Below are 69,110 nucleotides of genomic sequence, written 5' to 3' on the forward strand. Positions count from 1 at the left end.
CCGTTGTGGTGCAATGGGTTAGTGGCCTGGCTTATCTGTGGAGGTGCTGGTTCGATCCCTGGCCCAGCACAGTGGATTAAGGATCTGACATTGCTGGATCTGTGGTGTGGGTTATAACTCTGGCTGGGATCGATCCCCAGCCTGGGAACTTTCATGCTGTGGTGGTGGTCCACCCCCAAAAATAGGTTCTTAAATGAAATCCTTTACCTTTTTAAAAAGATTGTGGTAGAGAGTTCCTGTTTTGGCTTAGCAGGTTAAGAACCTGACTGGTATCCATGAGGATGCAGATTTGATCCCTGGCCTGCCTCAGTGGATTTAGGATCCAGAGTTGCCACAAGCTGTGGAGAAGGCTGAAGATGTGGCTGGGATCTGGTGTTGCTGTGGCTGTGGCATAGGTTGGCAGTTGCAGCTCCAATTTGACCCCCCAGCCTGGGACCTTCCATATACCACATGTGCAGCCATAAGAAAAAAAAAAATGTGGTTAAATACACAGCATAAAGCTCACCGTGGAATTGGCCGAGATCATGCCACTGTGGGAGTTCCCTGATGGCTCAGTGGGTTAAGGATATGGCTTTGTCACTGCTCTGACCCCTGGGAACTTCTTCATGCTGCAAGGACAAAAAAAAGAAAAAAGAAAAAGAATACGCCACTGTGGCAGAAAAAGTATTTTGTGCTGATGGCATTGAGTAGGCTTTTTTCCTCCTCAGCCTAAATGCAGAGACTGCCCCAGAACTCAAAGGAACTTGTCACAAATCCCCTCTCCGGGAGCAGTCGGGAAACATTGGCTCTGATCCTTGGAGACTGGAAGGCCCAACTACCCCTAAACAGACATTGTCCCAAAACAATCACTTTCTCCTAAGAACCCACTTATCTTTCCTTAAAGTAATTTGCTTTCCCAGAAGTGTCCGTTCCCCTTCTTCTTCCTGCACTAAAATGGCATGTAAGGGAGTTCCCGTTGTAGCTCAGCAGTAATGGACCCGACTAGGATCTCTAAGGACGCAGGTTTGATCCCTGGCCCCGCTCAGTGGGTTAAGGATCCGGCATTGCCCTGAGCTGTGGTGTAGGTTGCAGACATGGCTCAGATCCTGTGTGGCTGTGGCTGTGGCATAGGCTGACAGCTGCAGCTCTGATTTGACCTCTGGCCTGGGAAATTCCATATGCAGAGGTTGTGGCTCTAAAAAAAAAAAAAAAAGAAAAGAAAAGAAAAGAAAGAAAAAGAAAAAAAGAAAAAAGGAATGTAAGTCCCCAGTTCCCTCCCTGAGTCACTTTTCTTTGAACTCCCATACTTACATGTGTGATTGCAATCTGTCTTCTCTTGTGCTAATCTGTCTTTGCCAGAAACGCGAACCTAAGAAAAGAGAGGACGGGTTTTTCCTTTGTACTATTTTAACTAATTTTTTTTTCTTTTCATGGCTGCAAGTGTAGTATATGGACGGTCCTGGGTCAGGAGTCAAGTAGGAGCAGCAGCTGCCGGCCTACGCCACAGCCATAGCTTCGACCTATGCCACAGCTTGCAGCAGCGCTGGATTCTTAACCCACTGAGCGAGGCCCAGGGATCGAACCCACAATCTCATGGACATTAGTTGGGTTCTTAACCCGCTGAGCCACAATGGGCACTTCCACCTTGCTTTTTTGCACTGAACGCTGGAGCCTAGAAATCAGGCCATATCATTTCAGAGAGATATTCCTCATTCTCCTTGCAGCTGCACAGCTCTTCATTGTGTGAAGTTACCCGAGTTTATTCACCCATATTCTCCCATACACTTAAATTTAGCTTGTTTCTGGTATCTCACAATGACAAATAATACTGTAACAAGTAACTCAGTTGTGCATAAGTGTTTCCATATTGTTGGAAGTGTGTCTTCAAGGAAAATTCCTAGAAGTGGGATTGCTGTGTCACAGGTAAGGCCTATGCAGTTTCACTCAACATCTGTGTGACTTTTCTCTCTTTTTTTTGTCTTTTTAGGGCTGCACCTGTGGCATATGGAGGTTCCCAGGCTAGGGGTTAAATTGCAGCTGCAGCTGCCGGTCTACACCACAGCCACAGCCAAGTGGGATCTGAACTGCATCTGCTATCCATACCACAGCTCTCGGCAATGCTGGATCCTTAACCACTGAGTGAGGCCAGGGATTGAGCCCGAGTTCTCATGGATGCGAGTCAGGTTCATTCACCACTGAGCCCCAACAGGAACTCCCTATGTGATTTCTCAAGCCTTTCATTGTTCAGAAAAGGGGAAAGGCCATAAGAGGCAGGAGTGAGAGGAAGCGGAGGCAGAGGAAGATGGTGAGAAGAAAGAGTGGGTAGAAACCTGCAATCAGCCTCCCCTGGGTAATAACTTCCCACTGCACCAGCTTCCAGAAGCCTCTCTGGTACCCAGCTCACCTGGGAACTTCTGGAGCCCCCCTCTCACCTGGTTCTGGACCACACAATTCTACAGTCTGTCACATGCTTTCACTTAATTGTGTCAGCGGCCAATGACTGCCTCCTTCGTCGATATTTTCTCTGCTGATGGCTTCTATGTTCTTTAAAGGGAGGAAGCACATCTTTTTTCTTTTTTTTTTTTTCCTTGTCTTTTTAGGGCTGCACCCTAAAAAGCATATGGAGGTTCCCAGGCTAGGGGTCCAATCGGAGCTGCAGCTGCCAGTCTATGCCACAGCCACAGCAACGCCAGATCTGAGCCACATCTTCCACCTGCACCACAGCTCGCAGCAACACCGGATCCTTAGCTCACTGAGTGAGGTCAGGGATCAAACCCACATCCTCATGGATACTAGTCGGGTCCTTAACTGGGTGAGCCACAACGGGAACTCTGCTGGGAATTCATCTTTTATACAAGAATCCCGGAGCATGCACACACAGCCCAGTAAGTCACTTGGTCTCTGGTTCCCTTATTGCTCACCTGTGAGCAAAGGGACGCGCATCTGTAGAGGGCTTATCACACCCCCACCTCCGGACAGAGCCCTCCCTTCCTCTTCTGTGACCTCCTGCCACATCCTGTCTCACAGTGATGAATGCTATATAGACATTACACCCGGGATTCCAGTTCCAGCCCTACCTTTCTTGGGACCTCAGGCAAGGCACCTGACCTCTCTAAGCCTTACAGGTGTTTCCTTACCTGTAAAATGAGGGAATACTAACACCTATTTCTCAGGGTGGTTGGATTAAGGGGCTACAAATTACTTAGCTTCCTCCTTGGACACGGACAGTCCTCAGTCAAGAGATGGTGAGTGTCTATCTTAGCCCCGCCTGGTATTTATGCATACATCGAATATTCATGAAGCCATTACCATGTCAGTCACTGTGCGGGGCCAGGAAGAGAACCATGAATAGGATCCTTCCAGGCTGTCACTGGGAGGCAGGAGCAAGCTGGGGAGGATCGCATCTTGGTAATTAATAATGCATGTCTGCAGGGCTTCCTGGGCAGGCTCCGTTCTCAGCGCTGCTTGTACAGATCTGATCCTGTGAGGAGGGCTCTGGATTATCCCATCAGAGATGAGGAAATCGAGGCACCCTCACAGCCAGGGAGATGGAGGTCCCGAGGCCTCCAGAGGCTGCGCTTTAAACCCCATCATCCTGTTGCTTCCGGACTGAGAGGACACAGTCCAGGGAACTCAAAAAGGGGCTACTAGTCCCGGGCAGAGCTGCTTCTCAGACCCAAAGCCACCCCTGCTCCACCCTCTCCTGTTCTATCTCTCAGATACTCCTTGCCACATCCGTCATGGGCTGTCTGTCCACCCCTCCCCACTGGCCAATGCCCCCTCCTGGAATCTGTGTCTCTTCCATGCCCCAGATCCTGGGACAAGGCCTGCCCCTGAAGGTATGTGCTGGAATTAACAGATAGGACAGGTTGCATCTGTATGTCTGTGGCGCAGGGCAGTCCTGGACCAAGGCAGTGGGAATAATGGTGCCTGCTGATTGGCTGCGGGGAAAGGGAGGCGGAGTCCAGAGAACTAGCTGCTGGGTCTGGGCACAGGCTACCTCTGAGCCGTGGCCATGCACTGAGACAGAGAACATGGAGAGAGGAGCAGGTGGGGGGCCAGCAGACAGTGGACACCGGGATCTGAGTCCAGCAGGCCCCTGGAGGCCCTGGTTCAATGCAGGGCCCCAGCTCAATGCAGTAAGTGGTTTTAGCCCTGGAATGAGTGGCATTGTCCAGAGGGAGCAGGCCCACCTGAAAGCAGGTGGAGACTCTGCAGAACACAGAGAATGACCTGGAATGACAGCTGCTGAGGAGGATTCAGAGTTGCAAGGACTTGAAGATGGGGAAGTCACAGCACAGGGGACCATTTAGTTTGGGGACAAACGCCCCCACAATAAAGTGGTGAAACAAAGCCATAGAAAGTTCAGGTACCCTCGGGACATCGTGTCCCACCCCCTGATAAGTTAATGTGTTAGAATTTGGGGTGCTTAAGATGATAAAGCTTCAGTTAACCTGAAAATTTCATCTCCTCCGGAATGACTCATTCTCTGAGCAAAACGGATAATAAAGCATCATTCTGCTCCTATAGCTGGGGTTATTCCAGGAGGAATGACCTATAATATAAAGCGCCTTAGATTGTTTAGAGCTTTACCTCATCTGACCTCACACCCACACTGTGTGTGGCAGGGCAGTTTGCTCCCATTTTCCAGATGAGGCAACTGAGGCCCCAAACTGGGTCCAGAAGGCAGATCTTCTGGGGCCTCCTGCAGTACCAGGGACTAAGTCAGTGCATGTATTCATTATTAAACCCACTTTGCGGGGTGGGGGCTTCTTTGGGCCATGATCCCCGGAGGCAGTGAGCCAGGGAGTGGACACAATCCAGTGCAGCTGACTAGACAAGGTCAGCGGAACTTCCAACTGTCCCTCATACGGAGGGGGAGCTCAGCAAATATTTGCCAAGCGAACAAAAATTTCATCACCCCTGCTCCCTGCCCTGCCTGCTCCCCCCGCCCCCGCCCGAGGCCCTGGCCTGTTGTCCGGTGTTGCAAGTTCCTGCCTGGAACACACGGGGTGGGTGGCCTGGGCACTGGCAGTGGCCAAGACCCTGCAAGCAGTGGTTAATTATTCTGGGAGTTCAGGCTTGCTGGAGGCAGGGCGGGGATCAGGGCAGCCCCAGGTCTCTCCTGGACAAATCTTGCCAATCTTGCTTGGAGAATCCGAAAGGCATGCACGCCTCCATCTCCATACTCCTGCCTCTGGGAAGTTCTCCTCTGAACATGTCCAGACCCATCAAGAATCTTCCCAGGAGGAAGCAGGAAGCCTCAGCTCAGATCAGCTGGGGTTCCTTTTTTGGCGGAGGGGGGCAGTTAGGGATGGCAAGTCTAAGGTGGGGGAAGGGAGCTTAATCAAGCCCCCTTGTTCGAATCCCACGGCTCAGCCCAAGGTATCTCCTCGGGGAGCCCCGGACATACTTGGCCGCCTTCCACAAGCTTGCCACTTGTGTTCCCAAACCCTGAGTTTTTCCCTTCTCCCCTTGGTTTCTGAAATTGGGAAGACCACCTCAGACTTGCCTTTGACCCACTGGAGAGGCTCCTACCCTGCCAGTTCTAATTCCAGGTAGGTGCCTCAAAATAGCTGTGTGCCTTTAGGCAAATCACTCAACCTCTCTGAGCCTCTTTTCCCCCTTGCAAAAGGAGTCTGTTGTAAAAGAGATCATTTCTCTATTTCTCTCCAAAAATACATCATGGGCCCGTCTCTCCTTCCTGGCTGGGAGGCTTTTTCAGGGCGGGAATGAAATTCTCAAACTCATATTCCCTCCCCTCGTCGCTGGAAGTACAGAAGGCACTCAGCACGTTGAGTAAGTACAAATCCTTTACAAAATAATAATGGGAGGAGTTCCCATCGTGGCTCACTGGTTAACGAATCTGACTAGCAGCCATGAGGACGCAGGTTTTATCCCTGACCTTGTTCAGTGGGTTAAGGATCTGGTGTTGCCATGAGCTATGGCGTAGGTTGCAGACTCAGCTCGGATCCTGCGTTGCTGCTGTGGCTTTGGTGGGGGGTGGGGGTGGCGGCTACAGCTCCAATTCAACCCCTAGTCTGGGAACCTCCATAGGCCATGGGTGCAGCCCTAATAATAATAATAATAATAATGGGAGTTCCCCTTGTGGCTTAGCAGAAATGAATCTGCCTAGTATGCATGAGGATGTGTGTTTAATCCCTGGCCTTGCTCAGTGGATTAAGGATCCAGCATTGCTCTGAGCCATGAACTTCCATGTACTGCACATGCAGCCCTAAAAAGAAAAAACAAAAACAAAACTTGGAAGTTCCTGCTTTGGAACTGTGGGTTAAGAATCTGAATGCATCTGGCATTGTTACGCTGTGGCGTAGGTCAAAGCTGCAGCTCAGATTTAATCTCTGGCCCGGGAACTTCCATATGCCACGGGAGCGGCTATATATATAAATGATAAGCAATGAGATCCTGCTGCATAACAACTATAACTAATCACTTGTGATGGAACGTAACAAAGGATAATGTGAGAAAAAGAATGTATATATATGTATAACTGGGTCACTCTGCTGTACAGCAGAAGTTGACAGAACATTGTAAATCAACTATAATAAAAAATAAAAATTAAAAAATATATATGTATATCAGCAGTACTTGATAGTGATTCCGTGCCTGCCACCAAGCTAAACAGTTTCTACAGATTCTCTCACCAAATCTCCGTATTGCTCAAGGAAGGTACAATTACTATTTTATTTTATTGTCATTTTAGGGCCAAACCTGTGGCATATGAAAGTTCCCAAGCTAGGGGTCGAATTGGAGCTGTAGCTGCCAACCTACACCACAGCCACAACAACTCGGGATCCAGGGGCCAGGGATTGAATTAGGATCCTCCTGGATCCTAGTCGGGTTCACTACCACTGACCACGACGGGAACTCCTACTCGCATTTTAAAGATGAAGAAACTCGGGCTCAAAGGGGCTCAGCAGGAACAAGCCCAACAAGGTTCCATGAGAAGGCAGGGTTCCATCCCCAGCCCCACTCAGTGGGTTAAGGATCTGGGGTTTCCGTGAGCTGTGGCATAGGCCGCAGACGTGGCTTGGATCCAGTGTTGCTGTGGCTGTGGCTATGGCCAGCAACTGTAGCTGATTCGACCCCTAGCCTGGAAACTTCCATATGCCGCAGGTGCAGCCCTAAAAAGCAAAAAAAAAAAAAAGTTGTCTCAGCACTATGTCCAAGGTCAGGCAGCCTTGCATGGAACAGCTAGATCAGAACCTCCTGTGAGTTTGCAGACAGACCTGGATCCTTGAAGAGGCAGACATTTCTGGGACAGAGAATGAGGTTGGTCTGAAATCAGCCAGAAAGGGAGGTTCCTTTCTAAACCGCTATATTGGCCCTTGGGGGAAGGGGCTGATGATGGGGAGACAAGGATTCCCTCCACCTGGGGATTCCTGTCTACACTCGTCCTGCCTGCTATGGTCAGCCGTGTCCACTGCTCCTACAGCCGTGGTGCTCAACTGGGGGTGACCTTTGCCTCCCGGGGGATATTTGGGCAGATCTGGAGACATTTTTGGTTCTCACAACGGTTTGGTGCTGCTGGCATCTAGTGGGCAGAGGCCAGAAATGCTGCTAAACCTCCTTCAAGGCAACCAAGAATTATCTGGCCCAAATGAGAACCCCTGAGTTAGAAACAGGAGACTCAGCCCTGCGTTCTTGGCCAAGTTCTTGTCTGGGAAATCCCTTCTTCTGAAGTACTTAGCATTTCATTTTATTTTATTTTTTTTTAATTTTTTTTTTTTGTCTTTTTGTCTTTTGTTGTTGTTGTTGTTGCTATTTCTTGGGCCGCTCCCGCGGCATATGGAGGTTCCCAGGCTAGGGGTTGAATCGGAGCTGTAGCCACCGGCCTACGCCAGAGCCACAGCAACGCGGGATCCAAGCCACGTCTGCAACCTACACCACAGCTCACGGCAACGCCGGATCGTTAACCCACTGGGCAAGGGCAGGGACTGAACCCGCAACCTCATGGTTCCTAGTCGGATTCGTTAACCACTGCACCACGACGGGAACTCCAGCGTTTCATTTTATAGATAAGGAAGGCGCGGCTCAGAAAGGCGGAACTTACTCAGACCTCTTATTCAGAAAAGCAGCATTCTGGTGATTCCCTCTAACCCCGTGGGCTTGGGAAAGACATGACTCCGCTTCCTAATGTAACTCCTAATGGGGATTGTAGGAGTTACATCAGGGAGTTCCTGCGTGGCACAGTGGGTTAAGATTCCGACAGCAGCTGCTCAGGTCGTTGCAGAAGTGAAGGTTTGATCCCTGGCCCAGCACAGTGGGTTAAAGGATCCAGCCTGGCTGCAGCTGCAGCTTGGGTTGCAGCTGTGGCTCCAGTTCAGTTCCTGGCCCGGGAACTTCCCTATGCCTTGGGTGCAGTCATCAAGAAAAAGTAAATTGAGGAGTTCCCATTGTGGCTCAGTGGAAATGAACCCAACGAGTATCTATGAGGATGCAGGTTCGACCCCTGGTCTCACTCAGTGGGTTAAGGATCCGGTGTTGCCGTGAGCCGTGGCATAGGGTGGCAGCTGCAGCTCTGATTCGACCCCTAGCGGGAACTTCCATATGCCGTGGGTGTGGCCCTAAAAAGAAAACGAAGTAAATTCAGAGTCAGGACATCTGAGTCTGGTCCCAGCTCCATCGTGAGCCCCTCATGTGATCTTGGGTAAGTCCCTGTCTGCTTTGTTTCCTTCTAGGGTTCCCCCCACTGACAATGGGGAAAGACGGAAAGGTCCTGGCAGGGGGTGTCTGGGGCCTTCTCAGACACCCTTGTACAAAGGTTAAACCCAGAAGGAAGAGAAGAGAGCCCTTCCCCTCAGGAAGCCTGGCAGATCAGCTTCTCCTGGAGCAGAAAGGATCAACCCTCCCTCCCACCGGACCACCCACCCCCAAGGAGCTCCAGAGGCTCGCCTGCAGGCATGGCTCTCAGAGTCTAGAACTAGATTCTCCTCCACGTTCTGTAAAAGATCTTGGCTGGGCTGGGACAGACCTTCTCAGCCTGGAACAGCCTCTCATTCAGCTCTGGACCCATTTCTGTCTAGACAGGAGATGCCCTGCTTAACTGGAGGGGCGGGGGGCGCGCACTGTGGGCGGGACTCCTGACACAGCACAGAGGGAGTCGCCTTCCATAGCCCAGAAGCCAGAAGGGAGACCCCCACATTATGAGATAGAAGACAGTCTGGTGGGAGACCTTTGGTCACAGGAATGGAAGGACTCTGAGGTCCCAGCATGGCTCAGAAGGCAGGGACGGGGTCCTCACGGCCCCCGTGGAGCTCCCTTGCTGGGCATGAAACCACTGGCCCAGGGCGGAGGAAAGCCCAGGCAACCCCAGTGTTAGAAGGATTCAGCACTTGGCTTTTTATTTCCTCAATGGTATAGAAACAGAAGCGAGGAGAGACTTTGGCTTGGCCCCGTATGGGCGGCTCCCCTCCCCTGCGTCCGCTGCCGCCTTCTCTTCTGTTTCCACTGGGAGCCCGCGAGTCAATGGAATTCTTGCCCTCTGGGATGTGGCCCCAGGTGCCACCTGAGTGGGAGGAAGAAATACTGTCCTGGCGAAAGCAGAGTCAGAACCACCCGGCGGGGCGCAGCTGGTGGCTGGGTGTCGCCCGAGCTTCCTGATGTGCCAGGCCTCAGTGGGTCTTCCCCCGGCCCTCAGAGATGATTTCTTCTGGCTGGGCACGCATGTACCACTCCACCCAGGAGCCGTTGTAGATGGGCACGTCGGGCTTGCCACAGAGGTAGGCCCCCAGTGCCACGTGGCACGCTGTGACGCCGGAGCCGCAGGTGGCCACCAGGGGCAGAGACAGGTCCACCTTCTTCTCCTGGAAGAGGCGGCGGATCTCCTCGGGGCTCTTCTCCAGGCCCTCGGGGGTCAGGAATTCCGTGAAGGGAATGTTGATCGTGCCAGGGATGTGGCCGGGTTCAATGCCTGCAGCCGCAGGGCAGGAAGGAGGGAAAAGACACAAAGGCAGTATGAATGGCCCTGCGGTACTGAGCAAGCCGCACAGGCACGGCGCTACCCCCGTCTGCATCATCTCGTGGAGGCCCTGCAACCAGGGAACCCAGGCCTCTTTCCAGGAGTTCCTTTTTCACAGGCAGAGAGGCTGAGGTTTGCAACTGCCCAACATCAGGCATCTCACCAAGTGCAGCCTAGAATTTGAACCCAGGACTCAGAAGCTCCGAGAGCCACACCTGGCCCCAGGTTTCCTGATGACAGTGTGTCCTGGGGCAACAAAGGAAAACAGGACCCCTGCTTGGCTAGGACCTGTTTATGGCAAGAAGTTTTGGTCTGGCAGAGCAGACAGGTAACAACTCATTACAAGCATGGTAGGTATTTCTAAAAGGCCCTACTAGGGAGTTCCTGTCGTGGCGCAGTGGTTAACGAATCCAACTAGGAACCATGAGGTAGCAGGTTCCATCCCTGGCCTCGCTCAGGGGGTTAAGGATCCGGCGTTGCAGTGAGCTGTGGTGTTGGTTGCAGATGCAGCTCGGATCCTGCATTGCTGTGACTGTGGTATAGGCTGGTGTCTACAGCTCCTATCAGACCCCTAGCCTGGGAACCTCCATGTGCCGTGAGTGCAGCCATAGAAAAGACAAAAAATAAAATAAAAAAACAAAAGGCCCTACTAGGTGGCATGCGGACAGAGCTCAACAAAAGGAATATGTAGTATGGGAATAATCGTAGCTGATATATTTTTTTCTTTTTACGGCTATACCTGCAGCACATGGAAGTTCCTAGGCTGGAATTGAATTGGAGGTGGAGCTGAAGCCTATACCACAACCACGGCAATGCGGGACCCTTAACCCACTGAGTGAGACCAGGGATCGACCCCGCATCCTCACAGAGACAACATCAGGTCCTTAACCCGCTGAGCCACAATGGGAACTCTGTGGCTGACATTATGAGGGTTTACCTTGTGCCAGGCAGTGCTCTGAGCCCCTCAGCTGTATTTCCCCCTTTAATCTTCCCTAAAACTCTATGGGAAAGACATTACTATTCTCCCTTTTGTACGGATGAGAAGACTGAGGCACAAAGCCTCGCCTGCCCGAGCGAGGAGAGGCAGAGGTCCCAGGGCTTGTGCTGCCAGCCAGCAAGCCCCACTGCCTGGGAGCTGCAGGGTTGGGGAAGCTTCTCTGAGCAAGCCCCAAGGGTGAGCAGGATTCCACCAACAAAGGGACTGGACAGTGGAGGCTGGGAGCGCCCCAGGCAAGGAACATCAAGGAGGCAGGGAATCCAGGGCTCAGAGGGGTTAAAAGTCATTGTGGCAAAAGTCAGAGAGAGGAGTTTCCTTTGTGGCTCAGCAGGTTAAGTAAGAAGCCGACTGGTATCCATGAGGATGTGAGTTCGATCCCTGGTCCTGCTCACTGGGTTAAGGATCTGGGTTGCTGCAAGCTGCAGCATAGGTCACAGAGGCGACTTGGATCTGGCGCTGCTGTGGCTGTGGCATAGACTGGGGCTGGCCCTAAAAATGCAAAAAAAAAAAGGCAGAGAGGCTGAGACCCCAGGGGAAACCAGGGTGGGTGGGGACAGATTAGCAAGCCTGGATTAAAGTTTAGGGCCTTGACAACTTTCCAAGGGGAAACCAGCTCTCTATCTTCAAAAAGACTGGTGTTTTTTTTATTTTTTTCCTGTGCCTGAAGCATGTGTTGGTTCCTGGACCAGGGATCAAACCCACGCCACAGCCGTGACCTGAGCCACAGCAGTGACAACGCTGGATCCTTAACCACCAGGCCACCAGGGAATGCTAAAAGATTGTTTTCTGATTGTAGCATGAAGAGGACCTGGACAAGGACAGAGGGTCCCTCAGAGGATCATCTCCCCCTCTCATCTCTGCAAATCAGGGAGCTGCCAACCGTTTTGGGTATCTACTCTCAGGACGTAGTGTATAGACAGCACTCTGTGTGCTTGGCGAGGCTGGGATGCATCAGGCATCCCAGCTTAACAGATGTAGAATCTGGGCTCAGAGGCACGCTGTGGAGACCAGCCAGAGCAAGGAAGAGCAAACGCTCAGCCCGGGTTGGCCACCATCAGAGCAGGGCTGTCCCTACTCCCGGAACCCCACCAAGCCCAGCCTGCGTCCCCTCCCTGCAATGTGGCAAACTAGAGATGCACTTGGCTAAGTCTCAGACACTGGTGTGGAGTGATGGTGACAGTGATATTGCCCATGGAATTTAGATGGAGCCTTTATACCCATTGGCTCATCCACCCTGACAACAGCCCTATTAGGTGTTTACGGTAATTTCTCATTTTCCAGAAGAAGCACCACCGGGGTATGCATTCACCACCTCTGTAAAGAACAACAGCCAGGAGCTCTCCTGTGGGGCAACGGGTTAAGGGGCCAGCGTTGCTGCACCTGCAGTATAGGTCGTAGCTGCAGCTCAGATTTGATTCCATACGCCACAGGTGTGCCCCCCAAAAAAGGGATTCAGTGTTGTCATTTGCAGCAGCTTGGATTGTTGCCATGGCACAGGTTCAATCCCCAGCCCAGAAACTTCTGCATGCTCTGGGCACAGCCACAACCCAACCCAACCAAACCAACTGTCAGGGAAGCACACGTAAATTCACTTCCCGTTCCTTGAGTGCATCCTGTCGTGTGCAAACGTGGAGCTGAGTGCTTTAAATCCGTGCTCTCGGAGTTCCCTTCGTGGCTCAGTGGCTAACGAATCTGACTAGGAACCATGAGGTTTCGGGTTTGGTCCCTGTCCTTGCTCAGTGGGTTAAGGATCCGGCGTTGCCGTGAGCTGTGGTGTAGGTTGCAGATGCGGCTCGGATTCCGCATTGCTGTGGCTCTGGTGTAGGCCAGCTGCTACAGCTCCAATTAGACTCCTAGCCTGGGAACCTCCATATGCTGTGGGAAGAGGCCCTAAAAAAGGCAAAAAGACCAAAAAATAAAAAATAAAATAAAAAAATAAAAAATGAATCTGTGCTCTCACTTGACCTTCAGCGCATCCTTTAAGCTCCAAACTTTACACATGCAGAAGCTGTGGTTCAGAGATTAGGTGACCTGCCAGGTGTCACACAGCCAACACAAGCTGGGGTGGGGCTCTGATGTCAGATCTGGCTCTGGCTGTCTGCCCTATGTTGCTCCACTACCCCCATTTCCACCCCCACCCAGAAAGTTGAGCTGAAGGACCTCACAGGTTCAAGGTGTCATTCCTATCAGGCTGCCGCTAATGTAGGTTTAAAAACAACTAGCCATCAGCAGTGTCCTCTGCAGTTTGCCCTAAGGTCAGTGCAGCTCTGCAGGGGTCCATGTGGCAGGCACCTTCTGAATTCACCAAACCTCTGGGGCCTCGTCTCTGTCCTGTGACTGGGTGAGTCTTCAGGAAGCCCTGAGAGCATGGATGGTCCTGGCCCTCAGGTCACCCCAAAAAGAGCTAGGACCAGGTAAATCCAAGCTGCTTTAGAAACACAAAACAGAAGCACTGAGCCCAATGTGGGGGCATGGCATGGGGAGGGGGGTTGTGCCATTCAGGGAGAGCTTCCCAGAGGAAGTGGCAAGCTCCTTGCACCCTCCTGAATGCAGGTGTGGAGAGAAATGGCTGGGGGGATTACTGGCAGTTCCCTGCAGTTAAAGGTGTTGCAGTTCAATGCCTGGCTGGGCTGCTTCCTGAGACCTGGGGCAAGGTAGCCATTCTAAGGCTCCATTTCCCCCTCTGTATGATGACAGCACCTGCTTCTGGGGATCATTAAAAAGCTAGGAGTTCCCACTGTAGCTCAGTGGTAATGAACCCAGCTAATATCCATGAGGATGCAGGTTTGATCCCTGGCCTCACTCAGTGGGTTAAGGATCCAGTGCTGCTGTGAGCTGCAGCGTAGGTCACCGATGTGGCTGGGATCTGGTGTTGCTGTGGCTATGGCTCTGATCTGAGACCTAATCTGGGAACTTCCATATGCCATGGATGCCACTCTAAAAAGAACAAAAAAAAAAAAAAATCACACTAAAGACACTAAAGTGCCCATTGACCCACGTGCTTTGTGGGGACTCCCTCCACCCTATACCCTCTACAGGGCTTCCTCGTAGGCTCCCTGCTCTAGGCCAGGCCAGTGACTGCCCTCTATTCAGTTTCTGCTCCAGCCCTGGGGCAGCAACTTCTCTCTCTACTTAGCGCCCCTCCTTCCTGCCTCCTGCAAGCCTTGGCCCCTCTGAGGGGCTTCCCCTTCTCTCTCCATCCCAGTCTCCTGCTCTTTCCCGAGTCCGCCTGCCACCCCTCCACTCCGCAGGGACTTTTACATCCACAGTATGGGGTAAGCAACATCCACAGTACTGGGGTGAAGCTGTTTGGGTTCTCATACTTATACAGGGTACCCTGAGTTCCTAATGGGTGGAGTTGGGGCAAGTATTATCACCCCCATAGGGCCGCACCTGCAGCATGTGCAGGTTCTCCAGTTAAGGATCCAATCAGAGCTGCAGTTTCCAGCCACAGCCACAGCCAACGCCAGATCCCAGCCGCACCTGCGACCTACACTGCAGCTTGTGGCATCACTGCATCTTCAACCCACTGAGGAAGGTCGGGGCGCGAACCCACATCCTCAGTTACTAGTCATATTCTTAACCCACTGAGCCAAATCGGGAACGCCAGCCCTCCCTTTGAGATAATGCCAGTCCAGGCGACCAGAAACCAAATCTTGGTCCCTCTCCCGTGCAGTGGCCTGACCCCGCACCCCAGAAATCCGTTACCGTCTCGGGGCTCAGGCTCCGTGCCCCGGAAGCGGCCGGTGGCTCGGGCATCCACCACCTGGAATCGCCGGGATTCGAGGTTCTCCTTGATGTCCTCGTAGGTCTTGACATAGGTGGGGTCCAGCACAGCGTGGAACTCGGCGGGCACAGGGCGGCTCTTGCCGGCGCTCAGCGGAAGGCCCTGGCGCAGCCAGTTGCGAAGGCCACCATCAAGTAGGGACACCGTGCGGTGGCCGAAGGCGCGGAACATCCACCAGACGCGCGGTGCCGCGTAGAGGCCCTGGTCGCTGGCATCGTAGACCACCACGTGGGTGGCAGCGCTCACGCCCAGGCGGCCGGTGTACTCAGCAAACTGCGCCGCGCTGGGCAGCATGTGGTCGTAGGGCGACGTGCGGTCGCTGCACTGGTCAAGGTCAAAGAAGGCGGCGCCCGGGATGTGGCGCGCCTCGAACTCGAGGCGTGCGTCTCGGCCCTGCTTGGGCAGGTACAAGGAGGCATCGAGCAGCTGTAAGGGCTGCCCGGCACGCGGGGCCCGCAGCGCCTCTGCCACCCATTGCGCCGACACAAGTGCGCGGAAGAGCTGCTGCGGGGCCATGGCTGCGTGCAGAGACACTGGGGCTAGAGGCCTGGGCGATAAGGAGGTTGTCCGGAGGTATTTAAGGAGGCTGGCCCGGCCCGGGAGCGGGAAACGCCTGTGCCTCTGGGGCTGGGGCTAGGGCCAGGGCTGGAGGGGGCGGTGGAGCCCAGCAAGGGCAGAGTACTGGATGGCGAACACCAGCCCTGATGAATCCAGATGCAGAGCTCAGTTCCCTCCCCTCCCCTCCCCTTCCCTGCCCAGCTCTGCCCTGCCAAGTCTTGGATAGACACACAGAGCAGTGACGGAATGACCACGACCACTTGAGGGCTAGGGGGCCCTCACGCAGTGCTTGCAGGGGGCTGGTAGGGGAATGGGGGCTCCCACCCCACCTCCAGCAGGAGCAGGTCCCCCTGGCACTTTAAGGCAAGTAGGGACAAAGTCTCAGCCCCTCCCCTAAGATGCACCGCAGCTTCACTTGCAGTCCACCAAGGTCCCGGGTGGAATTCATTCACCAAACATTTACACAGTCAGCCTCAGAGGAACAGTAGCTGGAACTTACTGAGTCCTCCCTAGTTGCCATTTAATTCTCTCAACACCTGACAACACTGCAGGACACAGAGAAGGCTCTCTGTCATTTGTTGCACGAGAAGCCTCAAGAAAGTTGCTATTGGGAGTTCCCGTTGCGGCTCAGCAGGTTAAGAACCTGGCTAGTATCCATAAGGACGCAGGTTCCATCCGTAGCCTCACTCAGTGGGTTAAGGATCTGGCATGGCCGTGAGCTGTGGCACAGGCCGCAGCTGCAGCTCCAGTTGGACCCCTAGCCTGGGGACTTCCGTATGCCGTAAGTGTGGCCCTGGGGAAAAAAAAAAAAAAAATGGTATTATTCTCACTGCTCCACAGAGGGAACACTGAATTTCACAGATGTGCACTAACTTGACCAAGATCAGCTTAAGAAGGGGTGGCACTAGGCTTCAGACCATGCCGTCCAGCATTTTGTCCTTGGAGTTTCCTCTCTGGAAAAAGTGACTTAGGACCTTAGTCCCTCTCCCCTCCTCTCTCCCCTGCAGGCCAGCAGCTCAGAGTACAGCGGTTCTCCAGTCCATTGTGACAAGACAGCCCACAGCCTTCCAGGGCAGAGGGGTCCAAATGCATGGAGCCCCTGGCCAAGCCCTCTCCCCCAGGGCTGTCCATAAGATGCCTTCGTCCAGGTTAGAGAAATTCTGCCAGTTAGAGGCAGGTTCCCCACTAGGGCACATGGCTGGGTAGAGAACAGAGCGTTTTGTACTGAGCACCATGGCCTTCGGTAGTGAGTATGTGGGGATGCCTGTTTCTGAATGAGAAAACCATCGGTTAGGAGTGCCTGCTGTGGCACAATGGGATCAGGGGCGTCTTTGCAGCGCCAGGACACAGGTTCGATCCCCGGCCCTGGCGCAGTAGGTTAAAGGATCCAGCATTGCCGCAACTGTGGCGCAGGTCGCACCCGTGGCTTGGATCTGATCCCTGGCCCGGGAACCCCATAGGCCGAGGGGTGGCCAAAAAAGAAAGAAAGCGGTCAGTCTGACACCTCTCACAAGCGCCTTGCCCTGGCTCTCAGAGCTGCTCAGGGGCAGTCTCAGGACCGGTAGCCAAGTCGCCACTTCTGAGACTAGAGTTCCTTCCCAGCCCCGGGTCAATGAGGACCAGGGCCTAATGAGTCCACGGTGTGGTACCTGGTGCTCAGCCGCCTCCCAAGGTCTTGCTGCAGCCTGGACTTTAGGGACCACGTTGCCATGCGCCAGGTCCTATGCTGGATACTGGGAGACTCTTGGCTTTGCCAGGCTCTGAGAGTTCAGGCAGCCCAAGGGCCTGCTCCAGAGAACATGTAATTGCACAAAGTCTGGAGTTCGGTGGGAGCCCAGGGCGGCCGCTAGTGCGGCCTGGGGTGGGAAGGCCGGGGAAGGTGGGAGGAGGGGAAGTCCCACCTCATCTGACATGGTCAAGGGCTCCGATGACCCCGGTTTGACCTTCGGGGTGAGGCTGCCAAAGAGGCTTTGGCTGCGGGGAGACCCCCGTGTTTGTGGGTTGCACCATAGTTCGATAATGTTGGAGGACACTGCCGGCCCCTTTGCGAAGAACACCTTTCGGTAGTTCCCACTGTGGCGCATTGGGACCAGCAGTGTCTCTCGAGCTCTGGGGCACAGGTTCGATCCCTAGCTCGGGGCACAGTGGACTAAGGATCCAGCATTGCCGCAGATGCCATGGAGGTTGCCACTGGCTGCTCGGATCCCTGGCCCGGGAATTCCATATGCCTCCGGGCAGGGGGACAAAAAAAAAAAAGCCACGCTGTGAACCACAGCAGCCTTTGCCCCTCGCCATTTTGGGGGCTCCTTGACTTTTGCTCCCAAGGATGAATTTAGAGTGGAAAGAAGCCTGATTTGGAAGTCAGAACCCCTCCAAAGTCAGTACAAACCCCACTCCCCTGCTTAAAAGTTGTGCAAGGGCAGGCCTGTCTAGAAGCTTAGCATTTCAGGCTTGGCGGGGACTGCAGAGGCCTGAGGTCACCCTGCCTCACCTGCCCCGCTGGACTGGCAGTTCTCATAAAGGACTGTGGGAGGCAGAGGCGGGTCTGGGAGAGCAGGCTGTGTGTGTCACTGAAGGGCGGGGACCAGGTCCCAGTGTGCTTGGCAGGCCTGGACGGCTGTAGGTGGGACTGCTCGCGGGGGTTAAGGACGCCAAGACAAACGGGACAGCCCCAGACCCATCTTCGGAGTGTATACAAACTATACTAGAGGAAGTGTGAGCCCCGGCCTGCTGTCTGGGGTGGGCCCAGGAAGAACAGGGCTCCAGTCAGACCGGCCCTTCTCCAAGGGCCTCCCCAGCACACTCTCTCCCCCAACTGCAAAGCACAAAGCTCAGAGGATGACCTGGCGAAGGACCAATTTTTGCCACTTTTGGTGAGAATATAATTGCCTCAGAATGAAAAGAATGTTTCAAAGGGGGATGAGAGGAGTTCCCACTGTGGCACAATGGAATCGGTGGTGTCTTGGGAGTGCTAGGAGGCAGGTTCCATCCCCAGGCCAGCACAGTGGGTTAGGGATCCGCTGGGGCCACAGCTGCAGCTTAGGTTGCAACTGTGGCTTGGATCTGATCCCTGGCCAGGGGAACTTCATATGCCACCAGAAGGCTGAAAAAAAAAAAGAAAGAAAATAAAAGGGAGATGAGAAAAGTATTCCAGGCACATGTAACAGCATATGCAAAAGTCAGGGGCAGGAATTCCCTTTGTGGCTCAGCCTTAAGGAACCTGACAAGTATCCTTGAGGCTGCAGGTTCCACCCCTGGCCTTGATCAGCGGGTTAAGGATCTGGCATTGCCATGCGCTGTGGTGTAGGTCGCAGCTTCTGCTCGGATCTTGAGTTGCTGTGGCTGTGGCATAGGTCAAATCACAGCTCCAATTAGACCCCTAGCCTGGGAACTTCCATATGCTGCTTTTTGGCTAAGAAACCAAAAAAAAAAAAAAGAAAAAGAAAGAAAGAAAAAAAGTCAGGGGCAGTGGTGTTCCAGCAGTTAACACACCCATGCTAAAAACATTAATTTACGTAAAGATTGAATACAAATGCAGGTTTTTTGTTTTTTTGTGTTCTGTTTGTTTGTTTGTTTGTTTGTTTTAAGCATAAGGCTTCCGGGATGAGCAAGATACACAAAAGCAGCCCTAGGAGTTCCGTCGTGGCTCTGTGGTTAACGAATCCGACTAGAAACCATGAGGTTGCGGGTTCGATCCCTGGCCTCGCTCAGTGGGTTAAAGATCTGGCGTTGCTGTGGCTCTGGCGTAGACCGGTGGCTATAGCTTCGATTGGACCCCTAGCCTGAGAACCTCCATATGCCACGGGAGCGCCCCAAGAAATGGCAAAAAGACAAAAAAAAAAAAAAAAAAAAAAAAAAAAAAGCAGCCCTAGCCTCCTGAGCTTAAGATCCAAGATTAACGATAGCCTGGTCTCCGCCTCACCTCGTGTGCCCCTGGGCAACCCGCTGGTTCTCTCTCTTTGGTGTTTAAATTAAGTTTCTGACCTACTCCGCAGGGCTGTTGTGGGAAGTGACACCCGCAGGGTTGTTGTGGGAAGTGACACCCGGGGGAGGAGCACCCTGCGGAGTTCCTCACCAAGCAGGCCTTGACAAATGTTAGTTTCCTTTCGCTCCAGCAAGTTCTTTGCCAGTTTGTCCTCCCCGGAGCCTCTGGGTCAGCTGGCCTCCTCTCCCAGGCTTCTCCGGCTTTATGAGCCCTACTCCCTCCCTCCTACCCTCTCTGGTGGCACCAGGTGACACCATCCTCCACAGGTCCCCCTCCCGCGGCCACTCAGCCCGACCCCATTCTGCCGGCCTCCCCCAGCTGCTGCGGACAGCCATCCTGAGGGTGAAGCCAGGGCCGCGCCTTCCCTGCTAGGCTGCAGCCCCCAGCTCTGCTCTGGCCCCGGGGCGGCGGGGGGACGTCCCAGGCTGAGCATCCGGACGATCGAGCTCCCTCTAAAGAAAGGCAAGCGCCACGCCGCCCCCGCAGTCACCCGAATCTCGGGATCCTGGCTTCCGGGCTCGGCCATTGCCCGGCGCAGAGCGCCCCCTCCCCGCGCCCGCAGCTGTCCCCTCCTCCCGTCACCAACCTGCTGCCGGCCAAAGGGAGGAGACAACGGCACAGCCCACTGCTGCGGCCACTCGGAGCCCGGGCTGCCGGCGCCTTCCACTGGCCAGGCGGGAGCGGGGGAGGCCCGAGCCGCCGAGCCCTGCCCCACGCCCCTTCCGCGCCGCCCACCGCCCGCGGCGGATCCTGGAGCATCTAAGAGGCGCTGCGAGCCGGGCGGGTGGCCGGGGGACGGACGCGGCGCCGCGGCGGGAGCGCGGAGCTGGGCGAGGGGCGCACGATCCCCCCTGCGTGGAGGCGCAATGGAGTGGGCCGGCCGGGGAGTTGAGGGCTCCGGGTTTGAACCTGCCAACTTCTCCAGCGGGCAGGGGCGAGCGCCAGGGCGGCGGCGAGGGCGAGTGAGTGCGGCGGGGTGGGGCGGCAGCAGACGCCCGGGCCGCCCGGAGTTGGGCCGCCGGCCGGACCACCTGCCACCCAGGGGAGGGTCCCGGTGGGGAGAGTGGGGCGGTCTGCCCCAAGCACCCTGGCCCCAACCGGGGCAGAGGGCACCGGGCCGGGCTGGACTGGGGCGTTCGGGAGGCGGGCGAGCCCATGTTGCTGAGAGGCCGCAGGAAGGTTTGCTAGACGCGAGGCGCGGGTGCGTGCAGGGCTCCAGCGAACCGTCCCCATGCAGCCACTCTCCTGCAGTCCCAGGAAGGGGGCTTTAAGCCCAGGATGCCTTCTCCCGTCAACCTGGGCACCTTCAAACAAGATCTTGAGGGCGAGGATTGCAGCTTGTAGGGCCAGACACCCTCCCTTAGAAGCTCTCGCCCCACCTCTTTCTGCGCGGGAGGGGGCGCAAGGAGACGCGGAAACAGGCTTTCCTTAGGGAACCTACAACCCTAACCCCACCGCACGCCAGCAGCCCTGCCGGCTTGCTGTAAACACGACACCCCGGGGGAGTGCAGCGGGGCAAAGCTCATCCTCCCAGGCCCTACCCCACTGCTCCCACGGTCCTCATACCGGTCTCTTTCCTGATTCCCACCCGCGCCAGGTGACACGCAGAGCTGAAACCATGGTTCAGCAGGTGCTCTACCGGGCGCTGGTCTCCACCAAGTGGCTGGCGGAGTCTGTCCGGACTGGCAAGCTGGGGCCAAGCCTGCGAGTGCTGGACGCCTCCTGGTACTCGCCGGGCACCCGCGATGCTCGCAAGGAATACCTAGAGCGCCATGTGCCCGGCGCGTCCTTCTTTGACATAGAGGAGTGCCGGAACAGAGAGTCACCCTACGAGATGATGCTGCCCACCGAGGCGGGCTTCGCTGACTACGTGGGCCGCCTGGGCATCAGCAACAACACGCACGTGGTGGTGTATGATGGTGATAACCTGGGCAGCTTCTATGCGCCGCGGGTGTGGTGGATGTTCCGGGTGTTTGGCCACCGCACCGTGTCAGTGCTCAATGGTGGCTTCCGAAACTGGCTGAAGGAGGGCCACCCAGTGACATCTGAGCCCTCACACCCAGAGCCAGCCATCTTCAAAGCCACACTGGACCGGTCCCTGCTCAAGACCTACGAGCAGGTGCTGGAGAACCTCGAATCAAAGAGGTTCCAGCTGGTGGATTCTCGGGCTCAAGGGCGGTACCTGGGCACGGAGCCGGAGCCAGATGCAGTAGGTAGGTGTCCCCGTGGGAGAATGGTCCCTGGGGAGCAATGCCTGGAGGAGAGACAGGGAGTAGGAGGTCTGGGACCCTCTCCAGGTTTTCCCCTGTCTCGCCATGTGGACCTCAGTCTTCCCATCTGTAAAATGAAAGGGTAGAGGCATTCCTATTGTGGCTCAGTAGGTTAAGCACCCGACATAGTGTCTGTGAAGATGTGGGTTCGGACCCTGGCCTTGCTCAGTGGGTTAAGTATTCGGCATTGCCACAGGCTGCAGCATAGTTCACAGATGCGGTGCGGATCCTGCGCTGCTGTGGCTGTGGTGTAGGCTGGTAGCTGCAGCTCTGAGTCAACCCCTAGCCCAGGAACTTCCGTATACCACAGGTGTGGGTATGAAAAGAAAAGGAAAAAAACCCATCAAAGCAAAACACACAATGAAAGGGTGGAGTCAAACCTAAAAGCTTTTTAGCTTTTATGTGTGAGAATATATGCATGTGTTTCCATAGCCACATACTAAGGTGTGACCTGGCATCTGTATGGAGTGGCATCAGCAGGGATGACTGGTGACCTCTCCACCCACATCCACACCCAGGCGCTAGCTCCCCCATATGCCCCGAAAGTGTAGTCATGGGTCACACATGCATCTCTATACAGAAGCTTCCCAAGGACGCAGAGCCCCTGGGGACCCTTTCTAGTTCTTTCTTAGAGACAAGAACAATGCTCTCCCCTGGCACCTCCTCCTCCCTCCAGCTCTCCCAGACCCTCTGACCTTCCCTCAGTGACTCGCTCAGGCAAGTGGCAGAGTTGGGATTTGAACCCAGGCAAGCCTGGTTCCAAACCAACGCTCTAAACCAGAACGCACTGCCATTCTGCCACCCCCACCCCTTCCCAGGGCCAGCAGGGAGCCTCTCTGCTTTTTTCCTGGAGCCAGCTCAAGGGTCCTCTTCTGTGGACAAAGTGGTGGTGGGGGAAGCTGGAGGGTGCCACTCTGCTGGGGGTAGGGGCGTCTTCAGGAGAGGACTTGCCAAGTTCTAGAACCTCCTAACAGAGAGAGGACCACAGCGGTCTTGCCATCACCCCTTCTGGGCGCCCTCCGGCCCCCTCGCGGACACCTCTGGGGGCCGGCACCTCACTGTTCTCAGGACCTCTCCTGCCCCAGGCTGGCGGGGTCCTCTGGTGGGGACCTTCTGGTGGGGGCAGAGCTCGGTCTTCAGCCAGGGCGCCTCTGGAATCCTGCTCCTATGCAACATTTTGACTCACTTGTTGAAAAAATCTCTTCCTTTCTGCACCTTGAGCTGGGGAAGCTGTTTCCAGTATTTAGAGGTGAAGGGGCTGAAAAGTCACCTCATCAGACTGAGGGGACGCGGTGGTGCACAGAGGAAGCGGGTGGATCAAGGGTACTTGGCTAGTTGGTGGTAGAGCCAGGAAAGTACCCTCTCCATGTGGCTTTCTCCACCCCCCCACCCCGTTTTTCCTGTCCGGCTTGCTCTCTGAAGGTCTGGAGTTGAAGATTCAAGTGTGTTTGGCATCTTCCAGAGACTCCTGGCACAGACCTCCTGCACCCCCTTCCTGGCCTTTGTCAAGGAGCCTGCTCTCCTGGGGATTTAAGCTACCCTTGAGGGGAGGGGAGGTGGAATTGTTTCCCTAGATGCTCCCCAGCTTGCCCTGGAGCAAACAAAAGAAGAGAGAGTTTAGAGAGGCCAGATCCAGTCGCCTTACTCCCATTTTAGAGATGAGGAAACTGAGGCTCCGAGAGGGGAATAGCCTACTGCTCCAGGAAAGCTCTTGGAAGCCCCGAATTCTAAGTCCCTCCCCCTCCTCCAGGTCCCGCCTTGAGACCTAGGAGCATGGATCCTAGTCTGAGCCCAGCTCCTCCTTGGTGCTGGTACCTCAGTCAGTTAATAATCCATCTTCTCTGGGTTCCTTTATTATAAACTGAAAAGAGTCACACCAGCTCTACCCACTTAGCTGTGATTTATTCAATGCAACGGTGGAAGTTCCCCTTTGTGGCGCAGTGGAAATGAATCCGACTTGTATCCATGAGGATGTGGGTTGGACCCCTGGCCTTGCTCAGTGGGTCAGGGATCCAGCGTTGCCGTGGGCTGTGGTGCAGGTCCCAGATGCGGCTTGGATCCCATGTGACTGTGGCTGTGGTGTAGGCTGGCAGCTGTAGCTCTGATTCATCCCCTAGCCTGGGAACCTCCATATGCCGCGGGTGCGGCCTTAAAAGTCAAATGATAATAATAAATGCAACGGTGGCTGGAAAGGTGTTTGGAGGAGGGTGTGCAAAGGCTGGAGCCACCTAGAAAGGCATGGAGGACATGGCACTTCTTCCTTCATTCCCTTAGCAGCTCCGCTGGCCTCCCCCAAGACATTTGGGGGGACATCAGGGCACACGAGGCTCTGCCGAGTTCATGGTCCCCAGCTTGGGGCGGGATCAAGGAGGCACCCCCAAGGGCTCAGCTGTCCAGATGTAACACCCAAGAGAGGGTGGGTGGCAGGCCCTGGGTGTCCCTGGAGGGAGTGACCGCCAGGAGGAGCTGGGAGCAGGGCCTTAGAAACCCAACAGTCACGTCCTGCCCGCCTCAGGCAAGCAACTTGCCCTCTGGCCTCATTTTTGTGCCCCCGCCTTGGGTCCTATTTGTAAGGGGTGCAAGGTGAGAGTCAGACGGACCTGAGTTCCATCCTAGTGTGACACTTTTGTGTGGCCTGGAGCAGTTCTCTTCACCTTTGAACCCTCTTTTTTTGGGGGGCCTTACCTTTGGCATCTGGAAGTTCCCAGGCTAGGGGTCAGATTGGAGCTGCAGCTGCCGGCCCACACCACAGCCATAGCAAAATGGGATCTGAGCCTCATCTGCGGCCTGTGCCACAACTTGTAGCTGTGCCTGGATCCTTAACCCGCTGAGCAAGGCCAGGGATTGAACCTGCATCCTCATGGATACTAGTTGGGTTCATTTAAACTAAGCCACAATGGGAACTCCCCCTACTCCTTAAGGAAAGGAACACTGCTTACCTTGTAGGAGCCTTGGGGAAAGGGAGGGTACGGAGGTGGAAATTGATCCCGCTCTGAGTCTCTATAAACCCTGTTCTCACCCCGCCCCCCGGGGGGGGGCAGTGAGGGTGAAGAGGAAGGAATTGACCCCCTACCTTGTACTCTTATTTGCAAGACCTTTCATATGCATGCTCTCCTGCACACCCGCCACAGCCCTGCAGGGGTGGCAGGCAGGGGGGTCCCAGTGGTCCCACCTTGCAGCTGGGAACAGGAACACAGACTTCTCTAGCTGGACACAGAGGCCAAGACTTGACCCCAGTTGCAGACATCAAAGTGAGGTTATTTCCAAGGCCGCTGCTGTGTAAGCAAACAGTGGATGGGGAAAAGGTCACAGCTCCCAGATGTTGCTTCATACGATCTTGTGGCCCCTGTGTCTCCTCCCATGCCCCCCATGCCTCCCACAGCCAGAGCTGCCGGCTGCCCACTGGGTTCCTTAGTGTCTTTATGATGAAAGCAAGAAAGGGCCTCACAGGGGTTCCCATCGCGTGGTGCAGTGGAAATGAATCCGAGGAACCATGAGGTTGCAGGTTCGATCCCTGGTCCTGCTCAACAGGTTAAGGATCCAGCGTTGCTGTGAGCTGAGGTGTAGGCCGGCAGCTGTACCTTTGATCGGACCCCTAGCCTGGGAACCTCCATAGGCTGCAGGTGCGGCCCTAAAACCAGAAAAAATAAAAAGGGCCACACGGGTTTCCCTGACCTTGAAAACCCACACCCATCAGTGACCCGAGGAATGTTAACGTGCCGAATTGACTCACATGCTGAAATGACACTCATCATCTCGAAATGCCGAGTCCCAGGCCTCTTAAGTGTTTTCGGAACAGGAGAGGTCACTTCATCCATTCCCCTGCCTCTGCCACTTTATAGGAAGGCTCCGGGTACTCAAAGTACATAGGCTTTGGGGTCTGATATACCTGACTTCACATCACACCTGTGCTGTGTGTCATGGGCAAGTTACACCACCTCTCTGAGCCTGCGTCCCTCAGTGCCAGGAGGCTAGTCTCCCCAGTTTGTGCGGATTGGGGAAGATAAAATTCTTTTTTTTTTTTTTTTTTTTGGTCTTTTAGGGCCGCACCCACAGCATATGGAAGTTCCAGGCCAGGGGTTGAATCTGAGCTGTAGCTGCCGGCCTACACCACAGCCACAGGAACACCAGATCTGAGCTGCAACTGTAAGGTACACCACAGCTCACGGCAATGTCAGATCCTTAACCCACTGAGCGGGGCCAGGGATCGAACCCATGTCCTCATGGATGCTAGCTGGATGCATTACTGCTGAGCCACAATGGGAACTCTGATAAAATTCTTGAGATAACCCATTGCCTGGGCGCCTGGTGTCAGAGGTTTTGAGCATGGTGGCCTGCCTGCTGGGAACAGGGAAAGCCAGGACCCTGCTGCTGAAGCTGGACTTGGAGCCTCAGCAGGATCCCTGGTTGTAAAATGCTTTTCCCCTAGTTGGCTGTTCTCCGAGGTTCTATGGCCAAGTTCATGCCTGCTCTCCTCCCACACAGGCAGTCAGTTCCTGCTCATTTAAATTCCTCAGACAGGCCCTGAGCCCTCGCTGGCAGAAAGGGAGGGGCCCCCACCTCCTAAGAGCCTGGCCCAGTGCAGGGCACTGGAGTCTCCAGAACCACCCCCCGCCCCGACCCCCGCCACTGACTTCTTTACTCAGAAGAGGTGCCTTTTATGTAATTAGAGGAAAACAATAAAGCTGTTTCTTCAGGGATGGCTGGAAAGAAACAAAACAGCATTCAGGACTCAGTAAAGCCTTGGGCTTTTAAATGCAGTCCACTGCCTGGGTACCGAAGCATTTGATTTTATTTTTATCTTCATTTTTCGCTTTTTAGGGCCACACCTGCGGCATATGGAGGTTCCCAGGCTAAGGGATCAAATCGGAGCTACAGCTGCCAGTCTACACCGCAGTCACAGCAACGCCAGAGCCAAGTTGCATCTGTGACCTACGCCACAGCTCATGGCAATGCTGGATCCTTAACCCACTGCGGGGGCTGGGGATCAAACCTGCGTCCTCATGGATACCAGTCAGGTTTTTTACCACCGAGCCATGACGGGAACTCCCTGAAACATTTTAAAGTCGAGTGTCTTGAAAAAGAAAACCTCTGAAGCCAACAGACTGAGTGTTCCTCATTGGTGGGGTCGGTACATTTCCCGCCTGAGATTAAACTTTTCAGAAGGTAGATTTCCCCGAGGTGCCGGGGATTAAGGATTCGGCATTGTCATTGCTGTGGCGCAGGTTTGATCCCTGGCCTGAAAACTTCCACCAGCCGTGGGCACGGCTTTTTAAAAAAAAGTTTCCAGGGAGTTCCCGTTGTGGCTCAGTGGTTAACGAATCCAACTAGGAACCATGAGGTTGTGGGTTCGATCCCTGGCCTCACTCAGTGGGTTAAGGATCCAGCGTTGCCGTGAGCTGTGGTGTAGGTCGCAGGCGAGGCTCAGATCTGGTGTTGCTATGGCTGTGGTGTAGGCCAGCAGCTGTAGCTCCGATTAGACCCCTAGCCTGGGAAACTCCATATGTCACGAGTGCGGCCCTAAAAAGCAAAAAATAAAAATAAAAAATAAAGTTTCCAGACAAAAAGATGAAGTCACAACAGGAAGAAATCGCTATAATTGTATAAGTCAGGACATCTAGCCAATCAAGGGAATTCGACCCCTGCCGTCGAATTTCGAATCTTCTTTGGCCTCGAGATGAGGAGAATGGGTCGTTGCTGGCATGCCTGTACACCAGCTCTGTGCCCAGGGTTATTAGGGGCTTTGATCTGAAGCCTGTGAGCTTATCCCCCCATTTCACAGGTGGGGGAACTGAGGCTCAGACGTGCAGGGCCTGTCTGGCTGCACGCTGCCCCAGTATGTGTCCTGGTCACTCTGGCCAGGTTGCCTCCAGCTGCCCAACCTGGTCCTTCTCTGCATCCCCGTCGGGGTAGAACAGGCTAGTGGGGAATGTGAGACGAAGGGGAGCCCAAAGAGACACCTCAGCCTTTCTCTGGCCCCAGGCTCAGTGCTTGGTCTGCCAGGGTGTGTGGTGTTTGAGGAAGAAGAGTGACCTGGGGGTATGCTGGGGGCTGGACCAAGGCCTTGACCCTGCGGGTGGCACCAGTTCTGGCCGTGGCCCAGTCCCCATTTCCCTACATGCTGGCTAGTCCAAAGCCGGATTTGGCAGGGGGACCTTATGGGTGCCGAGAAAGTTCTAGAATGGACCCTGGAGCTAATCTAGACCCCCATTCTGCTTCCATCCAAGCCTCTCGGGATTGCTAGGAAGGGCCTGGAGGGACCGCACTGCCCCCATTCGCACCTGCCCCCCAGGATAAGAGACGAAATGTTGGAGAAGCAGCGGCATCTGAGGGTGGTGGGCGGCCTGGGTACTCAGTGCTTTACTCCTTACAACAGCCCTCACGCGACAGCCCTCACGCGTGTCTCCGAGAGGGGATGTGACTTGCTTAAAGTCGCCCTGCTCACAAGTGGCAGAGCTGGGATGTGAACTTATGTCTAATCTTTACCCCTCTGTGTGCTCGCTTGCTTGCTTTTTTCTTTCTTTCTTTCCTTCTTTCTTTCCTTCCTTCCTTCCTTCCTTCCTTCCTTCCTTCCTTCCTTCCTTCCTTCCTTCTTTCTTTCTTTCTTTCTTTCTTTCTTTCTTTCTTTCTTTCCTTCTTTCAATTCGTTGGGCACATGGAAGTTCCCAGGCTAGGGGTCAAATCAGAGCTGCAGCTGCCAGTCTGCATCACAGCTCATGGCAACGTCAGATCCTTAACCCACTGAGCGAGGCCAGGGATCAAACTCACATCCTCATGGATACTAGCTGGGTTCTTAGCCCTCTGAGCCACAATAGGAACTCCCAGGTTAGCCTTTTCATGTTGCCGAGCCTCAGTGCGCTCATCTGTAAAGTGGAAAAACACATTATATTTAGTGACTCATGTGGTTATGTGTTTAACCTCTGTCTCCTTGCCAGGCTGTAATCCCCCTCCCTAGACCCTGCGCGTGGTCCCTCCCCTTCACCACTGTGTTCTCAGCACTTGGCCCAGCATGTAGAGTTTGCGTTTCTCCACAGCCCCATAGATGGGTGTATACCATTGAGCCCATTTTACAGATGAGGAAACTGAGGTTCAGAGAAGTGAAGCCACTGGCCTAAGGTAAAGGTTAGTTGATACCTGCTTTCCCATCCTCTCAAGCAGGTAGGAATTTGGACATTCCTACTTCAAGGCAGATTTTGGAGGAGGGGGTCCATGAGCCTTGGATGTAGACAGGGCTGGAGTAGACGGAGCTCCTGAAAAGACAAAGATGTTATTTTTTTTTTTTTGACCATGCCTATGGCATGCATAAGTTCCCAGGCTAGGGATCGAACCCACACCACAGCAGTGACTCAAGGTGCTGCAGTGACAACATTGGTTCCTCAACAGTCAGGCCACCAGGGAATTCCAGAAGATGTTGTTTTTATTTGCGAAGTTCCTTTTTTTTTTTCCTTTTTTAGGGCCGCACCTGTAGCATCTGGAAATTCCCAGGCCAGGAGTCAGATTGGAGCTGCAGCTGCCAGCCTGCGCCATAGCCACAGCCACGCCAGATCTGAGCCTCATCTGCAGTCTATACCATTAAGCGAGGCCGGGGATTGAACCTACATTCTCATGGATATTAGTTGGGTCCCTAATCCACTGAGCCACAATGGGAACTCCAAGCTCCTTATTCTTATAGCCACAGCTGACTTACCCCCGACCCTATGCCCCTCCTCACCCTGTCCTTGTCCCCACCCAGGACTGGACTCCGGCCACATCCAAGGCTCAGTCAACATGCCCTTCATGAACTTCCTGACGGAGGACGGCTTCGAGAAGGGTCCAGAGGAGCTCCGAGCCATGTTTGAAGCCAAGAAGGTGGACCTCACAAAGCCCCTCATTGCCACGTGCCGGAAGGGTGTCACCGCCTGCCACATTGCCCTGGCCGCCTACCTCTGCGGCAAGCCCGATGTGGCCATCTATGACGGCTCCTGGTTCGAGTGGTTCCACCGGGCTCCCCCGGAGACCCGAGTGTCCCAGGGGAAGGGCGGGAAGGCCTGAGCGGTGGCCTCTCCTCCCGTCGCTCACCGCTCCTGCCAGTGGAGTGACCCTGGCACAGCCCGCGGCTGGTCCATGCCCCGTGGGCAAAGGAAAGCGATGCGTTTTTAGAGTTGATGTGTAGAGTGCTCCTTCCCCCAACAACACTGGAGTAAACTTGGCCTTTTCTGAGTAGCCGTGTGTGCCTCTTTCTTCCTGGTCCCATCCTTGCTCCATAAGGCCAACGCCTTCAGATTTCTCAGACCCCACCAAGCCAGGAAAGAAACTTCTGTGGCGACCCCCAGCGGAAAAAGCCTCACTGGGGCCACTATTTGGTTTTGGCAAAGGAAGTCACCTGTTGTCCCGTGTCAGATGGGTCACGCTGGGACCTTACCTGAAGGGTTCCTGGGAAGCCCAAGAGAGAGGGAGACCCAGGCTAGCCAGGCGCGCCCTCCCCGACCCCTGCCCCATTCCTGCTGAAGGCCCAGCGCGCTGGGAGGAGGGGTTGCGAGAGGAGACAGCTGATCTTCCCTTGAAATGAGTGTTCCAAGGGGTGTCCCACAGGCCCTGGGGCCTTTCAGAAGAGGTGATGCTCAGAGGAGGCCAGAGGAAAGGTGGCCTCCACCTCTGGGTAGCCTTCCTGGCTCAGGCTCCTTAACCCACTGATTTGTAACCTGCTGAGTGACAACAGGAACTCCCAGCTCCTTCTTTTTTTTTTTGTCTCTTGTCCTTTTAGGGCTGCACCCACAGCACATGGAGGTTCCCAGGCTAGGAGTCGAATCAGAGCTGTTACTGCCAGCCTAAGCCAGAGCCACAGCAATGCCAGATCCAAGCCATGTCTGTGATCTACACCACAGCTCATGGCAATGCCGGATCTTTAATCCACTGAGCGAGGCCAGGGATCGAACCCGCAACCTCATGGTTCCTAGTTGGATTCAATTCTGCTGCACCATGATGAAAACTCTGAGCTCCTTATTCTTATAGCCACAGCTGACTGTGGCCTCCAGGCCCCACTTACCTCTGCCCCCTATGCCCCTCCTCACCCTGTCCTTGTCCCCACCCAGGACTGGACTCCAGCCACACCCATGGCTCAGTCAACATGCCCTTCATGGACTTCTTGACAGAGGACGGCTTCGAGAAGGGTCCAGAGGAGCTCCGAGCCATGTTTGAAGCCAAGAAGGGGAAACTTGCAAAGCCCTTCATTGCCACATGCCAGAAGGGTGTCACCACCTGCCACCTCACCAGGGGAGGGGGAAGCTAGAGAAGCAGCTTCAACTCCTGGGAAGCTGCAGGAGAAGAAAGTTACCTGGGAGACTGGGACCCATGTGGCTGGATTAGGAGTTTCCCAGAAACGGGCTCTCTAAACCCTCCTTGGGGGCTGCAAGATGATTCCAGGCCCCCCCGACCGGGCGTTCTCTGATCCCCTGTCCAGCCTTCCTGGGTTGACCCTGGATAGGAGAAGGAGGGCCAGGGACCAAGATTGTCAGTGACAGTCGCCAATCCCTATCCTGCGTCAGGGCAATCAGGTGCTCAGTCAACATCGAGGGTGCTGGGTTAGGGCAGGGGGCTGGAGGCCCATGGGGTCTGCAGTGTAAGGGGCAGCCTGGACCCCTCTCGTCTCTATGACATCTTCCCATGCTGGCTTTAGATCCCTTCTCGGAGCCTTGAGTGGCCGAGGAGCCAATCCCAGGGGATGAAAGCTCTCTCTCCTTCTCCTCCCTCGCCAACCCCAGAGCTCATTCCAGCAACACTTTTTTTTTTCTTCTTCTTTTGTTTTTTTTAGGGCCGCAACTGCATTATATGGAGGTTCCCAGGTTAGGGGTCGAATCGGAGCTGCAGCTGCCAGCCCCTATGCCACAGCCAGAGCCGCACTAGATCCAAGCTGTGTCTGTGACCTACACCACCGCTCATGGCAACACTGGATCCTTAACCCCCTGAGCGATGCCAGGGATCAAACTCACATGCTCTTGGGTGCTAGTTGGGTTTGTAACTTGCTGAGCCACAGCGGGAACTCTCCATCAACACATTTATTGAGCACCTATTGTGAGTTGGGCACTGGTCCAGGTGCGGGGGCCATGGCAGTGAGCACAGCTGCCTCCTCACACGTGGTTCACGTCTTACCTGGGGGAAAGGACAGATGAACATACAGAGGGATTGTCAGATAGTGACAAGTGCGGTAAGAGAAAAGATAGCGAGGGGAAAGGGGGTGTGGGTTGGGTTAGGATATTTTTTTTAAAGGCTGGTCTGGGAAAATGAGCAGAGTCCCGAAGGAGGCTCAAAAAGTAAGTCACATAGATATCTGGGGAGGAGTTCCCTTGTGGGTACAGTAGGTTAAAGATCCGGTGTTTTCACCGCCTGCAGCTATTCAGTTGCTGCTGTGTGGTGTGAGTTTCATCCCTTGCCCAGGAACTTCTACAGCCACAGACACAACCAAAAAAAAAAAAAAAAAAAAAGATATCTGGGGAAAGAAAGTTGCAGCAGCAGAAATAACTAGTGCAAAGGCCCTGAGGCAGGACTATGCTGGGTGTGTTTAAGAAACAGAGGAGCCCAGTGTGGCTGGGGCCAAGGGAGCAATCAGGAAAGTGGGAGGAGCTGAGGTCAGAGAAGCGGGGGTCGGGTAGAGGTGGGGGGGGCATCTCAGTAGGGCCTTGCAAATGAAATGAAAACACTTTAAGTTTTTTTTTTTGTTTTTTTTTTAATATTTTATTTTATTTTATTTTTTTTTGTCTTTTTGCCATTTCTTGAGCCGCTCCCGTGGCATATGGAGGTTCCCAGGCTAGTGGTCCAATCGGAGCTGTAGCTGCCAGCCTACGTCAGAGCCACAGCAAGGCGGGATCCGAGCCGAATCTGCGACCTACACCACAGCTCACGGCAAAGCCGATCGTTAACCCCCTGAGCAAGGGCAGGGATCGAACCCGCAACCTCATGGTTCCTAGTCGGATTTGTTAACCACTGCGCCATGATGGGAACTCCCTAAGTGCTTTTTTTTTTTTGTCTTTTTGTTATTTCTTTGGGCCGCTCTCGCGGCATATGGAGGTTCCCAGGCTAGGGGTCGAATCGGAACTGTAGCCACCAGCCTACGCCAGAGCCACAGCAACGTGGGATCCGAGCCGCGTCTGCAGCCTACACCACAGATCACGGCAACGCCAGATCGTTAACCCACTGAGCAAGGGCAGGGACCGAACCCGCAACCTCATGGTTCCTAGTCGGATTCGTTAACCACTGCGCCACAGTGGGAACTCCCACTTTAAGTTTTACTCTGAGTTTTATTCTTGAGATGGAAAGCTACAGGAAGGTTTTGATTAGAGGAGTGACATGATTCAAATAGACTCTAACAAGATCACTTGGCTGCTGAGGTGAGGAAGGCCTGTCAGGGGACTTGGCAGATATTCTCCAGGGTGGTTCCCACAATCTCCATCTCCTGATGTCCACTGCCACCGCCTGTGTGACCCCTTCCCTTGTGTGTGGGGAGAAAATGCAACATACTTTTTTTAGGGCCGCACCCACGGCATATGGAATTTCCCAGGCTACGGGCTGAATCAGAGAGGCACCTGCTGGCCAATGCCACAGCCACAGCAATGCCAGATCTTTAACCCACTGAGTGAGGCCAGGGATTGAACCTGCATCCTCATGGATATTAGTTGGGTTAGTTACCACTGAGCCATGATGGGAACGCCCTACCATGCCCATCTTGTGGTAGGCATTTTCCTTTGCTGGCTTTGAGGAGGTGAGTGCCATGCTGGAGGCCCACATTGCAAGAACCTGAGGGTGGCCTCTGCTGAGGCCCTCATGGCATGCCACCGTGGAGAACTGGGTCCTGCCAACAACCATATGGGCTTGGAAGCAGATCCTTCCCCAGTCAAGCCTCAGATGAGCACACAGCCCCACAGCACCTTGACCGCAGGCTTCTGAGACCCCAATGCAGAGAAGCCATGCCCATTCCCTGATTCACAGAGAGTGTGTGATAATATTTGTTAAGATCCTGAGTTTGTGATGATACTATTCTGTAGCAATATATAATTAATACCCAAGACGAGAGCATAAAAGGAGACCTGGGAGGAGGCAAGGGTGTTACCCCCGGCAAGAGCTAGGGCTGGCTCGGATTAGGGGCTGCCAGGGATGTCGAGGTGGGTAAAGGGGTCTGTGCCTGGTGTATTTGGCAGTTGCTGATGGACTGCTTATGGGGTTAGCTTCAAGTTAGAGGTGACACCTCCCTCTGTGCCAGGCAGTGTGCTGGGCATTTCACAGAAATGACTTCAGTCCTCATCCTTACCCTTGAAGGGGGGTTATATCTGTTTTCATGTATGAGGAACGTTCCGCTGAAGAACTTGGCCAAAGTTGCTCTTCTGAAACGTGGCAGGTGCAGACTCTGAAGACCACAAGTTTATGCTTTCAGCCTCCTCAGGAGACCCTGAAAGCCTGGGTTTGCAAGAGACATTCCCTAAATCCCTAATCCTTCCCTCTTCCTCCAACCCTCAGCTGAACAACAGACACACAGGACGGAGCCAGTGCAGAACAAACTGCAGAAGTCACTTAACGTTGTTGATCTTCTGTAGCCCTTGTGGTTCCAGAGGAGGAGAGTAGCCCCTCGCTGTCCCACCCCAGCTCTAGTTTTACTGTGATTTCTAGTCCTCACATCCAGCTTAGACAGCTCCAGGTGCCTTTCCCTTCCCTCCCCACCTGCTTGACCTAATTTATGCTCATAAGCACCCCTTTGCCTTTAATATTCTCGTTCCTTTTAAATTGTTGAACTCCTACGCAACCTACAAGGTCCAGCTCAAATGGCCCTTCTGTGAGCCCTGCCCCCTCTTCCCTAGACAAAACTAATGACTCCATTTACTCCTTTGTAATCCCAGGAACATCCTTCATACTTGATGGCATCTGAGCCCTCTGTGCCTGTCACACAACCTGGCCCATGATGGAGTCTCAAGGGACATTGTGAGTGAGAGAGTAAACAACATCTGAAGGCCCTTGCTGCCTCCTCAGTACAGGCTCTTTCTGGCTTCTGACCCCCAGGGGGGCCTGTCATCCCTCTGAGGTAACAGAGCCCTGTATACAGTGATCACCATGGCAACACCAATAAACAAGGGGAGGGCTGCTCCTCAGCAACTATCCATTGGTCTCCAGCAGTTGTGCAGCTCAGATCTGCACTCCTGGGCTTCAGCACACACCAGGGTTGTTCACGTGTTTTCTGATGTTATGGGAGAGAGTGAAGCGGTGAGGCAGGGACCTTGAAGTGGGCCAGGGGTCTGCCGGGACCCGGGACTTCATCTTCCTTCCTCCATTCAGATTTGCTTGTGGGTCTCGTGCCTAGACCACAGTGGAACCTACTTTCCCTCCCTCCTTGACCCACATCTGTTGGGGCATTTCTCTCCAGGTCAGAAACTGGCAGTGAGTCTATATTTCTGTTCAAGCCAGTCCAGGGTGCTCTGGACTGAAGGTGCCATTGGGGCAGACAGGGAGCTGCTGTGGTCACATCAGGTAGGTGGCTTGGGATGCGGAACAGGGACAGAAGTGAACTTGAAGTAGATGGAAGAGTGGGGCTTGGTTTCAGCAGCACCTTGGGCGAAGTCCTGTTTCTTTTCTGAGCCTCAGATTCTCCAACCATGAGAGAGGGTAAGTCAGTACTTTCCACGAACCTCTCACTGAGTCCTTGTGAAAAGAGACTAATCTACCATATGCAAGAATACTTAACACATGAGTTCTAATGGTTATCTCCTGCTGCGTAACAAATCTCCCCAAGCTTAGTGACTAAAGACAACAATTATTATCTCATAGTTTCTGTGGTTCAGGCACATAGATGTAGCTTCAGTGGGTTGTCTGTCTCAGAGTCTCTCACAGACTGTGATCAAGATGTTGGATGGAGGAGTTCCCATCATGGCTCAGTGGTTAATGAATCCAACTGGGAACCATGAGGTTGCGGGTTCGATTCCTGGCCTTGCTCAGTGGGTTAAGGATCGGCGTTGCCATGAGCTGTGGTGTAGGTTGCAGATGCGGCTCAGATCCAGTATTGCTGTGGCTCTGGCGTAGGCCAGTGGCTACAGCTCTGATTTGACCCCTAGCTGGGAATCTCCATATGCCACGGGAGCAGCCCAAGAAATGGCAAAAAGTTTAAAAAAAAAGAAAAGAAAAAAGATGTTGGCTGTGGCTTTGGTCTCATCTCAAAGCTCAACTAGAGAAAGACCCCTTTCTATGCCCACACACTTGGTGGGATTCAGTTCCTCAGATTACTGAACTGAGAGCCTCAGCTCCTCATGAGTTGGTGGCCAGAGGCCCTCAGTTCCTTGCCATGTGGGCCTCTCTAGCTCACAACATGGAACCACTTCCAAAAAGAAGAGCCAGGGAGAGTGTGAATAAGACAGTAGTCACAGTCTTTTGTAACCTCATCTTGAAAGTGGCATCCCATCATTTTCACCACAGTCCATGAGTTAGAAACAAGTCAGTAGGTCCAGCTCATACTTAAAGGGATAGAATTACACAAGTGGGCAAATACCAAGGAATGGGGGAGGGGTCACTGGAAGCCATGTTACTGCCCACCTCGGTCCACCCTCTAGCCCCAAATGATAAACACTCCTTCCACATGCAAAATATAGTCATCCCCTCCCCTCCCAAGATTTCCAAAAGTCTCATCCTATTAGAGCATCGGCTTAACATTTAGAATCTGGTCCTATAAATTGGGTCCAGGTGTGGATGAAGCTCCTTGGTTCTTATTCTTGTCCATTAGTAAATCTGATAAACTTTGCTATCTGTCCTGAACCCACCCAACATCCAATGGTGTGGAGGATATAGGATGAGAGCTGTAGATAGTCCTGTCCAAAAATGAGGAAAATTCAGACTTGAAGGAGTCACTGGTCCATAGCAATCCTGAAATCCAGCCAAGCAAATGTTGGACTTTCCCTGATTTGGTTTCAAGATACAACTTGATGGCTCTCCACTCTGCCATATGGACTCTTGCTTTCACTTACTAAGATACATTTTCTTCTTCCTTCTTTCCTTCCTTCCTTCCTTCCTTCCTTCCCTCTCTCCCTCTCTCCCTCCCTCCCTCCATCTCTCTCTGTCTTCCTTCCTTTCTTTCCTTCCTTCCTTCCTTCCTTCCTTCCTTTCTTTCTTTCTTTCTTTCTTTCTTTCTTTCTTTCTTTCTTTCTTTCTTTCTTTCTTTCTTTCTTTCTTTCTTTCCTTGAGGGAGGATGTGTTTTCAGCCGAATAGTTTTCTCAGACTGTTTCCTGCCAGCAGAATTTGGGAGTCTACTGATCTCTTTTTATTTTGTACTATCTCTGTCCTTTTAACTCCAGCTGGCACTATTTTTACTGATACAGTTTTCTTAAAAGCTGTGAAACTGAAGTTGCCATTGTGGTGCAGTGGAAACGAATCCGACTAGTAAGCATGAGGTTGCAGGTCGATCCCCGGCCTTGCTCAGTGGGTTAAGGATCTGGTGTTGCCTTGGGCTGTGGTGTAGGTCACAGGCATGGCTTGGATCCTGATTGCTGTGGCTGTGGGGTAGACTGACAGCTGTAGCTCTGATTAAACCCCTAGCCTGGGAACCTCCATATGCCACAAGTACAGCCCTAAAAAGCAAAAAAAAAAAAAAAAAAAAAAAGAAAAGAAAAGAAAAATAAAAGAAAGAAAATAAACTTATAGTGGTCCACTCCACTAGACAAAAGGACAAAAGTCCCATTCTTTTTTCTACTGGGGCTCTCGCTAAGGGACAGCATCCTTAAGCTTCCAAGAGGCCTTATTGTTCTATTGAGAGGATCTCTGAGAAGCAATCCTGGGAGTTCCTGTTGTGGTGCAGCTGAAACAAATCCAACTAGGAACCATGAGGTTACAGGTTCAATCCCTGGCCTCACTCAGTGGGTTAAGGATCTGGCGTTGCCGGGAGCTGTGGTGTAGGTCGAAGATGCAGCTTGTATCTGGTGTTGCTGTGTCTGTGGTGTAGGCTGGCAGCTATAGCTCCAATTAGACCCCTAGCCTGGGAACCTCCATATGCCGTAGGTGCGGCCGTAAAAAGACAAAAGGAAAAAAAAAAAGAAGCAATCCCAGTTGTAGTTCAGCACATTAAGAACCCACTAGTATCCATGAGGAAGCAGGTTTGATCCCTGGCCTCACTCAGTGGGTTAAGGAGCCAGCATTGCCACAAGCTGCAGGGTAGGTTGCAGACACGGCTCAGATCTGGTGTTGCTGTGGCTGTGGTTCTTAACCAGCTCTGAGTTTATCAGTAGACCAATTTGCTGGATGACCTCAGACAAATTACTCTCCCTCTCTGGAGCTCAGGTTCTTTATTTATAAAATGAAGAGATTGGATTAACTAATCTAAAAATCACTTAAGGAGTTTCCATGGTGGCCCAGGGGGTCAAGAATCCAACTGCAGGAGTTCTCACTGTGGTGCAGCAGAAACGAATCTGACTAATATCCATGAGGACATGGGTTCGATCCCTAGCCTCGCTCAGTGGGTTAAGGATCCAGCATTGCTGTGAGCTGTGGTCACAGATGTGGCTCGGATCCATTGCTGCTGCGGCTGTGGTGTAGGCTGGCAGCTGCTGCAGTTCCGATTCAACCCCTGGCCTGGGAACGTCCATATGCCACTGGTATGGCCCTAAAAAGAAAAAAGAAAAATCACAAAGGAAGAAGAGGAGCCCTGGGCCCCCAGACTGCTTGAGAAAGGCCTTGAGGCAGTGATGATGGAGATGACCAGGGCTTTCCAGACAAGGCACAGCCCAATGCCAAGGTCCAGGAGGCAGGCCCAGTGCCAGGGTGGTGGGTGGATGGGGCAGGGGGCTCCTGGGTGCCAGAGAGCCCTGAAGGCAGCATGGAGGGACCTCTGATCAGGCTGGGCCGATGGCCATGGGCATCCCCGTTCAGCCCTTGTTCGTTGTTACCGTCTGTGTCGTTTGATATGATTGTGTTTCTCTGTCTACAGGACTAGGCTTGGAGTTCTCTGTCCCAGAGCAAGAGCCGATGGAGCTGGGCCACCGACCAGGTAGGACAGGCCGACCAGGGTCACGCCGAGGGCACACGTGGGGCTTCTGGAGGGCCTCCCTGGGGGCGCAGGGACCAGCCCCTTCCCCCTCTCCCTCAGTCCTGCTTTGGCCTCCAGACCCACTGTGTGACCTGACATCCTTGGGGTGATCCGTTCAAAGACAGAAAGGAAAGAGAGGGAAAGCAATAGTGCTGAGCCCCTCCCAGCTGCCAGGCCTGGGGATTGTGACCTCTCTCTCAGGTCCCCTCTTGTAACCGAACACAAGTTCCAGGGGGTCCTACCCACAGTGAGGCCAAACAAAATGAAGTTTAAACTTGGCGCAAAGAAAATGTTGATTGCAGGACCAAGAAAGGAGAGGGGCTGGCTTGTGCTCAGAAACCTCCAAACTCCCCGTTGTTTTGGGAAGGAGAAGTTTTTTTGGTTTGTTTTTCTCTGTTTGTTCATTTCTGGCGGTCCTGCAGCATGTGGAAATCCTGGGTCAGGGATCAGAACCGAGCCATAGCTGTGACCTATGCCACGGCTGAAGCAAGCCTGGATCCTTAACCCACTGAGCCGGGTCAGGGGTTGCACCTGCGTTCCAGCACAGCAGAGACGCCACCAACCCCCTTGCATCGCGGTGGAAACTCTAGGGGGGAACGTTTTTATAGGCAAAATTTGGGGTAAGGACTGCGGGGCGTGTGACTTTCTTGTGATGGGTTGGCGGTGAGGTCGCAGAATGATGCTCCGGGAATCTTGCCCTCAGCCCTAAATCATCATTCTCAACTGAGCAGGAGCCATAGTTCTGCAGAAAAGCTCAAAGATATTGCTCCGTTTATCCCATAATGAATATCCAGAGTCCTCCTTTATCACTGCATTGTTATTTCTTTTTTTTTTTTTCTTTTTACGGCTGCACCTTCGGCATATGGAGGTTCCCAGGCTAGGGGTCCAATCAGAGCTACAGCTGCCAGCCTACACCTCAGCCACAGCAACACCAGATCCAAGCTGTGTCTGCAAACTACACCGCAGCTCATGGGCAATGCCGGATCCTTAACCGCTGAGTGAGGCCAGGGATCGAACCTGCATCCTCATGGATACTAGTCAGATTCATTACTGCTGAGCCACAACGGGAACTGCTCCCTTCCTGTTTTTCACTGTGCATCTGTTTACCTCTCCTTCCCTCCCTCTCTTCCCTTTTCAGGTACAACCACTTTGGCCAGGGGCCATGTGAACAAGGAAGACCAGCAGGACACGGACCCCTGGAGAACTGCCTGCAGCCCCTTGGACTCCTCCAAGTTCAAGTACCAGGTCCCAGTCTCCCAGCAGCCATCCCTGTACCGGGGAGACAGCCCCCGAGGCAGCTCCCTGGGGCAGGCCTCCCTGGAGGAGATCCGGCCTCCGCCCCCATCCACCATCAGCGGGGCCTCCCCCTGCAGGGACTCACAGCTGGGGTCCCTGAAGAATGGGAGCTACAGACCCTCCTCGAGGGAGAGCAGGGCTTCCTCCCGAGTGGGGGCTCAGCTGTGCCAGGGGCTGGAGGAAGACCCCAGATCAGGGGCCCAGGGCCAGAGGAGCAGCAGCATCCCCAACAACATTCGCCACAAGTTTGGGAGCAACGTGGTGGATCAGCTGGTCTCCGAGGAGCAGGTGTCAGAACGGGGCGCGGGGGGCTCAGGGTGGCAGGGAGGTCAGGCACAGCGACCTACAGTAAGAACCCCTAAGCAAGCTGATCTTTTTTTTTTTTTTAACTTTTTGGGGCTGCACCTGTGGCATATGGAAGTTCCCAGGCTAGGGGTCAAAACAACGGGAAGTCCTAAGGAAGCTGCTCTTGAGTACAGGGTCCCTGTAATTATATCAAAAAGTAGGAGTTTCTGTCTTGGCTCAGTGGTTAACGAATCTGACTAGGAACCCTGGCCTTGCTCAGCGGGTTAAGGATCCGGTGTTCCCGTGAGCTGTGGTGTAGGTCACAGCCATGGCTCGGATCTGGCATTGCAGGCTGGTGGCTACAACTCCGATTGAAACCCTAGCCTGGGAACCTCCATATGCCATGGGAAATGACCCTAGAAAAGGCAAAAAGACAAAAAAAAAAAAAAAAAAAAAGGATGCGGGTTCGATCCCTGGCCTCGCTCAGTGGGTTAAGGATCCGGCATTGCCATGAGCTGTGGTGTAGGTCGCAGATGCAGCTCGGATCCCACGTAGCTGTAGCTCTGGTGTAGGCCGGCAGCAACAGCTCCGATTCGACCCCTAGCCTAAGAAGCTCCATATGCCGTGGAAGCGGGCCTAGAAAAGACAAAAGACAAAAAAAAAAAAGATGAGCTGGGTTTGACTCCTTATAAAGATGTGTCCTGAGGCTGCTCCACAGCAGGTGTCTAGTTTTCAGGATCCTTCTCCATGCCTGAGGCCTGAGTGGGAGACAGGGTGGGGGTGGGGGGATGGGAGGAGTGGGGGGATTGGGGGGGTGGCACACCTTCAGCTATGCCACCTCTCAGGCCTGGGAGTCGGTTGAAGGCTGCAGGCTAAGGGTAGGGAGGAGGTGGTGAGTGCAGGCTCAGTGGGAGAAGTTAGATGGAAGCTGGCTCGTCTCTGCTCCTCGTCGCTCCCCCCTGCCTCCCTCCTCAGGTTCAAAGGGCCCTTGGTGAAGCCCGGGAGGGCCCAAAGAGGGCAAGCTCCTGGCCCAGCCGGATCCAGAGTCCTGCCGACGTCACCTCCATCTTTTCCGACTACTATGATCTGGGCTACCACATGCGGTCAAACTTCTTTCAAGGTCAGGCTGAAGGGCAAGGGTGGGTGCTATGAACATGGATAGCCCCCCAATGCATTAGGCAAGGGGAGCTTTGGGTGTCCACCGCTTACTGGACCCCAAATGGAATCTTAAGACCCCAGGATACATCCCCAGGGACACCCAGTTCATGGCCACCAAGAGCCGCCTCTATGCCAGGCCCTGTGCTGGGGACATCCAGTCCCCTGGCAAGTCTGTCCTGACCATTTGGATGGCCCATTGCAGCTGGCAGTCAGCCCCTCACTCCTCTTCTACCTCTGGTGTCCTAATCTGCCAAGAGGAGGCCTGGGCGCCCCTGGCCCGGCCACCATTGGTCACCATGACAGTACCAGGCTTCCTGGGTTCAAAGCTCAGCTCAGCCAGTGGGTGTGGCCTTAGGCAGGATCCTTAACCTCTCTGAGTCTCTGCCAATCTTCTCAGTGGGTACAATGGAGCTAAAGACATGGCAGGATTCTATGAAGAGCCAGCCGCAGGGGGGCACTCAGGCCTGAGCACACAGTGAGTGCTTAGTAGCTGATAGGCCACATTTTTCTTTCCCAGAGCCCAGGGGTGGCACCTCTGGGACAAAGTGTGGGTCGGATGTCTGGACATTTGCCATGTGTCTGTCCTGTGGGTGCCCATGGTTTTTCGATTTTCTTTTCTTTTTTCTTTCTTTTTTCCTTTGTAGGGCCCCACCTGTGGCATATGGAGGTTCCCAGGCTAGGGGTTGAATCTGAGCTACAGTCACCGGCCTACACCACAGTCACAGCAACACCAGATCCAAGCGACATCTTCCACCCATGCCACAGCTGGCGGCAATGCTGGATCCCAGACCCACTTAGTGAGGCCAGGGGTTGAACTGCATCTTCGCAGATACCAGTCAGGTTCTTAACCCACTGAACCACAATGGGAACTCCCCCCACAGTTCTTTCTTTCTTTCTTTCTTTTTCTTTTTTTTTTTTTTTTTGTCTTTTTAGGGCTCAACCTGTGGCATATGGAGGTTCCCAGGCTAGGGGTCCAACTGGAGCTGTAGCCACCAGCCTATACCCCAGCCACAGCAATGCAGGATCTGAGCCATGTCTCCGACCTACACCACAGCTCACAGCAATGCTGGATCCTTAACCCACTGGAATCGAACCTGCATCCTCATTGATGCTAGTCGGGTTCGTTAACCTCTGAGCCACGACGGGAACTCCCATGGGTCTTTTTCTTAAGGAGTACTCCTAGCTCCATTTCACAGGCAGATGAGAAACAGTTTGCCCAGAAACTCTCACTAGTAAGAGGTGGATCTGAAACTCAACGCCAGGTTTTTCTTTAGCCTCCAAAGCCCCAGAGTCTTTCCCAGCACTGGGTCACCCCAGGAGCTATGACCCTGTTTCCAAGGGTTGAACCGATTGCTCCGATGGGGCCCTCGGTCAGCAAGCGGTGGCTTCTCTCTGGCCCCAGGTTCTAGTTAGGCCTCATTGCAAAAGGCCAAGTCTTTCTGGCTTCTTCTTTCTTCCCTCCTCACTCCATGTGCCCCCAGGGCCTGGCAAGCCTCCCACCTGGCTCAGATCCTGGTCACCCGAGGAACCAGACAGCCATGGGAAAACCTTTCTGGGTTTTTCTTTGGGCTTGGTGAGAAAGGGTGTTGCTTGGGAGGAAAGAGAGGATACAGCTCAGATTGTCCTGTTCTGGGCTTCAGGAATCAGCCTTCCGTTTGTCTCTATAACATTTAACACCCAGTAATTTTTGTTTTTGGCTTCAGCCTGATGTGACATCTCAGTTCCCAGTCCAGGGATTGAACCTTCACCACAGCGATGAAAGCGCCAAGTCCTAACCACTAGACCCCCAGGGAACTCCTCTAGCACCCAGTATATGGGCCCTTATGTGGTGATGTCTACGTAAATGGGACAGAATGATCTAAAAAGCCTCCAGCCCTGAGTGTTCACTGAGGCTCAGTGGGTTATCAGTATCCTTGAGGATGCAGGTTCGATCCCTGGCCTCACTCAGTGGGTTAAGGATCCGGCGTTGCCATGAGCTGTGGTAAGTTGCAAATGCAGCTCAGATCCCAAGTTGCTGTGGCTGTGGTAATAGGCCAGCAGCTATAGCTCTGATTCAACTCCTAGCCTGGGAACTTCTATATGCTGAGGGTGCACCCTAAAAAGCAAAAAAAAAAAAAAAAAAAAAAAAAAAAACACGGCATCCAGCCTGAGAAACACAAGGGTGCAATGGAGCCCACTCATACCCGCTTGCACCAGCTTCTAGGAGTCGATTGTTGCATTTTACCAAACCAGTTGGCATCACAAAGCTATCTTACAATTGACCACAGTGTTTCAGCTGACCCTTGAAAAACGGGGTGGGGTGGGAGGGGGAGTTGTGGTGCTGATTGCACCCCCCGCCCCCCGGGCCCAGTCAAAATCAGAGAACTATTCTCTCTGCCTTGAAAACAAAGGAATTGATAAGTGACTAACCCAGGGCAGGAATCTCAGACAGTTTGGACAGAATCAGGACTCTGTCCTTGCTCTATTGATTCCATGCACTGTGACTTTTAACCAAACAAACTTTCCCCCACACCTAGTTAATTTTTAAAGCTCTGTTAAAGGAAAACACAGGTACTGTATGTGTTGAAAAAAAAAATACAGACATAGGTCAACTCGTGCAGTTCAAACCCACATTGTTCAAGGGTCAAGGGTATTTACACTGCAGAAATTGGCAAGCGCTACGAATTAGGGCGTTGCTTTCCACACCCAGCTGTCCATGTGCCTCACCTCCGCGTTCCCCTCTGTTGCCATCAGCCCCGCTTGGTCTTCGCACTTGCTGCTCCAGGCCAAGGAGGTTCTTGTGGCCGGACAGGAGCGGGGAGAGGAAATCAGAGGACACGAGCTAGGTGGCCGTGGCCGCTGGACGGTCTCTTCTCTTAGTGAATTGGGGAACCAGGGGAAGGTCTTAAGCAGAGAAAGGCACGATTTGACTTAGCCTAAGGGATTATTCCAGTTGCCGTGTTGAGAACAGATGTAAGGGAGCTGGGGCAGAAACGGGGAGACCGGTGAGGAGGGGACTGCAAAAACCCGGGTGGGATGAATTGCTCTTTCCTGAGATAGAGATGTTTCCAGGAGGAGTGGGTTGAAGAAATCCTGTGCCATGCTACGTCATAAAGATATTCTTTTATGTAACTGTAGCCTACTAAAATACTTAGTTTTGGAGTTCCCGCCGTGGTGCAGTGGGTTAAGAATCTGACTGCAGCAGCTTCTCTCACTGCGGGGGTGCAGGTTTGATCCCCTGTACAGTGGGTTAAAAGATCCGGCTTGGCAGCAGCTCTGGCAAAGGTCACAGTTATGGCTCAGATTCAATCCCTGGCCTGGGAATGTCCATAGGCTGCAGGTGTGGCCATAAAAAAACAACACTATATCCAATCCCTTATGATAGGACATGATGGAAGATAATATGAGTAAAAGAATGCATAGATAGGCATTGCCTTCGTGGCTCAGTGGAGACAAATCTGACTAGTATCCTTGAGGACCTAGGTTCGATCCCTGGCCTTGCTCAGCAGGTTAAGGATCCGGCGTTGCCGTGAGCTGTGGTGTAGGTCGCAGACTCGGCTCGGATCCAGCATTGCTGTGGCTGTGGTGTAGGCCTTCAGCTACAGCTCTGATTCAACCCGTAGCCTGGGAACCTCCATATGCAGCGGGGTGCAGCCCTAAAAAGACAAAAGACAAAAAAGAAAAAAACCAAACACACCAGATCCTTAGCCCACTGCACCACTAGGGAACTCCCCACTCCAGATTATTTTGAAGCAAATTCCAGGCTTCTTACCATCCGTTATCTTTCTTTCTTTTTTTTTTTTATTAATTTATTTTTTTCCCACTGTACGGCAAGGGAATCAAGTTATCCTTACATGTATACATTTTTTCCCCTACCCTCATCCGTTATCTTTCCGTTATTATGTTTCGTTTCTGAAATTCCATTAAATGCACTTATTTTATGGTCTGTCACTGATCATTCAAATCCCTGTTATTTCTGGAATTTGGTGCTCTGTTTGATGATTCTGCTGACTATTGATTTCCTGTGTGTGGGTTTTAACTTTACGCACAGACATAAACATTGTCTGAACATACAGGTATCAATTGCCGCATGCCAGATGCTCCAACTAATGTACTCTTCTCAATCTTTTTTCGGTCTTTTTAGGGCAGCATATGGAAGCTCCCAGGCTAGGGGTTGAATTGGAGCTATAGCTGCCAGCCACAGCAACGTGGGATCTGAGCTGTGTCTGCAACCTACACCACAGCTCTCGGCAACGCCGGATCCTTAACCCACTGAGTGAGGCCAGGGATCGAACCTGTGTCCTCGCGATACATGGATACTCGTTAACCACTGAGCCACCACGGGAACGCCTAATCTTCTCAGTCTTGAAAGTACATGTTATTCCTTCAAATAGATGAAGCGATCAAAGCTCTGAGAGGTTAGAATCTTATCTGAGGCCATACTGTCCAGAAATGATGGAGCTGGGGTTTGAACCCAGGCTGGCTTCCCTCTGCCTCACCCTCCCCATTCCCTTGGCCTCTCACAATCCACCATCCCTAGAGGAAATTGACACCCAGGTACGACCCCTGGAGTACCTGCCCTCCGTCGACTCAGGGCTTCTGGGAATGTCTTCACGGGGTCCCACAGGGGCCCCTCAGGAGACGAAGAGCCTCATGAAGGCCTCCTACACCCCGGAGGTGATTGAGAAATCAGTGAGAGACATAGAACACTGGCACGGCAGGAAGACGGATGACCTGGGTAGGTAGGAGCTGTGGGGAGGGGAGGTGGGCACTCCCTGCGCAGGCGTATTGGGCCCAAGGTCCAGAGGGGAAAGCCCAGCTGGTGGGCTTTTGGAAGACACTTGGCCACCAATGGAGCTTGGCTATTCCAGAGGGCCTCTGGGTGACCTGTGCTGACACCTCCCTTGCTCTCTGCAGGACGGTGGCACCAGAAAAATGCAATGAACATGAACTTGCAGAAGGCATTGGATGAGAAAGAAAAGAGCAAAAACAAGAACTCGAAGTAGAAGATTAAACCGAGAAGCGGTGCCCTCCGCTCAGAGAAAGGGCCAACAATAAACACACACATCGGCACCTTTGCCTCTGCTTGGCTTTCTTCCGGGTGGGGGTGGGAGAATGCGCAGGGTTGTAGAGACCAAAAGAGGGAGCAGAGGAGCCCTGAGGACCCCAACCCCCCCGGGCCCTTCCCCCTAAACACACACACACCTTCCCCCTATCATTCTAGGAAAGGATGTGAGAGCTGAGGAGAACTCTACCCAAGCCCAGGACGCCTTGCCCCGTGTGGAGGGCTCTGATAGTGGAAACTGCTGGATTCTACCCTGTGGGACCCTCCGCAGCAGAATCTCAGTTATTTCCAGATGTCTGTTCTTTCCCCAAGAGGCTTTGGACTTGGGAGAAACTGGCCATAGCCAGCTCCCTTGCAGAGGTAGCTTGGATTTGTCTCCCATAATTCTAACCCTGCCCCCTACACGCAAAGTGATTGGTTCAGAAAGGGGCATGTGACTCGACTTAGGCCAATGAGATGCAAGGAAAGTGTGGGGTATACTGAGAAATTCTGGGAGTTTTGTTTTGTTTTGTTTTTTGCCTTTTAGGGCTGCACTTTGGGCATATGGAAGTTTCTGGGCTCGGGGTTGAATCAGAGCTGCAGCTGCTGGCCTACCGCACAGCCACAGCAATGCCAGATCAGACCCCCAGCCACACCTACACCACAGCTTGTGGCATTGCTGGATCCCTAACCCACTGAGTAAGGCGAAGAATTGAACCCGTGTGCTTGTGGATACTAGTCAGGTTCTTAAGCCACTGAGCCACAACTGGAACTCTCTCTCTTTTTTTTTTTTTTTTTTCTTTTTTGAGAAATTATTTTTTCCACCAGGAAAACTTGGGAGCATTCTTGCTCCTGAGCAAGGAACTATGCAGCATAGGCTGTTCGGGCAGATACCCAGTGACAGGAGGAACTGGTGTCCCTGCAGTACAATCTGGGTCTCCCACGACCTCACTGAGCTGCTCCATCCTCCTGGCCAGAAGCCCTTTCCCCTGATCTCCGAACTTTTTTTTTTTTTTTTTTAGGGCCACACCCAAGGCAAGTGGAAGTTCCCAGGCTAGCGTTTGAACCAGAGCTTACAGCTGCTGGTCTACACAGAGTGGCATCTGTGATCTATACCACAGCTCACTGAACGAGGCCAGGGATCGAACCTGCGTCCTCATGGATGCTAGTCAGATTCGTTGGCACTGAGCCACAAAGGCTGCTCCTGGGTACCTACGTTCTGCCAGACTCTGTTCTTGTGCTGGCAAAATGAGACATCATCTTTATTGAGGAGCTCCTATCTGCTCTTCATAGGTGGCAACTGAAAAAACGAGCCACCTCAAGGACGGTAGATAAAGCAGACCCCACCCCCTGCTGCCGTAGCAATTATAACATGCCAGATGCTGATGATGCCGTGCCAAATGCTCTACACACACCGTGTTATTGCAGCCTGACACCATTCTCAAGGCTATTAGCCTCCTCTTTATGAAGAGGGGGAAACAGGCTTGGAGAGGCCGAGGAGCTCGCCCAGGGTTACACCACTAAGAAGCTGGGATCCAAAGACGAGGAATCACAGGCCAAAGCTGTTTTCTACTCTAGCAGCAATCACACTGTCTTGTCAACAAATAGCACGCTGTTTGAGGGCCACAAACACCCGGTTAGACGTCTGGGGGACAGTGGTGTGAACTCAGATCAGTCTTTGTCCTCAAAGACTTTATAGGAGTTCCCGTAGTAGCTCAGCGGGTTAAGAATCTGAGTAGTATCCATGAGGATGTGGGTTTGATCCCTGGCCTTGCTCAGGGGGTTAAAGGATCCGGTGTTCCTGTGGCTGTGGTGCAGGCCGGCAGCAGCAGCAGCTCCTATTGGCCCCCTAGCCTGGGAACTTTCATATGCCCTAAAAAGACAAAAACAAACAAACAAACAAAAAACCAAAAAAGCTTTTTGGTCTGCAGAGGACGGATGTGGAAGGAGTTGGCTTTGAGGCCCTTCTACCATCAGGCGACCTCGTCCCAGCATCTACCCGCTGTCCAGGCCTGAGCAATGGACCAGGAGCTCAGAGATGAGTAAGACATGCTGCCTGTTCTCAAGGAGTCCAGAGACTGGTGGGGGACAGATCAGTCAACTGATGCTCAGAAGCCTTTTTTTTTTTTTTTTCCTTTTTTCTATTTTTGCATCTCTACGGCTTATGGGGTTCCTGGGCTAGGGATCAGATCTGAGCTGCAGTGCAACCCAAGCCACAGCTCCAGAAACACCAGATCCTTTGTTTGTTTGTTTGTCTTCTTAGGGCCTCACCTGCGGCATATGGAGATTCCCAGGCTAGGGGTCAAATCAGAGCTGTGGCTGCTGGCCTAGACCACAGCCACAGCAACGCTGGATCCAAGCCACGTCTGCGAACTACACCGCAGTTCATGGCAACGCCAGATCCTTAACCCGCTGAGCGAAGCCAGGGATCGAACCCACAACCCCGTGATTCCTAGTTGGATTCATTTCTGCTGTGCCACCATGGGAACTCCGAGAAACACCAGATCCTTAATCCACCATGCCAGCGTTGGAACCTGTGTTCCTGAGCTCCAGAGATGCCACCAATCCCGTTGCACCACAGTGAGAACTCCGATGCTCAGATGTTTACACGGACAGGGAGAATTTCATGCGGGGCCAGTGGAGGCACAAAGGCAGCCCGGGATAGAAGACCTCACAGAGAAGGAAGCTCTTGAGATGAATCTTGGGATGTGAGTGGTGTATTCAGGTGGCAGAAGAGGCACAGCATTCCAGACCCAAGGCTCTGCATGAGCATGAAGCCAGCAAGGTGCATTTGTGGAGCTTCGAGAGAGGCTTGTTAAGCTTGGAGGGTGGGGCTTCAAGGTGGGACCCAGAGGTCCCGTAGGAAAAGTTCTAAGAGAATCTGACTTGGACTTCCCCTTGTGGCTCAGCGGAAAAGAATCTGACTAGCATCTACGAGGACATAGGTTTGATCCCTGGCCTCATTCAGTGGGTTAGGGATCTGACACTGCCGAGAGCTGTGCTGTAGGGCGCAGATGCGGCTCGGATCTCACGGTGCTGTGGCTGCGGTGTAGACCAGCAACTACAGCTCGGATTTGACCCCTAGCCTGGGAAATTCCATATGCAGAGGGGGCCAGCCCTAAAAAAAAAAGAGCGAATCTGTCTGGATGGGGCTGTGACTTATGAGGGGTTTAGATGTAAGAGCCAGCCCTCCAGAACCTTACAGTCTGGCTGGAACATAAAAGGTTAATAATGACTGAAGAACACACACAGAGGAGTTGAAAAGATGCTCGATATCCCCAATAATCAGAGATTATTATGCAAATTAAAACAGTTAAATTCATTGGTTAAATTCATTTTTCATTTCATTAAAGCGAAAGTGTAGGTAAGGAGAGAAACAGGAACTCTGGTACATTCCACGAATCATGAGTGCAGAACAGCAAGGAAGCACGTAGCAGTGTTGAAATTAAATTTTACAACCTAGTATTTCCATTTCTCTTTAGCCTAGAGAAAGTCTTAAACATGCAAGCGAAGAACCTCATACAAAGCTATTCATTGCACTGGGTTTTTTTTAAATTGCAAAACAATGCAAAATGTTAGGAGGAGAATGGACAAGATGGGTAATTTATGACCGTGGGAAGGGCCGAGCCGCATCTACATACACCAGCATGGAAAGATCTCACCATATATCGTAGTGGGTGGAAATGACCGCCTGCAGAACGAGCCCTATGACATGAAATGTGCCATTTATTACCTTCAAAAAGCATAAGCCCAGAGTTCCTGTTGTGGCTCAGCAGGTTAAGAACTTGACATAGCGTCTGTGAGGATGTGGGTTCGAACCCTGGCCTCGCTCAGTGAGTCAGGGAGTTAAGGATCTGGCATTGCTGTGGCTGTGGCATAGACTGATAGCTGCAGCTCGGATTCGACCCCTAGCCTGGGAACATCCATATGCCACAGGTGTGGCCCTAAAAAAAAAAAAAAAAAGAATCACCTTGCATACTCTCATGAGCAATGGGATAATTGGGTTTATTGGGTTTATGGGTTTTTGTTTGTTTGTTTGTTTGTTTTTGGGTCACGCCTGCAGCGTATGGACATTCCCAGGCCAGGGGTTGAATCAGAGCTGCAGGTGCCAGCCTATGCCGCAGCCAAGGCAATTCAGGATCCGAGCTGTGTCTGCTACCTATACCACAGCTCATGGCAACGCCGGAGCCTTAACCCACTGAGCAGGCCAGGGATGGAACCTGCGTCCTCATGGATACCAGTAGGGTCTTTAGCTGAACCACCTCTGGAATTCTGAGAGTGTGCAAGGTGGATGAGAAAGATCCTGCAGAAATTCAGCTTCACATTGCATTTAGTTTAGCCTGTTTCCAGTGTGGCTTTGCTTCCTATAATGGAGATAGCTGGCAAAATGCCCTCCGAGAGAACTTAGATGCTCAAAAGTGTGACCAAGTAATAGGATGCAGGGGAAGGTAAATGAGAAATTTCAATTTTGACATAATAAACAAATGGGGCACATTTTATGACATCTTATGATTTGGCCTCAGTTAGAGATTTCCTCTCTGGATATTAAGAGAAGCTCTTTTTAAGCAAATAGTGAAGATTTGGGAGAGAGAGAGTGATGATGTAATCTTGGCAAAATAAAACCTGCAGAGAGTTTGAAACTTAAATAAGGTCTTTACAGAGATCCTGCTGGGGTGCAACGGGATCAGCAGTGTCCTGGGAGCGCTGAGATGCAGGTTCCATCCTGGGCCTGGCACAGTGGTTTAAGGATCCGGCGTTGCCACCACTGCGGCTTAGATCACAACTATGGCTCGGATCTGATCCCTGGCCCAGGAACTCCATATGCCCTGGGGTCACCAAAAAAGAAAAAAATGTATAAGGCCTTTACTTCACAGATGCTGTTTCCAATCCCCTTCCTGGTTTTTCATGCTCCTCAGATCCCTAGATGGTCGCATTCACGGCAATCCTTAAGTTTCAAGGAGGTACAGGGACCAGGTCTTAAGTAGCACTAACGCGCACATTGCAAAGTTATTCACCCTTGCATTTATGCAGGACCTCATTTACGCATAGGGATTCAGATCCGTCTCCATATTTTCTGTGAGATGCAAGAACCACCCGAGAGAGGAACCTATAAAAGCAACTTGAGATGTTCTAACCTGGGACCCAGGGGACCAGCCCTACCAGGCTGTATCTCTGAAAAGCAGGCAGAGTGCTTGGGACTCTCAGAGCCTTGCTGAGGAAAGGGCTCAGAGACCATCGAGTTACATCTTGCTTGCTTGCTTTTCCTTCCTTCCTTTCTTTTTGCTTTTTTAGGGCTGAACCCATGGCCTATGGAAGTTCCCCGGCTAGGGGTCAAATCAGAGCTGCCACCGCCAGCCTACACCACAGCCACAGCAACTCGGGATTAGAGCCCGGTCTGCAACCTACACCACCGCTCATGGCAACGCTGGATCCTCTACCCACTGAGCGAGACCGGGGATCAAACCCACATCCTCATGGATACTAGTTGGATTCATTCCTGCTGGGCCACAACGGGAACTCCGTGTTACATCTTTCTACATCTTTGTAGCCATGCCTTTCCTGCTCCCAACACATAGCTCCATTTTACAGATGAGAAAACTAAGCCCCAGTTGAGTGAATTTATGTTTAATCTGGACGTGAACAGTCCACGTGATCGGCTTTGCAAACCCAAGCTGTCAGCGCTATCCAGGGTGGCTGGTGGATCCTACCCTCCTTCTCCCTCCAGAATTCATGGTCTCTGTGTAAAGGGGAACCCGCACCCAGGGCAGAGGAAATCTGGGAAGCAGCGAGAGCCTCTGCAGCCCTAGGTGACCCTCTAGCTGGGCTCTAGTCCCTGGGAGGACCGCCGTGCTTGCTCGTCACAGCCTTGTTCTCATTTACAGCAGGAGTAATAACACCAGTCTCAAGATGCCTGAGCAAATACAGGTCCAGGACCAAGCACAGTGCCCAGCCTCTTTATTTTATTTTATCTTTATTTTTTTGTCTTTTTGCCTTTTCTAGGGCCGCTCCTGCAGCATATGGAGGTTCCCAGGCTGGGGGTCTAATCAGAGCTATAGCCGCCGGCTTACACCAGAGCCACAGCAACGCCAGACCCAAGCCTCGTCTGCGACTACACCACAGCTCACGACAACACCAGATCCTTAACCCACTGAGCGAGGCCAAGGATCGAACCCACAACTTCACGGTTCCCAGTAGGATTTGTTAACCACTGAGCCACAATGGGAACTCCTGCCCAGCCTCTTTAAAGTGCGTAGTAGATGCTTATGCTTTTCGCTCAGGCCAAGGTTTCCCAACCATGTTTTACCGAACACTGGGACAGGTTAATAGGTTTTATGTGAAACTGTCCCATTGTCAAATGAATTTGGATTATGTTGATCTTGTATTTCATTTTTTGGCCATGCCTACAGCATGCAGTTGTTTCCAGGCCAGGGATTGAACCTCCACCACAGCAGCAACCAGAGCCATAGCATTGACGATTCCAACTCCTTAACCTGCTGAGCCACCAGGGAACTCTGGGATTATTCCAATTTATTTTATTTTATTTCATTTTATTTTTTTTTTTTTTGTCTTTTCCAGGGCTGCACCCATGACATATGGAGATTCCCAGGCTAGGGGTCTAATTGGAGCTGTAGCTGCCAGCCTATGCCACAGCCCCAGCAACTCGGGATCTGAGCCACAACTGCGACCTACACCACAGGTCATGGCAATGCCAGATCCTTAACCCACTGAGCAAGGCCAGGGTTCGAACCTGCAATGTCATGGTTCCTAGTCAGATTCATTTCTGCTGCACCACGACAGGAACTCCCAAAGCGTCCTATCTTAATAAATCTATTTCTTGCCCATCAGTTTGCCTCTTGCTGAATTCCTTCTGCGCGGAGGGACAAAGAACCTGAGCCTCAGTGAGTCCAGACACCAGGTGAGTGATTCTTTTTTTTTTTTTTTTTTTTGTCTTTTTGCCTTTTCTTGGGCCGTTCCCGCGGCATATGGGAGGTTCCTAGGCTAGGGGTCTAATTGGAGCTGTAGCTGCCAGCCTACACCAGAGCCACAGCAACGCGGGATCCGAGCCACATCTGTGACCTACACCACAGCTCATGGCAACGCCAGATCGCCAACCCACTGAGCAAGGGCAGGGATCGAACCTGCAACCTCACGGTTCCTAGTCGGATTTGTTAACCACTGCGCCACGACGGGAACTCCCCTGATTCTAATTTAAAAATTGTGGGTTCAAGGCCCGATCTGGGTTTGGGCTGGGTTCAAGTCGTAAATGCTGTCAGTTTCAACCCCATTTGGAAAATAGCATGGAGAGCTTCACATGCATCCATCATAAGAGCCCTTCGAGGTAGATTCCTTTATTGTTCTCATCTTACAGATCTGGAAATGGATGCACAGAGAGGTCTAGGGACTTGTCCAAGGTCACACAGCCCATTTAGGGCTGGAGTGAGGATTTGAACTCCAAGGGTCTAACTCTGAAGTCCTTGCCCTTAACCACTAGGTTACCTTGCTCTGAGGAATTTTTCTCTTTTTTGGCTTTTTTGGCCGCCCTGCAGCATGCGGAATTCCTGGCCCAGGGAGCAGTTTCCCACACCCAGCTGCAGCAATGCCAGATCCTTTAGCCCACTGTGCTGGGACTGAACGTGCGTACTGGCACTTCAGAGACGCCCACTCACCTGCCCACCCTGTTGCATCATAGCGGGAAGTCTGCTCTGAGGAAACGTAAATTGTGGTTTTCCCAGGAATTCGTGTGGGCAGGGACAAGGCTTCTAGAATGTTTGTATCTGGGATCCAGAGAGGGAAGTTCACACAGGGATTTTCATGTTTGCTGCTTGTTCTTAAATTCTTTCTGACAATAAAACTGCGTAGAGGAAGAGTAGCGCTGAGGCATTTGATCTGAGTGAGAGCCGGGCAACATCTGCCGGGCAACTCAACCCAGGCAACGTTTACAGGTGACCCGGCAGGCCAGGCACCTTGGAATGTGGCCTGAGGTCAGCAGACCATGTGCTCCCCCGCAAGGAGGAGCACAAGGGCAAAGGCTGGAGGGACTTTGAGAAAACCCCATGCCCCCTGAGTTAACAAATGGGGAAACTGAGGCACGGGAGATAAATCAAAGTGGCGACATTTCTGTGACCTCCTTAGCTTTGCAAACTTAGTTCGTGGCAGAGCTGGAGATGGGATCTTAGGATTCTTCCTTCCGATGCCAGGCTCAGCCTACAGTCAGCTCTGGCCTACGCCGCAGCCACAGCACCATGAGATCCAAGCTGTGCCTTCGACCTACCCCGCAGCTCACCACAGCGCAGGATCCTTAACCCGCTGAGCAAGGCCGGGGATGGAACCTGCGTCCTCATGGATGCTAGTCAGATTCATTTCCGCTGAGCCACGAGGGGAACTCCAGGAAGAAACTCAGTTTGGAAGCAGAAAAGCTGACAGGGGAGATGGAGGGTGAGAAAGCAGACAGAGCCCGAGTGTCTCTTTCTTGGTATCTGAGCAGGGCTTGGCCAGCAGGGGACAGATAAACACGTTACGTGTTATCCAGCTGTCTGGGCCCTGGTCATCTGGCTGAGCAGAGAGAAACTCAGAAAACAAAAAAACACCTCTAGAACAGTCTCGGGGAGGAGTTCCCTCTTGGCTCAGCAGGTTAAGGATCCAGCATTGTCACTGCTGTGCCTTGGGTCGCTGCCGTGGCACCGATTTTATCCCTGACCTGGGAAATTGTGCACGCCATGGGCATGGTCAAAAAAAAAAAAAAAAAAAAAGTCCCTGGGGTACAAGCCTTGGAAGTCAGCCTGATTTTGGGTTTCCACAGACCCTGGAATGGGGATCCATGAAGGGTTTACTTGGGAAGTGAGAGAGACGGAAGGAAGCCAATAAAATATACATTAATAAGTAAATTACTGCTCAGACAATCGGAAGGAACTTGATTCCTCCAAGGAAATCTGGGAAGCGGTGTGGACCCTGGGCCTCAGTGTTGCTCCACTGAAGAAAGTTGTAGGGTGCGGGCTGCTCCCCGGGTGCCCACTCCCTGGTGCTCGAAGCTTTGGTGAGCTCTGTTCCGGAAGCCAGAGCATCCTCTGCCCTGGTGCTGGGGGCCCCTGTTACTGAATCAGGTCCAGCTCTGCTTTTAATCCGAATGCTGGCACTCTGGGGAGATAATGGACTCGACGTCCCTAAAACCACTTCTGAAGATTTTCTGCTTAGCCGTGAAAGTTTTCATTTGTTTGGTTTTCTTTGCTTTGCTTTTCTTTTTTCTTTTGGCCACTCTGCAGCACATGGAGTTCCCAGCCTGCAGCTGCGGCATAAGTCGCAACTGCAGCAACGCTGGGTCCTTTAACCCACCTGCAAGCGCCAGGGATCAAACCAGCATCCTGGTGCTGCAGAGACGCCACTGAGCCCATCCCGTTGTGCCATAGCGGGAACTCCGATGAAAGTTTTTAAAGGGTAAAGAGGAAGTAATTTCACTTAATCAGGGAAATAGGGGCTCGGAGTCAATGGATCCCCCGCTGACATGTCCTGAGACTTGGCTTCTGGTACGTTTTTTCTCAATGCTGTTTGGTTCACAGGGTTTGTTTACACAATTTGTGCTTGAGGTGACTGAAGGGTAAGCTGGTCTGTTTAACGACTTAATCTTTCTTTCTTTCTCTCTCTCTCTCTCTTTTTTATTTCTACTTCTCTGATCTATAGAAAGAACCAACAGGTTAGGCGAGGTGTTGTGAGATCAAAAGATTTGAAGGGCGTGCTAGGGCCGGAGTCGGAGTGGAGGATGGGGGGGCCTGGTTTAAGGTTAGTGACCCAACAAAAGGGGCCCCCTGCAGAGAGCTCTTTCCTGCCAAAAGCTGCTTACTGCTCTGCCAGGGAAGGTGGGGGCAGCGGGTGGTGGGCAGTGTCAAAGTTTAGCAGAGCCGGACGAGTTAATGGAGTGAAAACAGGTTTTACTCGGTAACCACAGACAGGAGAGAAAGAGCTGAGTCCATTCCGATTTCTGCAGAGGCGACAGGGCGGTTTAAAGGGAGAATGAGGAATGGGGAGTGGGGCGGGGATGGGGCTCAAGTGAAAACCTGCATAGGTTTGGGTCGTGTAAATGGGATGGGGGGGGGGTGGGGTGCCTGCTGGCTGGCAGACTTTTTTCTTTCTTTTTTTTTCTTTTTGTCTTTTGTCTTTTTAGGGCTGCACCTGCAGCATATGGAGGTTCTCAGGCTAGGGGTTCAGTTGGAGCTACAGCTGCTGGCCTACACCCCAGCCACAGTAACGCAGGATCCTTAACCCAGGGGTCCAGCTTGTCTCCTCATGGATACTACTAGTTGGGTTCCTAACCCTCTGACCCACAGTAGGAACTCCAAGGCAATATTTCAAGGAGCCCAGACTCTCGTGTCTTCCTGTACATAGAAAAGCACTAAATTCTTTAACCTGAGCGGTCTGGTTTTCTTTGATCAGTGGTAATATTTTAATGTTCCAACGACCTGGTGTTTTGCTGCAAAAACTCCTCTGTATCTTGGCTCCATCCTTGCCTCTTGGGAACAGGTTCTCAGCATTGTCTGTGGTGCCCTGTGCCAGCCTCAAAGTCCTCAGAATGTCTGCCAAATAAAGCCTAACTCTCATTTCTTAGGTTGGGCATCTTGCTCAGTGAACAAAATTCTGTCCTTCCACAGAGATGGGAGACAGAACTGTCCTCACTGGTGCTTGCCTTTGAAAAAGGGCTGGTTTTCCTCCAGGTCTTTTTTTTTTTTTTTTTTTTTTTTTTTTTTTTTTTTGTCTTTTTGTCTTTGTGCCTTTTCTAGGGCCACACCCGCGGCATATGGAGGTTCCCAGGCTAGGGGTCCAATTGGAGCTGTAACTGCCAGCCTTTGCCGGAGCCACAGCAACGTGGGATCCAAGCCGCATCTGCAACCTACACCACAGCTCACGGCAACGCCGGATCGTTAATCCACTGAGCAAGGCCAGGGATCGAACCCGCAACTTCATGGTTCCTTGTCAGATTCATTAGCCACTGAGCCATGACAGGAACTCCTCCTTCAGGTCTCTGGGACTGTGGGAGACGCATAGACGTCTCGAAGGTGTTGCAGGAAGGGGACCCTTTCCAGGGCCCGAGCCTGGGCTCTTGGCTAACCCTCAGAAATGAACTGGCCCAGGAGTCACACTGCCGACAAAGCAAAAAAGACTTTTATTGGGAGGGAGCGCCCGGGCGGGGAGCAGCAGGGCGAGGGACCTCAGGAGACCGGCTTTGCCACGAGGCTCGCAGCCTCAGGTTTTTTGGGAATGGGGCTAGTTTCCGGGTTGTCTCTGGCCAGTTGCCTTGCTCGGCCTGTATTTGGTCTGACTTGGGGACCTTCCTGGTGGCGCGTGCATCTCCCAGCCAAGATGGATTCCAGCGCAGGAGTTTCCATTGTGGCTCAGCGGTAATGAGCCCAACTAGTATCCACAAGGACGCAGGTTCAATCCCTGGCCTCGCTCAGTGGGTCAGGGATCTGGCATTGCCGAGAGCAGTGGTGTAGGTCGCAGACGCGGGTCAGATATGGCGTTGTGGTGGCTGTGGTGTAGGCCGGCTGATGTAGCTCCAATTTGACCCCTAACCTGGGAACTTCCATATGTTGTGGGTGTGGCCCTGAAAAGACTGAAAAAAAAAATGAATTCCAGCGCCAAGGATGCTGGGAGGTTGGCTGTCTCCTCCCTCCTGCTGGCCCCTCCCAAACCCTCCCAGTTAGTTTTTGGGGCGGCAGCGTGGTCCTTATCAGGGCCTCCCGTTGTGTGACAACTCATGCAAGTGGCTATTATCTTATGCGGTTGGCTGAAGGTGGGCGTTTTGGGTCAATGGTTCCCTAGCAAAGGGAGAGAGGAGGGATTTGTAAGGGCAAGACCTTTCTGGAAAACACTCTAAGAACGGGGAGGGCAGGGCCCTAGGGTCTGGTGTTGGCTGCAAAGATAAGTTAATTCTCTTGGCAGCTTGAGCTTTCTCAGGCCGGCATTTCAGGGAGAGGCCTGCGGTCATCTTACGGGCAGAGACTTTTCGCTGCGAGAAGGGCAGATGCAAGAGTTTGGTCAAGTCTCTTAGTGCAGGGGGTTCATCCGGATTCATTACACACTGAGACTGCAGCCGAAACCCCACCTCTGGACATGCGCACGGATCACGTCTCCGAGTCATAGTTTTGCATGAAGCAGAGAGAATTGCTTTATTGCTTTGCCAGACAAAGGAGGCCACGGCAAGCTAAGGCCCTCAAAACCGTGTCCTCCCTTGAGAGGGGATGACAAGGGGTCTTAAAGGTTTAGCTTGAAAAACAGCGTTATGGATAAAGATTAGGGGGGCTACATTCTTCTCCCTCCACTGATCATTTCAAAGTCATCAAGGCTGGAGTCACGTGGTCTGGCGGTGGTTTCTGGGGGCCTTCGGGTTATCCGACCTTGACCTTTCCTCGGAAATGAAGATGGCTTACAAAGGGAAGAGGGTGTTGGGGAGTGTTTCAGGGAAAAGAAAACCCTAGGTGTGATGTAACTCTAACTAGAAAGCAGTCATCAGGAAAAGAAAGCCATTAAGCGAGGAAGCGATCATTTGTGAAAAGCCGGTTAGAGTGAGTTAGTAGGACAAGGTAAGGACTAGTTTTTAGCTGTAACAAGAGTTCTGCCAGGGACTGGACTGGCTTCAGCTATTTTTTGCTTTGTCTCTTTTTTTTTTTTTTTTTTTTTTTTTTTAGGGCCACACCCACGGGAATATGGACGTTCCCAGGCTAGGGGTTGAATCGGAACTGCAGCTGCCGGTCCACACCACAGCTACAGCAAGGCCAGATCCAAGCCATATCTGTGACCTACACCACAGCTCATGGGAATGCCAGGATCCTTAACTCACTGAGCAAGGCCAGGGATTGAACCCAAGTCCTCGTGGATACTAGTCAGTTTTGCTACCGTTGAGTCATGACGGGAGCTGCTCTGGCTGCACCTGTTATAAGTGGTACCGAGGAAGATCAGCCCATTTATCCTTCCCCAGCAGCCTGAGTCAGAGACTGAAAGTCCTGCATCCTGGGATATGGAAACCTGACCTCTCTCTCTCTCTCTCTCTCTCTCTCTCACACACACACACACACACACACACAAATACACCATCATGGACACACACAGTCACCTGAGCAAATGCATACGCACGGAGGGCTGAACATCAGCGTGACACCTACACACAAATATATGAGAGATAAAGTACCGCCTGCCATATCAGTGAGCAAAGGATGTCACAGTCATTAGCGATGGCAGCCCCCTCGGAGCTAATAGTTAATATTCTGTACCTACTACCTGCCCTTTGTTGCAAGACTCTTCTGTATCCTAGCTTCCACCTCAGCTCCTCCGGGAAGTTTCTCAGAGCTGTCTGAAATGCTGCCACCCAGGATCTAGTCCTCATTTTGCCCCAAATAAAACTTAACTCACAACACTCACCTTGTGCAACCTAGGCAGTCACACAGCGTCACGCTCAGAGGGGCCCCCAAGCGTGTTTAATGATCTACTGCCTCGCTTTTGAAGTGCTTAGTCATTTTTTTTTTTTAGGGCCACACCTGTGGAAGTTCCCAGGCTAAGGGTCGAATCAGAGCTATAACTGCTGGCCTACACCACAGCCACAGCAATTTTTTTTTTTTTTTTAAAGGGCCACACTTGAGGCATATGGAGGTTCCCAGGCTAGGGGTCGAATCAGAGCTACAGCTGCTGGCCACAGCTACAGCCACAGCTACGCAGGATCCGAGCCACGTTTATAATCTACACCACAGCTCACAGCCATGCCAGATCCTTAACCCACTGAGCGAGGCCAGGGATGGAACCCACAACCTCTTGGTTCCTAGTCGGATTTGTTTCCACGGCACCACAACGGGAACTCCAGCCACAGCAGTTTTTGCACAGATACACACACAGGTGTTCTCTGTCTCATTGTCTTCCTCTTTCCTCCCATCTTGTCTTCACACTGGAACTGCCCACAAAGCTCCAACCTCAGCCCTGAAATCAAAAGACTGAGAATGAAAACTGGAGACTGAGGGGCAGCCCCTGCAGAGGGGATCTAGTCATGTCAGACACTGACCTCTAGGTGGCAGCACCAAGCTGGGCCAAGCCTTAGCTCAAGGCGGGAAGGAAAGCGGACTGGGACAGGAGGGGCAAGAGGGAGGAGGGGGGTGAAGGGGAGGAGGGGGGAGGAGGGGGGAGGAAGTGGGTGCCACTGAGTGCTTCCCTAATCACGCCTCTTCCAGAAAGCTCAGAGAGTTCCCAAAGTAGCAGATTCTCTGAGGGATTGCCCATTCCATTCTTCTGTGCCTATACTTTCATCCAATTCATTTTTTTCCTGTTCACTTTCGTATTTTTCTTTTTGTTGTTGTTTCTTAAAATCTTCTGATTACAGGAGTTCTCCTGTGGCACAGCAGGTTAGGGATCTGGGGTTTTCACTCCAGTGACTTGGGTCACTGCTGTGGCTTGGGTTTTATCCGTGGCCTGGAAACTTCCACACACCCCAGGTGCTTGGCCAAAAAACAGAGAAATAAATAAAGATTTAAAAAAAAAAAAAAACAAAGTTAAAAAAGCTTTCTGCTTCAAATGCAACACATTTTATTGTAGAAAACCACACATACAGGAAAGTAAAAATCAGCTACGACTTGGCACTTGTTTTTTCCCAGCCTTGCCTGAGTCATGTGGAAGTTTCCAGGCCAGGGATTGAACCCAAGCCATGACAGCAACCTGAGCCACTGCAGTGACAAATGCTGGATTCTTACTCTGCTGCACCACAGTGGGAACACCTCGACATACATTCAGGGTTTTTTTTTTTTTGGCTTTTAGGGCTGCACTCTCAGCATATGAAAGTTCCCAGGCTAGGGGTCTAATTGGAGCTACAGCTGCCGACCTCCGCTACAGCCACAGCGACACAGGATCCGAACCTCGTCTGCGACCTACACCACAGCTCGCGGCAGTGCTGGATCCTTAACCCACTGAGTGAGGCCAGGGATTGAACCCAAGTCCTCATGGATACTAGTCGAGTTTGTTTCTGCTGAACCGCAATGGGAACTCCCTCGAGACACATTCTTCAACTTACCTTTTCACTTAATATGACTTGGTCATGTTTTCGACCATCATGTATAGACAGATCTGCCTCTGCTTTTAATCATTTGGAATCTAATATTCCTAAGTCTGATTTTTGCATAACTTGGGTAGTCCATTCATTGAATGGTCCTCAGTCAGTGGGTGCAAACACGAGGCAGTTTTGTTTTCTCCCATTGTGTCATCCCCACCGGGCTCCGTGGACTCCCCTTCACATCCCTTAATGATGTCTCCAGCTTTCTGATCATTGTCAATCTTTTTTTAAATTATTATTATTTATAACAGCTGCACCTGCGCATATGGAAGTTCCCAGGCTATGGGTTGAATTGGAGCTGCAGCTGCCAGTCTATGCTGCAGCCATAGCAACGCCAGATCCAAGCCACATCTGTGGACTCCACAGCAGCCCATGGCAACACCAGCTCCTTAACCTAATGAGTGGGGCCAGGGATCGAACCCTCATCCTCATGGATACTGGATGGGTTCATTACCACTGAGCCACAAAGGAAACTCCCCGACCATTGTCCATCATTTTATTTTATTTTATTTTATTTTGTCTTTTTGCCATTTCTTGGGCCGCTGCTGCGGCATATGGAGGTTCCCAGGCTAGGAGTTGAACCAGAGCTATAGCCGCCAGCCTACGCCAGAACCACAGCAACACCAGACCCGAGCCTCGTCTGCAACCCACACCACAGCTCACGGCAACGCCGGATCCTTAACCCACTTAGCAAGGCCAGGGATCAAATCCGCAACCTCATGATTCCTAGTCGGATTCATTAACCACTGAGCCGCAACGGGAACTCCTGTCCATCATTTTAAAATGATGAAAATGAAAAGACCACCTACAAATTGGAGAAAATATTCATAAAACCTCTAATCGATGAGGGGTTAATAACTGAAACATATAAGGAACTCTGAACAACAACTCAAAAGCCAAAAAATCAAAAGCTTATTAAAAGTGGCCAAAAGATTTGAATAGACATTTTTTCCAAAAAAGACATACAAATGGCCAAGAATTTAAAAAGATACTCAGGATCACTGGTCATCAGGGAAACGCAAATGAAAACCACAATGAGACATTACCTCATACCTGCTAGGATGACTGTTCTCAAAAATACAAGAACTAACAAGTGCTGGTGAGGGTATTGAAGAAAAGGGAACCCTGGGGCACTGTTGGCGGTTGTAATCTGATGCAGCCACTCTGGCAAATACTGTGGATATGCCTCCAGACATTCAAAGTAGAGCTGCCATGTGATCCGGCAAGCCCACTTCCGTGTCTATATCCAAAGGAAATGAAGTCAGTACATTGAAGAGGTATTTGCTCTCCTACGTTCATTGTAGCATTGTCAACTCTAGCCAAAATGTGGAAATGACCTAAGCATCCTTTGATGGATAAATAGATAAACAAAGTATAGCATAGGAGTTCCCATCATGGCTCAGCAGAAATGAATGATTAGCATCCATGAGGACACAGGTTCCATCCCTGGCCTTGCTCAGTTTGTTAAGGGTCCAGCGTTGCCATGAGCTGTGGTGTAGGTCACAGACGTGGTTCAGATCTGACGTTGCTGTGACTGTGGCGTAGGCCGGCAGCTACAGCTTCAATTAGACCCCTAGCCTGGGGACCTCCATGTGCCGTGGGTGTGGCCCTAAAAAAGACAAAAAAAAAAAAAAAAAAGGATCCAGAATTGCTGCAAGCCGCAATGTAGGCTGCAGCTGCAGCTCAGATTTGACCCCTAGCCCAGGAACTTCTGTATGCTGCAGGTGTGCCCATAAAAAGGGAAAAACAAACAAACAGAAAATATAGCGTATTGCATAATGGAATATTATTCAGCCATAAAAAAGAAGTTCTACCACTTGTGACAACGTGGATGGACCTGGAGAACATTACACTTAGTGAAACAAGCCCAACAAATATGCACTCACTTCTTCATGAAATCTAAAAAAAAAAACAAACAGGACTCATAGAAACAGAGAGTAGCATAGTGGTTGCCAGGAGCTGGGGGTGGGGGAAATGGGGAGACGCTGATGGAAGTGTACAGACTTTCAGTTCTAAGATGAGTAAGTTCTGGGGATACAATGTACCGCATAGTGACTGTGGTTACTCATACTTTATCCTGTGCTTGAAATTGGCTAAGAGAGTAGATCTCAAAAAAAGGTTACTCTGTGAGATGACGGATGGGTTAGTTGACTTGGTGGTGACCATTTTGCAATGTATGTGCATATTACATCAGCAGGTTGCACGAGAAAATCACACTATACAACCTGAATATGTAAAATTTGTATTTGTCAATCCTACCTCAGCAAAGCTGGGAAAATACTTTAGGATGATGAGCCGCCAAAATACTTTGGGGTGAAGCCTACTGAGGATGGGAAGCCTCGTTCCCGGCAGTCATCCGGGGACACGGAGCTGCACCGCAGGGCAGATGTTCAGCTGCACGAGACAGAAATATCTGATGAGCATGCAGATTGCCTGCTCGGAAGGAACTGTTGTTAGGACAAGTTCATAGCAGGACGTCATTTGCGATGATGTGCAAACACTTGGCAACTGATAAAGCCAGCTGGCTCCGTCAGGTGTGATGTCCCCACCCATCGCAACCAACCTCGTAGGGACAATCAGGGAAGCAGAAACCACATGCTTGACGAAGGGACCGGTAGCATTACCATGACTCCTTCTCTTCAGTCTATTTGCATCAATTCCTTCCTTCCTTTCTGTCTGTCTTTTAGGGCCACACTTGAGGCAGATGGAAGTTCCCAGGCTAAGGGTCTATTCAGAGCTGTAGCTGCCAGCTTATGACACAGCCATGCAGGGGCTGAGCCAGGTCTGTGACCGACACCACCGCTCATGGCAATGCCAGATCCTTAACACGCTGAGCAAGGCCAGGGATTGAACCTGTGTCCTTGTGGTTAGTAGTCGGGTTCATTACCATTGAGCCATGACGGGAACTCCCTATTTGCATTCTTTCCTATCAAGCAAACCACATGCTCGTAGAGACCTTTGGAGGTGTGATGGTCTCTGCTTCAGTGATGACAGGCACACCAGCCTCCTTAAAGGCTTTGTAGTGAGTGCCAGGGCCAGGGATCGAAGCTGTGCCACAGCAGTGATTCGCGCCATAGCAGTGATAACCCTAGGTCCTTTAACTCCTAGGCCACCAGGGAACTCCCTCTTCTTCCATTGTATATTACGCCTTCATTTTCTAGAGGGAACACTTTGTAATGTGTAAATAGATAGTGGTCCTCTGTGGATCACATTTATTGTGGCATACTGGGGGGAGGGAACATGCCTCCCCCCCCAACACACACAGACACACACACTCACTAGCTGATCTCTCTAGAAGGGAGGAATTCTAACCCCATTCTCATCCTTTTCTTCCTTCCTTCCATCCTGCCTGCATTTCTTTCTAGGGCCACACCCACAGCATATGGAGGTTCCCAGGTTAGGGGTCGAATCGGAGCTCCAGCTGCTGGCCTACACCACAGCTCACGGCAACGCTGGCTCCTTAACCTGCTGAGGGAGGCCAGGGATCAAACCCACATCCTCATGGATACTAGTTGGGTTTGTTACCACTGAGCCACAGCAGGACCTCCCATCCTTTCTTTCTTTATCCCCAGGGAGGACACTGCTCAGACACAGCCACGTCTACCCTGAGTTCTCTCTAAATCACTCACAGGAGACCCTTCCCCTCTTCCCTCTCTTCTTGGGACAAGCCCACCCCCTTCCAACGCTTCTGTAACCACGTGAGTTAAGTCAGAGGGAATCAGGATGGCAGACCTGGCTCCCTCTCGGGTTTATTCGCAGGTTCAGGGAAGGAAATTAAAAGAACTTCTTTTTACCTAACACGTGTTACCAGAAGTTTGGGAAATGGAGGTTGTTGAGTCATTTTCAGCCATTAATAAAGCCACAATTTTATTCTCCACTTGGCTCAGTTCTTCACATTTTCTAAGGGGAAGGTCCTGGAAGGGGAAGAGGAGCAAGAAGTATGATTAGACCCCCAAACTCCTTGCACAAATAGTCCCTCCTTGCTGTTTTTTTTCCCCATTTTATGTATGGGCGCACCTGCGGCAATGGAAGTTCCTGGGCCAAGGACTGAACCTGAGCCACAACTGTGACCTATGCCAGATCCTTTAACCCACCACATTGGGCCAGGAATCGAACTTGCACCTCTGCAAGCGGCTGCAGCTGCTGCGTCAGATTCTTAACCTGCTGGGCCAGGGCAGAAACTCCTCCTCCTAACTGATTGCTTTACGGTTTTGTTTTTAACTTTGTCTGTAGTGTTCACCACCACATACGTATTTGAAAATTGTGTATAGTCAAATCCATCCATATTTTCTCTTAGGGGCTTTGGGTTTCATTCATTTCTATGTATTTATTTATTTATTTTTGTCTTTTTAGGGCCACACCTGTGGCATACGGATGCCTCCAGGCTAGGGGTCGAATGGGAGCTGTAGTTGCTGGCCTACGCCACAGCCACAGCAACCCTGGATCTTCACCCCAGGGAGCCAGGCCAGGGCTCGACCCCTGGTCCTCGTGGATGCTAGTCAGGTTCATCCACTGAGCCACGACAGGAACTCCACTGGGTTTCATTCTTTCAGTCATTATTCAATGAGTATGACTTAAGCACTTAAAACCTGGCAGAGAGAATTTCTGGTCCTGGGAATGGGGCAATCACAGTAAATCCCAGGCTTGCCTTCTCTCGGGAACGGCTTGCACTAGTCCCCTTTAGAAGGACCTTCTGGGGAGTTCCCGTCGTGGCGCAGTGGTTAACGAATCCGACTAGGAACCATGAGGTTGCGGGTTCGATCCCTGCCCTTGCTCAGTGGGTTAACGATCCGGCGTTGCCGTGAGCTGTGGTGTAGGTTGCAGACGCGGCTCGGATCCCGAGTTGCTGTGGCTCTGGCGTAGGCCGGTGGCTACAGCGCCGATTCAACCCCTAGCCTGGGAACCTCCATATGCCGCGGGAGCGGCCCAAGAAATAGCAACAACAACGACAAAAAGACAAAAAAAAAAAAAAAAAGAAGGACCTTCTGGAGTTCCCTGGTGGGTTAGGAATCCAGCATTGCCACTGCTGTGGCTTGGGTTTGATCCCTGGCCCAGGAGCTTCCATATGCCATGGGTGTGGCCAAAAAAACCCCCCAAATTCCCATCTTCAGACCATAGAAACCATTGCTGGTATTTTCTTCTAGTACTTTTACGGTAACCTGTTTCTTTATTTTTAGATTTACGGCCAATGTGGTAATTATTTTTGTGACTAGTATGAGCTAGGGAGTCTTAACTTCCAAATGAGGGGCTAATTATCTCAATCATATGGGGGTTTTTCAGCTTTCACCATGATTGGAAACGGCACTTGTCTTCTAGTAAATTCCCGCACACTCCTGGGTTTATTCCAGACTCTGGCAGTAGGCAGCCTTCTAAAATGGTTCTCAAAGATCCCCGCCTCCCCACAGCCATTCCCTTGTGTCTCCTGCCCCGGAGAATGGGCTGGACCTGGTGACTTGCTTCTAATCAACCACAAACATCAAGGGAAGCTACTTGGGAGTTTAGGTTATTATAAAGGGCCGTGACTTCCTCCTCCCGAAGCTCCTGGTTTCTCTTTCTTGCTAACTTTGGTGAAGCCCCCTGCTGTGCTGCAACCTGCCTGCTGGAAGAGCTTATGCACAAAGAAACGGAGTGTGCCAGGCTCTGGCCAATAGTCAGAAAAGAACCGGGGCTCCCAGTCCTACAGTACATGAGGCACTGAATCCCCCCAACAATCCCTGAGTGAACTTGGCAGCAAATCCTCGCTCCATTGAACCGTGGCCCCAGCTGACACCTTGTCAGAGACCTTGAGCTGGAGGATCCAGCTGAGCCACATCTGGTCTGATCCAGAGATCATGAGATAATAAGTGGTGTGGTTTTAAGCCGGGCACCCTGGCACTCAGCCCAGTCCGCTGCCCGAAGGCAGAGTTCTTCAATCTCCGGGGCAGTCTTTATACCAGTTCTCTTTTCAATGGTGGCAACACCAGTGGGGTTTGCCCCTGGCCCAAGAGACCCCCTGCTACAGCCAGATGGAGAAGTCACCAGGGCCCGTGTGACATCCAATTTCACATTCCTTTTATCTCACCTGGGATGACATACTCATTTTCCTCTAATTTCTTTTCTTTTTCTTTCTTTTTTCTTTTTGCTTTTTAGGGCCACACCCTTGGCATATGGGCGTATGGAGGTTCCCAGGCTAGGGGTTGAATCGGAGCTACAGTTGCCGCCTACACCACAGCCACAGCAACACAGGAACCGAGCCGTGTCTGCTACCTACACCACAGCTCGTGGCAATGCTGGATCTTTAACCCACTGAGCAAGGCTGGGGATCGAACTTGCAACCTCATGGTTACTAGTCAGATTAGTTTCCGCTGCACCACAATGGGAACTTCTACTCTAATTTCTAGGAGAAATATGTATAGGAGTTCCTGTCATAACTCAGTGGTAATGAACCTGACTGGGATCCATGAGGATACGGGTTCAATCCCTGGCCTCGCTCAGTGTGGGTTAAGGGTCCGGTGTTGCTGTGAGCTGCAGTGTAGGTTGCAGATGTGGCTCGGATCTTGCATTGCTCACAGCTGCAGCTCCCATTTGACCCCTAGCTTGAGAACTTCCATATGTTGCAGGTGCTGCCCTAAAAAGAAAAAAAAGAGAACAAGAGAATGTATACATGTAATATACACATATATATATGGCAAGCAGAATTCCAACCACAGTGCTGAATAATAAAACAATAATAATTATTAATAATTATAATAATTATTAATTATAACACTATATTACTAATTAATTATCAAAGTATTATTATTGTTGTTGTTATTATGATTTTGGTCACATCCGAGGCATGCTGAAGTTCCTAGGCCAGGGATCGAACCTATGCCACAGCAGTGACAATGCTGGATCCTTAACCCACTGAGCCACCAGGGAACTCTGGAATTATTTTTAAACTTTTTTTTTTTTTTTGGTCTTTTTTGTCTTTCTAGGGCTGTGTCCGTGGCATATGGAGGTTCCCAGGCTAGGGGTCTAATCAGAGCTGTTGCTGCCGGCCTACACCACAGCTCACGGCAATGCCGGATCCTTAACCCACTGAGAGAGGCCAGGGATCGAACCCACAACCTCATGATTCCTAGTCGGATTTGTTTCCACGGCGCCACGATGGGAACTCCTAAACATGTTTTTGAGAAGGGAACTTAGAAGGAAGAAATTGCAGACATGGTGTAATTCCTTCTTTTTAGGGATAAGCAAGCTTTACTCAGAAGGACGTGAAGCCCATGGCACAGCCTGCTGAAGAAAAATAGGCAACAGAGCTTAAGAAAGGAAGGAAGGAGGGAAACAAGGGAAGGAGGAAGAAGGAAGAACAATACCCCTCTTCTCACCAGAAGAAAGTCCTGATGCTTGAGTGTCATGAGGTTTTATGTTCCATGCAGAGAATTTTCCCAAAGGAACTTGACCATGACCCACGAAAGATGGAACGTTAGTAGTTATAAAGTTATAACTGGGACTTTTTTCTGCTTCCCGGTTGGAAAACATTTTGCATTAAGAGCATAAATGATCTTACCTAGAGCATGTAAATTATATCAATAATTTTATTCTGAGTGTTTTAGAAGCCTTAATGCTGCCCAGCCTACCTCTAATTTTTTCTTTTTTTTTTGGTCTTTTTAGGACCACACCTGTGGCACATGGAAGGTCCCAGGGGTCAAATCAGAGCTGTAGCTGCCAG

The 69,110-nt window shown here is 52.0% G+C and overlaps 3 protein-coding genes and 1 non-coding gene across 9 annotated transcripts; 2 read left to right on the plus strand and 2 right to left on the minus strand.

Moving 5' to 3' along the window:
* MPST (mercaptopyruvate sulfurtransferase) lies at positions 9,313–19,960 on the minus strand. Of its 2 annotated transcripts, none has more exons than XM_021091532.1 (3): positions 19,872–19,960; positions 14,664–18,403; positions 9,313–9,910 (listed from the first exon to the last, which is right to left on the minus strand). In XM_021091532.1, exons 2-3 carry the CDS (start codon positions 15,256–15,258, stop codon positions 9,612–9,614), a joined length of 894 nt encoding a protein of 297 aa, XP_020947191.1. In that variant the 5' UTR covers positions 15,259–18,403; positions 19,872–19,960; the 3' UTR covers positions 9,313–9,611. The 2 variants fall into 2 exon arrangements, with proteins under 2 accessions (XP_020947191.1, XP_013852993.1); XM_013997539.2 differs by lacking the exon at positions 19,872–19,960 and adding an exon at positions 19,376–19,505.
* On the plus strand, positions 19,398–29,757 carry TST (thiosulfate sulfurtransferase). Of its 2 annotated transcripts, none has more exons than XM_005663810.2 (3): positions 19,398–19,747; positions 20,883–21,498; positions 29,288–29,757. In XM_005663810.2, the coding sequence occupies exons 2-3, from the start codon at positions 20,904–20,906 to the stop codon at positions 29,584–29,586; spliced, it is 894 nt and encodes a 297-aa protein (XP_005663867.1). In that variant the 5' UTR covers positions 19,398–19,747; positions 20,883–20,903; the 3' UTR covers positions 29,587–29,757. The 2 variants fall into 2 exon arrangements, with proteins under 2 accessions (XP_005663867.1, XP_005663866.1); XM_005663809.2 differs by lacking the exon at positions 19,398–19,747 and adding an exon at positions 19,900–20,247.
* MIR9819 (microRNA 9819) lies at positions 19,647–19,744 on the minus strand. Its single transcript, NR_128504.1, has one exon. It is a non-coding gene; the product is annotated as a microRNA 9819 (primary transcript).
* On the plus strand, positions 38,190–46,408 carry TEX33 (testis expressed 33). Of its 4 annotated transcripts, none has more exons than XM_013997541.2 (5): positions 38,190–38,540; positions 39,718–40,163; positions 41,136–41,280; positions 45,925–46,035; positions 46,215–46,370. In XM_013997541.2, the coding sequence occupies exons 1-5, from the start codon at positions 38,519–38,521 to the stop codon at positions 46,301–46,303; spliced, it is 813 nt and encodes a 270-aa protein (XP_013852995.1). In that variant the 5' UTR covers positions 38,190–38,518; the 3' UTR covers positions 46,304–46,370. The 4 variants fall into 4 exon arrangements, with proteins under 4 accessions (XP_013852995.1, XP_020947192.1, XP_005663869.1 ...); XM_021091533.1 differs by lacking the exon at positions 38,190–38,540 and adding an exon at positions 38,551–39,199 and having other exon boundaries at positions 45,925–46,039; positions 46,215–46,408; XM_005663812.3 differs by lacking the exon at positions 38,190–38,540 and adding an exon at positions 38,551–39,199.

The sequence above is a fragment of the Sus scrofa genome, chromosome 5, assembly GCF_000003025.6.
Source record: "Sus scrofa isolate TJ Tabasco breed Duroc chromosome 5, Sscrofa11.1, whole genome shotgun sequence".
NCBI classification, from domain to species: Eukaryota; Metazoa; Chordata; class Mammalia; order Artiodactyla; family Suidae; genus Sus; species Sus scrofa.

Excerpts from the sequence above, each read along its gene's own strand:
- MPST (XM_021091532.1), bottom strand. The coding sequence starts at position 15,258 with ATGGCCCCGCAGCAGCTCTTCCGCGCACTTGTGTCGGCGCAATGGGTG. Across the intron at positions 9,911-14,663 it reads GGAGCCTGAGCCCCGAGACG|GCATTGAACCCGGCCACATC; the intron begins GTAACGGATTTC and ends CTGCGGCTGCAG.
- TST (XM_005663809.2), top strand. The coding sequence starts at position 20,152 with ATGGAGTGGGCCGGCCGGGGAGTTGAGGGCTCCGGGTTTGAACCTGCC. Across the intron at positions 20,248-20,882 it reads CAGGGCGGCGGCGAGGGCGA|GTGACACGCAGAGCTGAAAC; the intron begins GTGAGTGCGGCG and ends CACCCGCGCCAG. Across the intron at positions 21,499-29,287 it reads GCCGGAGCCAGATGCAGTAG|GACTGGACTCCGGCCACATC; the intron begins GTAGGTGTCCCC and ends GTCCCCACCCAG.
- TEX33 (XM_005663812.3), top strand. The coding sequence starts at position 39,052 with ATGCCACGGCTGAAGCAAGCCTGGATCCTTAACCCACTGAGCCGGGTC. Across the intron at positions 41,281-45,924 it reads GCGGTCAAACTTCTTTCAAG|GGGCCCCTCAGGAGACGAAG; the intron begins GTCAGGCTGAAG and ends GGGGTCCCACAG. Across the intron at positions 46,036-46,214 it reads CAGGAAGACGGATGACCTGG|GACGGTGGCACCAGAAAAAT; the intron begins GTAGGTAGGAGC and ends TGCTCTCTGCAG.